The following is a 70,155-nucleotide window of genomic DNA, read 5'->3' as shown; positions in this document are numbered from 1 at the left end:
TTTGGTTTGGTAGAGCATATCTGGGTTTATGGCTCTGATTACAGATACAATTGTTGCTTTACCAATAGAGCATATTTGGGTTTATGGATTAGTCAATCAGTATTCATCAACATTCATCCTACAAAAAAACCCCCAAACAAAACAGACAATATGATTAAAATCTACAGAAATACATTTAGGTAATTATGGATCTATACACACCACAAGGATAAAGGCAACTGGTCCAACAAAACTCCACTGGAAGCCATTTTTGTCTCTTAGCCAACACCTAAAGGTAAATAAGAGTGATCAAATCAAAGGACTTTACACACTACACACGCACAAACACAATTGCAATTTACATTTCAATTCTCCTTCAGGACAAACAACCAAAAGAGGGCCTTACAAATCACAAACTTATATTACACCCCTTGGTTATTTGGCCCCTCCCCCTCTTTGTGTTACTCACTGATCACTCCCATAGCCGTCAGGAATCACTGCAGCAGACACGCCCACCACCGTCAGGGGAACACCGTAGCCAATCAGGTGCAGGTATTTCCACCAGGACTCCTGACTGCTGTAGGCTCTGATGTGTCTCAGTCGACTGACCAATAGGACGAGTGTGCTGCCCTCCAGGTGCATCCACATGAAGCAGCACAGGAAGGCAAAGTGGAGGATGCCTGCAAGGGTCTGACACAGCACCTGAAAGGGTAAACATGCACAGGACTTTGATTTTGTAGGTAAGATAAGGATTGGTAGCAAAGTGAGAGAGCAGTCACCCCACCCGGCCTTGAACCCGGGTCTACAGGGTACCAAATCTGCAGCCATGCTCGATGGTATGTGATAGGTGAAAATTCACCCTAGTTACCTCAGGACTCCGGAGCTGCAAATAAGTATATTTATTAGACAAACAACAATCGGGCTCACTCCCAGCACAAGGCTGAAAGTGAAGCAATATTAAAAGCATCGCACAAGGTTTATATAGACAGAAGTTGAGCGTTCAGCACGGATAACCACGTGGTGGATTTCTGACGTCCGAGGCACGGATGGAAGTTTTGCAAGGTCGGAAGAAGCACAGTTCGATCCTTCTTATCACTTCTGGTCTAAACATGCTCTTGTACATATGCAGACGAAGTGGCACCTAATAATCTAAGTTACACACACGCAGAAACACAGAAAAGCCATGTTCCTGCTTACATAAGTACATGATTCATATAAGGTAATTAATAATACAAGGCACTTGATTATTATATTCTTAAGTCATTAACAGTGTTTGGAAATTATCTCCATCAGTGTGGAAGTCAGAGCACATACTCAATTATCTGTAGTGACAGCACTCCGGCACTGCACTTTTATCAGTATTCATTAAGATTTAATGAGGGTGTTTTCTCTTTCAGATAATCCATTTAAGGTGAGAATTTGTTCCAGTGATGTTAGCTTAAAGGTGAGGTGGCAGGAACCAGACACAGCACCTGACAGGGCAAAAACCTGCAGCACTAACAGTCTCCAACATGAACATAAAGTCTCTGCTTGCACTGTGAATCAGAAACCTTACATTTCTAATATAATATTATCAGGAATATTAAAGAAAATGTGGATGTATTCAGGTATGATTATGTGACTGGGGATGGTCAGTACCTCCTCTGGCTTATTTTTAATCATCCTTAAATTATAGTCATGTACCACGAGAACCTGGCACCTGGAAATTGACAAAGTACTAAGCAAAGTGCTGTCTGAGCCACCAGCTGGAAACACAAAGCTCTACTGATACTAGTGCACTATATCTATATCTATATCTATAGCTCTTGTGTGCTGTAGTACTGTAGTACTATACTATAATTCTATTTGACAGGGCATCAAAACACAAATGGGAGAAGCACTCCATTTTCTTATGGAATTTTTACCAGGAAGTAGGTACATTTGTTTTGTAAGCAAAGAAAATCCAAAATGTCAGAATGTCTGTGGGTGTTTATGCACAGTGTCTGTGCATCTCAGTATCTGGGACACTGTTTAAGTCCCTGTTCTGACTATGGAGCCTGAAACCCTATGACTGACTTTTTGATTTTAGCAGAGATTTGACCCTTTGTTATACAGGGGTAAAGAAGGAAGTCTAGAATACTGTATGTCCAAGTATCTATGTAGGCTACAATATCTGTGTACCTCAGACACCTCAATTTAACAAATGGCTTCCTATTTAACCCCTGTGTAACAAAGGCTAATGTAAAGTCTTCTAAAACTGCTTGCAGTAGCGTTATCTCTGGCTTAGTGCATCACCTTGTGTGGGTGGATGAGATGCAGGAAATGTTGTACGAGCAAAAAGAGGAGGTGAGCCACGAGCAGACACACGCAGAGGTTCAGCCGAGCAACGTTCACCGTCGCCGCCCCTGGCGACAGGGCAAAGGTCAACACACAGAGGCTCAGGAAAACCAGACCAACTGCCACGGCAGCCGTATTCAGCAAGTCCAGGACTGGGTTAGACTGAGGGGACAAAACAAGTTCCGAGGTTTAGATGACTATAATAAATAATAAAACAAATATTTTCAGTATTCTACTGACTACAAATAATGTTTCAAGGCCTCAGGTCTTTAATCTTTTATCTGTTTTCCAACAACTGGCCTATGGAGGAACACTTAGCATTCTTTTATACTGTGCGTTCCTTCAAACTAGTGAGCTGAGGAGACCCATGTCTCATGTTGTATGACACAGTATCTGATTTTCAGTTCAGATAAGACCGGTTTTCAGATTTCAAGAGAAATGCTTTTGATATGAGAGCAATTTGCAGTCATATGCATTAACATTGGCCATAGGTGTGCTTATTCCCATTTCTGCGGCTCTTGAAACTGATTGCATTTCATAATTTTTTTTCTATGATGACTAACTTAATTATACTACACTGTGTAAATCTAAACAGTTATCATAATATACTGTACCATCATGAAGTTAATAAAATAATAAAAGGAAGAATAAAAAATCTAATCTATTATGACCTTCAAAATATTATGTACAGGATGACTAAAACAGTGATTCATCTAACATATTTTTCTAAATCCTGGTCACCACTGAACGTCCATTAAGCACTTCACTTTAGTACTTGTTAAGAAAATGTATGGATGAAGCGTGAATTACAAAGTCTATTTTGAACCGAATGAAAAAAACTGCTGGTCTCTGTACTCACCTGGGGCACTCCATCTGTCTGCATGATGAGGGCGAAGGTGGCCATACGGACACAGGTACACACTGTCTGGGTGCTGTAGACTGCAGGGACCCCACAGCCCTCTATGATCCACTGACTGCCGTTCCATTGGACACAGGAGACCAGCGCATCTGGAGGTGGGCTCTGTGGGAGAATGGGCTACTCAAGACCGACACTTTGAAAACACGAAAATCCCCGATACTGTCTTTTAAAGGAATAGCTGGAAAGATGAGGAATATTTTTTTCGATATCACTGACTATTAACTACCGAATACTAAGAAAATACCCGGAAAATCACCCATGTTGTTTTTTTTTTAAAGGGGTTATTCTGTAGATTTCAGTGTGGATTGGAGATTTTTAAAGAGTTGTTAGTCCACCCCACACACATTAGAAAAAACACATTTTGATAAGTTTCCATGTCTCCGCTAGCTTCTGAGGTACCTTCTTCCATATCCAATAGAAAGCCGATTGGATTTATTTGTTGAGTTTTTTTTTCTACGACAATTAAACTCACCATAGTGTGCTGCAGTGTGAGGGTAAAAGAACCCGGCAGGTGCCTGATATTGGTTTTAGGCAGGGAAATGGACACCACTCTTGATATTGTGGTCTTGATCGTGTCAGTCTCAGTGAGGAGAAGCTTGGGGTCCAGGACCTTCTCCATGCTCATGAGAGTCACGAGGGCAACAGAAGCAGACCCTGAAAAGAAGATGAACTGACAAACGTCATGAGGCAGGTCTAGTGTGACGTCTCAGGGGAAAGATGTTGGTCACATCTGAACACAGTTGAATGATTAAATGGCCAAAGTAAGTTATGACTGTCAAGGAAATGTGGGAATCCAGGCCCAGGTTCTAGTTAGCTAAAGGTGGCATCTTCAAAATGAACTTACAAGAATCTAGATATGTTCTGCTGTGACCTGTAGGTTCACCCCAGTTATAGGCACGAGCCTCAAATTACCCAGAGAGGGCCCTACAAACTATGATGCCTTCTTCACTTTCTTTGTCTCACCGTTGCTTTTGTTGGCGATGTCGAGGAGGTTGATGTCGAGTGACGCGTCTTTGATGTGAATGGTAGGTGTCTCAGACAGAGTGACATTTGGTCCAACTGAATCGATTCTCACCTCTAAGAAGGAGGGAAGAGACAGAAACGTATGCAGTTTTCTTCAGCACGATGATGTGTGACTCCAAATGCTAATTCAAAGTAAAGAATGCCAAAAAACTTGACATTTACCAGCTGTTTGTGGTTGCTACCATTAGGAAGCATATCATTTCATCTAAAAATATCAACATATTCTTTTCTTAGTTTCCCTATAAACCATATAACACCCCTCAGTGTAATAAAGGTAGGGTCCGCGATTTTAATCCAATCGACAACTTTTTGTCAAATTCAGAGAAATGCTGCTCTAGATGTTCTGTAAATCTGCTCTAAAACACTGTGGTTGGGAAAATAACACTATGGGTTGGACCAAGCTACACTATTCTAGCCAATCAACACATCGATTCAAGGGCACAGGAGGGAGGGGTGTAATTTGATTGGCTGGTAGGCTCGAATATTCATAACCTTTTCCCGGAATCGTGCACTGTACTTTTAAGAGGCTTTTGATTTGGAAATAGACTCTCTTCATTTCTCCTTAATCTGTTTTATCCCTTCATTTTTAGTTAAGGTACTTTAACAAACCATTGACCAATCAGTAAAAAATATGTTTTCTGTCTCATTTAGTAACCTGTGTGTCTGGTGGTAAGGTTCCTGGTGTTCTCCGTCATAGTCGGTTCTACGAGTGCCGACACAAGCTTGTTTGTGGCCTGAAGCATGGCATCCCCATATTCCACCCGGTCGTCTTGACTTTCTGTTTGGGTTAGTCCAACTAGACTATTTCCCAGCTCATCCAGAAACGTAGCCACGGTCTATAGAGAAAAAAGACGCTCATTTGTTTTGGAACAATGGATCCACAAAGGCCTTTTTATGTACAAAGTGGTTGTTTAGTTTTAATCTTTGGTTGATATTGGTCAAAACACGGAAATGGTTTTACTGTCTGCTACGTTCTAGTTGTATATTTTAGTACATTTACTTTTTCACTGAATTTCAGTTTATTTTACTACAGTACATTGGAGAATTAAACATGTATTTTACATGTATATGAACGTCTGTATTTGTGTGGGTGTGCATGAGAGTGTGTCGTCTCAGATGGTGCATGTGTGTGTGTGTGAATGTGTGTGTGTATTTAGATGAGAGTGTGTCGTCTCAGCTGGTGCGCGTGTGTGTGTGTATTTCGATGAGAGTGTGTCGTCTCAGCTGGTGTGTCTGTGAGTGTGTGTGTAACAGTACGAACACATGCCAGCGTAGCGATACGCTTCCGTCGCTTTGAGTGGACGTGGCGTAGCGTGTGGAAATAGGATAACAGACTGGACTAGTGAGGTAGTTAGTAGGTTAGCCAGCTAGTAGGCTATTTTTTGGCTTGCTACGCTCAAAACATTGCTCTTCGTCACAATGGATTGCCTCCCAACAGAAATGAATGGGATTTAGAATTACGCTTCACAACGCTACACTGGCATGTGTTCGCACCGTAATTTGACATAACCCACCTCCAGTGGAAGAACTGGGGAGGACGTGTTCTGGATTATACCCAGAAGCCAGTCTATACCACAGGTACCTCCCCGGTCTCCCTATTAGACGCATTTAGACAAAGACACAATGGAAAGTACATTCATGAATTAAATGTCAATCAGGAAACTCTAAAGGGCCAATCACACTCAACCCAACCTTGTTTAATTACACCCTCAGCTCGACCTGAAGTACAACATGTCATTAACGTTAATATATCCTATTGACATATCCTGACAGTTTTTTTTTATCTATCTGCTATTAATTCCATATCTAAACTGCCATAGATATTGCAACACCAGTTCTGTGTCAAAGGTTAACTCTTGTTTTTACCTGGCAGGCGTCTGCAAGGAGAGCTTTCAGATCTGATAGACAAACAAAACAAAAATAAACAATAAAACATTCACCTTTTCTCCTGGCTTGGGCATGCACCTTATCTACATGTCTTGTATTCTTTGGAGACTCATGTCAATTTTGTTTATACAGTTTATTTTATGCTAAACCTTTCATCCATATGGAGTCAGACCTACTTCATATCAATATAGATATTGGGCTACTCAATATCAATGTGGATGAAGACCTACTTATTTTAATGCATATTAAATTAAATGTCAATATGTCAATGAGACCTTTCAACTATTTTATTTATTTACTTATTTTGTTTTTAAAAGTTATTGCTTAGTATGTATTATACATGGTAAGTATGTGGTGGTAGGTTTAAATGTGGGCAGTACCTTGGCATGGAGTTGTAGCATTGGTGTTTGTCACTCCTGGAGGCTTCAGGTATCCGTAGTCACAGACACAGCTGAAGCTCCCATTGGTGTTGCTGCAGTGAGCATTGGGTCCACACAAAGTGCTGCTTCCTGCACACTCATCTATATCTGTGAATGACCCCAAATCTGTCAATGTGGCAGTCGGGCCTATGGTTCAACTAGTACAAAATATATCAGGGTTTCCCAACCCGTGGGTCGCGGAGCACCATCCAGGGGGCCGCGAAAATGTTTCAGGTTTTTTTTTCTTTCACGAATTTTCCACGAAGAACTGATTTTTAGTTGGGAACAATATTATTACAATTTATGATTGAAATTGGATGTTTTAAACACAATGTAAAATGTATAAATAGTAGGGCTGTCAAAGTTAACGCGTTAATCTATGAGATTATTGTGACCGAGATCAATGCGATACAATATTTTAACGCAGTTAACGCAACTTTGTTTACTTCCGGTGTGCGTTGAGCCCTGACACGAAACCGTCGTGCATATAAAAGATCTTTATGTCATCTGGCATATACACCATATAGATATGGGTTATATAAGAACACATTATATTTTTGAGCGTTTTTTTTTCTTCAATTTTTTCAATTCTTTATTTACCATGGAACTGTTGAAATAGCACACTCAAAAACATAACAGTACTTGTGGAAACAAATATTATGTAATGCCTCAAGAGCAGGCTTGGGTTCATAGCAACAAAGAGAAAAGTCTCTTATTTTCTAAACCAAACACCCTTATGAATACCCGACTCAGATGGGCAGCCCTTCATACCTGCACATCCATATGAATCTCCTGTTGGTAGAGTCCCTGTAGGAATCTCATAACCAGGGCTGCACACACAACCACCACTGCTGTCCTCACACTGAGCGTTCACACCACAGGATGTCACATTACATGACCGATGACCTGAAGGTTGGGACAACAGAGATGGAAGTATTGATAAGATGTTAGCATGGAAGAACACAAGCTGTTGTGAGTCATCAATAACACTTAAGGCAATCATAAGGCAGTTTAGGCTTGAACATTCTAGAAAATGTGTAATTAGAGACGAGAGCATTTGTATTTTGTAAGGAGATGAATGTTGACCTAAAGGCCGGGACAATAAAGACGTCAGTGATGCTGAGATATAATCATGGTAGACTATTGGTTATGAAAAGGTCAATAACCAGTTAGTTCAGGCATAGATTCTGGTAACTGACACTAGAGATGAGTTTATTTCTTTGCTTAATTATATTTACTTAATTTACACCAACATGCTTGAAGACTGAGTAATTGATAAAATGAAAGACAAGAAGTCTTCAAGACCACAAGGTCATTTAGGTGCATGGATAATGTGCGTGAAGACAGAGGGTAGGGTTATAAATGCAACATGCAATAAGTATGTACTGGCAATTAGTCTCCATGATTTTTTTAAACACTCACGTGTGACAAAACTTTTGTTTGTAGGGTAGAGATAATACAAGTAGAATCCTCCAGGGCAAGCCAGCACATTCACACGCTCTTCTCCCGGGCAGTTTCCAGGGGAACACAAACTCATGTTTTTGACACCATCAGTCAGGCTGGGATGGCTGTTACCACTACAGAGAGACAGTGGGTCATTGGTTCCACCAGTGGCAGAACTGGGGCAGCCCTCAGCCAGGACATCTCCACCGATACCAGTGAAGCGGTACCAGCCTTCTGCCAGAGCGCTGTCTGTTTTGGGCCAGCCGAGGAAGGTTTTGGAAGCAAACCCAACGTTGCGCCACGGGTCATCAGTTTGATTGTGGACATCACAAACATCTGGTGACAGGGAAACTGCTGGTCACGTACATATCCATTTAATAGATACATTTACATATGAAAGGGAGTTAGAGGTTCTCTGGCTCCAATACTGGGCTAATATAAACGCAGTTGCACAAACATATATATATATATATATACAGTTTAAGCAGACACAGATTCAAATACAAATACAAACACACACACACACACAGACAAACACCAACACAGACAGAGATGCACACACACATTCAGAGCTTTTCTCTGGGAACTAAGAGTATGTATAAGGACAACATCTGTGTGTTGTGTGTGTGTGTGTGTGTGTGTGTGTGTGTGTGTGTGTGTGTGTGTGTGTGTGTGTGTTTTAGCATGGAGTCAGTTGCTCCAGACTATTATCCATCCACAGCTAACTTCACTTTTGATGAACTGGATACAGTTGTGTCCCAGCTGCCAAACAACAGAGCTAGTGGATATGATGGGGTGACATACAAAACCATTAAAGCCACAAAACCCTGGTCCACTCAAACTCTCACTAATATATTTAATATCTATCTAATTAATGGGATGGTACCTAATTCATGGAAGGGGGCCCTCACACATAGAATACCAAAGAAAGACAATATTCCAAATGATCCATCTACATGGAGAGACATTTCTCTTCTCCCCACTGTTTACAAAGTCCTCATGAACTGTCTTCTTGCCCGCATCCTCTTATGGCTTGTAGACACAGGCACTCTCTCAACTAAACAAAAAGCCTACATAGACAGACAAGGCATGAATGAACATGTGTTCTGCCTTAAAGATCGAATTGATGACTTCAAACATGAATCATGTAAATTCTACACTGTATTCCTGGATTTTAGAGATGCCTTTGGGATACTGTCTCACAATATGATGCTCCGCACACTGGAAGAAATCCATCTACCTCAACCCTTTGTGGACATCATCACAGACGTATACAAGGGATCTTTTTTGCAAGTCATCTGTGGAGAACAGCTCAAAGAGCCTGTACCCCTCCAGGTAGGGATTAAAACAGGCTGCCCCTGGAGTGCTGTGAACTTCATCCTTGCTATCAACCAGTGGTTGAAATGGCTCTGTCAGTGTGCACCACCACAAATCAGATCCCCAAACCCTGTTCAGTGGTACGCTGATGATGTGGAGATGTCCTCTAGGGATGAGAGTGTAATTGCTGACATGCTGGGCAGAACAGATGAGTTTCTGCTCCGGTCAAAGCTGGAGGTAAAACATACCAAATGCGCAGCACTCTATGAACGACGCAGTGGTGGTAACCGCTGGTACAAAACAAAGTCAGACAAACCTCCCTCCTTCACCCTCATGGGACCACCAATCAGGGTCTATTCTCGTCACGAGACCTACACCTATCTGGGCCAGAAGTTCAACATTGCAGGCGAGTGGGGTGAGCAAATACAGGAGCTATCCTGTGACTATAAGAACAGAATTGATCTGATTGATTCCTCCCCCCTCCCTGTAGTAATGAAACTGGAGGCCATCAGAGAAGTGGCCCTGGCAAAGATACAACACCTCTTTGCGAATGTCCACATCCCACAGAATGTCCTTCAAGACATGAACAATAAAACAGTGGAAGCTGTCAGGAGATAGCTGGGACTGAACACTCACTCCACTCGGGATATACTCTTCCTCTCACACAAAGAGGGGGGGCTCGGTGTCCCTAATGTGGAGTGGACCTACACCACTACAAAGCTGACACACTTCATCAGGATGCTAAACAATGACGTTTGAGAGCAAGCCAGAGCCTCCCTCCTACTGGACCTCAGGAGGAGAAAGGTCCCTTTGGCAAATGCTGGCCAGGAGAACTTCCTGGGCTTCAGGAGGAAAGGTAATGGCAAGCTGGACACCCAAGCTGCAGGTTATGGTGTTCGGTCAGACTGGCCGGACCTCAATGACCTGTGCAACAGAGCGGCTGTTCGACTGAAATGGGAGAAAGGAAATTCACACACTGCACCAGACGCATCCGATGCAGTTGTCACAGACCCATCTGTTTCTGTTTACTGTCTACCACAATGGGACACAACAAACACTCCCCAACACAACGGCAAGAAAGTCCCTCCTGAACATTAAACAAGCAGAGAAAAAACAACACTGGACTGGACTGAAACTGCAGGGGAAGTTGGCATGCCTTGACTTTTCTGACCACTCTGTCAGGAATGTACAGGAATGCTGCTGTAGGAGAGGACATCCTACAGGTGTTGCCAACTAAATACAATCTGGCATTGTGGTACCCTAACAATCATCATTTACACTGTATAATGCACTCTAATGCACTCTGAATCCATTGCTCATATTGTTAATGACTGTAATAAGTAAAACAGACTTTATACTGCACGCCATGACCGCATTGTCAACCTTATTTCTAGTACTGTTAAGGGAGTATTCCCCCCAAACGTGTCAATGTACAAAAACTTGGACAAGGTTAAAAGGGAGGTAGCCTTGAGGTAGCCTGTGTCTATGACCTCTATATGGACATAGCCTTCCTTGACAAGTTGACCAATTACCAGCCCATTGTTGCTAAGATGAGAGACCTGGGCTATACATGTAAGCTGGTAGTACTGATATTTGGAAGTCTGGGGCATGTCCATAAGCTTTCGGTAAGTGGGCTACGACTGGCAGGACTTAGTAAAAGACAATCTAAACAACTAGCAAAGTTCTGCTCTGTATCAGCTGCTATAGGTAGTCTTGCTGTTTGGCGTAGGAGATGTTTCTTGTACCCATGAGTCACTAAGCTGTATTCAACCTCTGAGAAATGTTTGAATCCTTTCTGTTGAAGGGACTGGCATTTGATATTTTATAGTTAATAAGGATATGCCATAGTCAATAATTAAATGTATCTTATACCTAGTTATAATTGTTACTTGTATTTGGATTCCACTAAGCATTTCCTGGGTGAAAATACTTGGTGTTGACCTGGGGAGTGAGGTGTGACATTGCTCTCACCATTGCTCTGTGAGGGAGGGTGAATCTTCAAGTCTCTGTCTCAACAATGTCGGCCGGCATTGTTTAAGAATAAACCTGAAGCCATGACTGACAAACCTAAGACTGAGTTTTCAATATATGGTATAAAACTAAATACTATCACTGTACACAATATTTTTGGTGGATTCAAATAAATAATTTAAATGTGTGTGTCTTAAGGGTGAGAGAAAGTAATGTTGAACAAGGACAAGATGTAATTGCACCAGGTTATCAGTGCTTTTTTTATGAACAAAAAACTGTCCCACTTCACAAATACTGTAGGCAACAGTGACAGTACACTGAAACCATAACAAGTCCATGTCTAACCAGAAGGAATAACTTGCATAAACCACCATAAACATCAGTGAAAAAACATGAAATGCTACACACGGATTTGTGCTTCCAACACACACAAAAATAAATGTTTACTATATTTAGGACATTGTTAAATACTCGCGTCTCTGAAAAATTACAGAGTTAAAAAAAAAAAAGTGAAAAAAAGTGAAAAAAAGCTCAAACCTTTTGGTGGACACTCTCCCCATAGTTTCGTCGGTTCATATACAGGTTCTATTGAACACCAGTCTGTGTGATGAGAGTCATTGATGCACACATAATAAACACGAGACGTGTAGGTAAAGGGAAACACACAAGCCGCTCCCTTCGCATTTCCATTAACGGTGGCGTTATCTGTGGCAGAAGTGGGTGGACAAAAGGGAGACAATAAACCGTAATGTCTTTCAAAGGTCCCTACTGTGCAGCAGCAAAGGCTTTAGTGCAGGGGTCTCAAACTCAGGCCCGCGGGCCAAATCCGGCCCTACAAACGATTTCATCCGGCCCGCCGGCTTCCCAGTATTTTGCAAAAAGTTCCATAGATTTGAATGGGCCACCCCAACGTTTACCGCTGCCATTGGCAACGGGTTTTGTGCTTCTTATTCACTTCTTTCATATCATTCCGCAAGTAGTCCAGCCATTTAACGTAATGGAAACTGAATTGAAGTCAGCAAGTATTGCGTTGTTACGCAACACCTCGAACTTTAAAGATCTATCTGCGTGAATAACTATTTTTTCTTAGCGGAAGTCACGAAATGGCAACAAAATAATTTAAAGTAGGTATTTTGGAGGAATGTCTTCTATCGTTTTGACAAGTAACCGAATAAGAAACGGATTATGTATAGTCCAGCAGTCATCAGCAAATAAATATAGCTGCGTGTCAAAGGCAAAAGTTTCAGTGCGTATTCTGTGGCTCTGGATGAGAGTACTGACAAAAATGATAATGCTTAGCTTTTCCTGCCGCGTTAACAACCAGTTTGAAGTGACAGAGGAATTACTTTTTGTAAAAACAATGCAAGGCCGTACCACAGCCAAGGATGTATTTGAGCAACTGTGTGACGCAATGGAGCATGCTGGTCTGTCATTGAAGTCGCTCCGAGGAATAATACATTTATTTTCTAAAATAAAAAGATTCAGATTTTTTCTGAAACTTTATTCAGTTTTCTGCTTTGTTTTGTTTGTTTGCAGCCTTGTTATCAACTATGCAAAAGTGGTGCAGTACAGCATTTGCTTTGAAATGTGCATGTATGAAGGGAAAATATAGATGTAGTTGTCGATGAAGACATTATCCCACTCTTACTGCTGTATATGTAAGTCATGGGCTGTCAATGAGACAAGTGATCCAAAAATGCATCTATAACAAACACCTTTATCCAAAGAGCATCTTGCATTGCCCAGGAATTTAAACCCAAGTCAGCTGCTTGTTATTCAACAACACTAACCATTGTACCACTGATCAAACATGGTAAATTTGCCCCACTCAAAAGTGGTATCTAAAGTATTGTGATAGGCAAAAAATCTGGCCCCCCACTGACCAGACTGGATGCATTTCGGCCCCCGGGTAATTTGAGTTTGAGACCCCTGCTTTAGTGGTTTGTTGAGAGAAGCAGTAGACTACAGGGGAGGAAGTGGATGCCAATGGGGTCCGGTCCACAACCTCAGGCAAGAAAGCACAGCCAGATACTGAATTGTTGCTGTTGTCTTTTTAAGATAAAGAATGATAGATAGATAGATAGATAGATAGATAGATAGATAGATAGATATGCACTGCATAAACATGGTATCAGAATACTATTACTTGTATATCATTACTGGCAGGACTACATCATACTCACGGCGATGCCAGTCAGCCAGAGCACACTTCTGCAGGGAGAGGAAGACCAGTGCAGTCCCTTGGAAGAAGAGCACAGATATACGGCTGAGCACTACATACTGCCATTGTCAAATATCAGGAAGAAGGTTAAAAACATGATGCTTAAACATGATAAAACACAGGCTCACAAAGCAAGCAGGTGAGCATCACTCTGCAGCCAATAAAAAATGTGGTGGTGCTGCCACAACAAAAACAACAACAACAAAACAAGGACGTGGTTCTACCATTCAGGGGCCCGTTAGTCGTAGAGTTGAAGCTAAGTTAATCAATTGGCCTTTCAGCCCGTTAAGATTAGCGAACTGATTGAGAAAAGCAAATATCGGTTCGTTAACGACTGATCCGCATCCAAATCATGTGGTTAATTTCAACCAGCCTAAACTTACCAGGGCATTTGCGCGTGCACGTCCTACTTCAAAAGGCAGGAAAGGTCGATCACCAAAACAATGATTTTCTAACGGTATAATGGTTCTAAACTCAAAGAAAATTGCTCTTTTTTTCTCCGCTGGCGAGCAGGAGATGAACATGAACGCTTATGAAGAATACAAGACCATAATCATGGCAAAATTCAACACCACCACCACTGTGAGAGCAAGGCGTGTTGGGATGTTTATAGGGTGATATCTGTGTATGAATGACTGACGGCAAGTGTCAACTGGTACAGAGGATCCCTCTACCGGTTTAAAACTACAAGGTTGCTAGTTTGAATCCCCTCACCTCCTTCCTCGATATAGTTCTACATTTTCTTGTAAGTCGCTTTGAATAAAAGCGTCTGTTAAATGACTAAATGTATTAATAACAAATGCAATAGATTCCACCTTAATCATTTTCTACAATAATGATATGCTATGGTGTACTAATAACGCTGATATAATTATGAGTGCTTTGTTCTCCGCATCACCGACACTACAAAAATGTACCACTCGCAAAAAAGCGCAAGACAGTCAATGTTCGACTGTGGTGTTTGCAATAAATGACTCGAGAAGGTCTTGTAAATTAATGATTCCTTGTCGGCTGAATCGGTAGCGCTCATACAAGAATAATTGATCTTGGCGATTGCAAAGAACTCTCTCCCTCCGCCTAATCTTATTAACTATCTAATATCAGTCCTTGGTCAATGGGATCCCTCCTTTTTCCGGGGGTGTGGCAAGCTTATCCAGCTACACTTAAGTTAGCCTGCCCTGGAGCAGGTTAGTGCTAATCGATATGTTACTATGGTGATTTATCAAAAGTTGCTTCCACGAACAAAAAAGAGGGGCGTTTTTTATCTTAGGCTGAAAATTAGCTTGCTAAACCGCTTAGCGAGCTACGACGAATACCCCCCAGCTCTCCTAAGTCCTTATATCAGATTGTTGTTAACTTTTCTGCCTTTCAAGTAGGTCAAAGGTCAAAAGTTACTCAGTGGGTTGCTTGTACTCCCATATCTTTTAAAGCTTGTATATATGTGGACACAAGTCCACATTTTAACAGCTTGTAATACAGAGGACTCAAAATGAGGAGCCTGCAAGTTCCAGACGGTAATCCAACTTTTAAAGATCCTCAACACATTGTACTCAAAACAAAAAGCACTCTAAGTGCAACCTCACTCGTATGGTGATGACCTGCTCGTTCTACTCAGCACTCTGTACCACAACTTCCTCATTTTGCAATGAGTACAGCACAGGCAAATCAGACCTACAGCCAACAGCACACCACGATTGTAATGGGATACTGATACAAATAAATAAGATATACAGTATATGACATGTATAGTGTTTTACCCTTGTTTTACATTAGACTTCAGTAAATGTGTAAATGTGTAAACGCTTTTTTTTAAACCACATCAGTAACGTCATCTAATTAATCTAAACTGTCAATTCTTTATTTATGCTTATGACCTGATACAGATTACCGATTTTCTCAGTTCCTGTTTCAGTTTTCCTAAATGTGAATTCAATTCAACCATTTTGGTTATTGATTCTCCCATAAGCAGAGAACTTGCTCAATGTCAGATTTATTATGAAATAATATGAAATTAAATAGAATGATTAGCGTTTTTTTTCTAACCTTACTCTCTTCTGCAGACCACTGTTAGATTTAGGTGATTTTTATATATCAGACTACAATGTAACATAAGAAATTACATCTCAAACAACCCCCCTTTCTAGTTTGCATATCGCCATGCCAGAGCCATCAAGGTGGCTCCTGGTCTATTGTCCATGTTGAGGAGTTATCAGACATGGTTCCTGGCTTTTGTGTGTCTTGGAGCCTGAGACATTAGGTGGCTTTTGGCTGAAGCCAAATATATTAGCATCTATATGGTCATACCTGGTATGGCCCTTGGTCAAGCTAGACATCCCCTTTGACCTCCAGACACACCCATCCCCTCCCCTACACACATATGTTAATTATACAATATACATGTTTGTACTTTCTGTAATTTATTGGAAGAAGACCTTCTCGTTACCAGAAGACCGTTTTTCTGGCAGCAGACGTGCCTCATGCATGCTCGTGCTGTGTCGAGGTGACCGTGGCTAGTGGCTGAATAAACACATTATTTCGCTAAGCCGTCTTCCACAAGTCTCTTATTCTGAACAAGCTAATTTGAACCAAGCCTGGGCTTCTGACGAATTCGCCGGAGAAAAGCAGACTCTTTCACCACTAAATGAATGTGAATATAATAATGGTACTTACATGTAAAATAGAAGAATGCCATCCTGGACGGGAGACTGACTTGTGGAGCCAGTGCAACTAGAGACACGACATGTGGAAATAAAATATATGATGTTGTCACACAATCATATTCTTTTGTGTATGCAAAACACTACCAGGAGAAAGGAGAAGGCTCCGGGAAAGGCCAGTCCCACCCAGTTCGGTTCATTATGAGTGTGGTTTTGGTCCCAGCCTGTACCTGCTCTTAACATGGGTTTTTAAATAGATTTTACACGCACGTGTTTAAATTGAAAAGTTTTTATGAGAAATCAGCTGTAAAAAAAAAAAGTCACACTTGTCATAAGTGGATCCTCAGAACAATGTGGTCATTAACAGATGAATTAAAATAACCATGTTCACCTTACTGTATCAACCGGTTATTAATCGTTAGATTGTGGTATATAAAAATAAACATGTACTTACGTGTAAAATAGAAGAATGTCATTCTGGACGGGAGACTGACTTGTGGAGCCAGTGCTAGGAGACTACAGACACGACATGTGGAAATAAAATATATGACGCTGTCACACAATCATGTCTATTTGTGTATGCAAAACAATACCACGACAAAGGAGAAGGCGGAACAGGCCATAATTGCCAGGAAAACAGTTTCAAAAAATGTAACAGCCTGTCAGACGGTATGAAGTCAGTTTTACGGAATTATATAAAACAAACCTGTATTTTGACCACACGTGTATTATTAACCGCAGTTTATTTAACATAATTTTTACAAAATCAATGTATAAACCACGGTGAATAATCATGACAATACAGTATATCAAAATTAACATGTACTTACACAGGAACCAACACTACCTAGGTAGAAAAAACAGAAGAGGAGAAACAAAGAAACTGTACTGAATAAGGCAAACAGCTCATCCAATTGCTGACTCTATCATTCTAAAAAGATCCGCCTCCTTATCCTGGACTAAGGATGGGGCCTATTCCAAAGACTTTGTTTTGTTCATTACTGAGCTTGCCTCATTTATTGAATACATTTTGTATTATTGTTGGTATTATTTATTTTTAATGTTTTTATTATTATTATTATTATTATTATTATTATTATTATAACAACATCCAGTAATATCTACATTGATGAACTGAACTAGGTCGGAAAAATAACACGGTTGTTCGTTTCCATTACTTCATATGAAGGATATTGATAGGGAATTGATGTTTTTTTAATTAATTAAAATCAATTTAGTGATAAATGGAGAACATGTATTCCCCATTGACACAGTCATGGTGTCCATTTATATGACACTGACACCTCTTTGTGTTGTGTTGTTGTCTAGGAGGGGAAGAAATAAACAAAGTGAGTGGTTACAGTTTGGCCGCCAATATGCAAAAATGTACTTGATATATGTGGTGATGAGGAACAATGTGTCAACAGCCAACGCATTTGTCAGCATGAATCACACTGTAAGAGAAAGACCATGTGTTTAGTAGACATACATTTGACAAACAGATAAATTAAGGTAAAAAAAAATACAGTAGGTAATATGGCCACTTTATCAGTATCAGTTTTAGCATAATATGACATAGAAGGAGACTGCTGTATGGCAAGATATATGGGATTATTTAATGTTTAGTTTTGATGAGTTTTGTTTAGTTTTGGTTGGCTGACATGGTGCATGGAAATTTTAGTCACACAAGAATAGCAAGGATGCACAACAATGCACAAATGGTCGGTGACAGCCGCAATAAGCGCCACGTGTATCCAGGATCTGTAAAGACCCTCCTACACAGTACAACCTGTGCTGTATGTAACCCATATGTAGACTGTATATGTAGACTGCATATTTATGTATGTATGTGTGTATGTATGTATGTATTTATTTATTTATTTGCAGTTAATTTATTTATGTATTTAATCTATCCCAAGATAGCATGGCCATGCCATTGTTAATGGAAATACCAGAGGAGCTCCTTGTGTTTTCCCTTTCTACGTCCAGACTATGGAGCCCAGTAGAGAGAGTTGTTCCATTCTTTATGTGGGAGGAAAACAAATCTATATGGGACTTGTGCTGTTGCTAATATGAGTCCATTCTCTCACTTCTTCATTGAATTTCACAGCAACATTAACTCAACCTTTGGTTCTTCTTGGTCTGGGGCACCTTTCATCCACACAGATGTTTGTGATATCCGCACTATAACTGATGACCCATGGTGCAACATCGAGCTCACCTCCACCTCCCCTAGTTGGCCCAGAACAGACAGCGCTCTGGCAGAGGGCTGGTACTGCTTCACTGTATCGGTGGAGATGTCCTAGATGGGGGCTGGTACCACTTCACTGGTATCGGTGGAGATGTCCTGGATGAGGGCTGCCCCAGTTCTGGCACTGGTGGGACCAATGACTAAATGTCACTCTTTAGTGGACGCCCCACTATTCCACTCTGCTGGCTCACGGACAGCTTTTTTATCTATTTATTTTAATTGTAGGAATCAGATATTGATAGTAAAAGCAGGTTTCTGCATAGTCCAGGTAATGTATCAGCATTACAGGTACAATGTCTGTCATAGAGGAGTTGAAGAGTACCATCATATCCTCTTCCCATCCAATCTCAATTAATGCCACTTTCACACACATAACCTTTGATGGGTGCTGGATGGATGTGATGATTAAACATGTATTATAGTCATAGTCATAGTATTACCACAACTCGTTTATGGTTATTACATATTATCATGTCTATGGCAATATAATTGTCACACACTCCTGGACAGGAGACTGACTTGTGGAGCCAGTGCAACTAGAGACACGACATGTGGAAATAGAATATATGATGCTGTCACACAATCATATTCTTTTGTGTATGCAAAACAATACCAGGAGAAAAGAGAAGGCTTCGGGCAATGCCAGTCCCACACAGTTCGGTTCATTATGAGTGTGGTTTTGGTCCCAGCCTCTACCTGCTCTTAACATGGGGTTTTTAATAGATTTTACACGCAGGTGTTTAAATTGAACAATTTTTATGAGAATTCAGCTGAACAAAAAGACATATTTGTCATAAGTGGAACCTCAAAACACGATATGTGGAAATAAAATATATGACACAATCATGTCTTTTTGTGTATGCAAAACAATTTCAGGAGAAAAGAGAAGGCTCCGGGCAATGGCAGGAAAACTGTTTAAAAGAAATTCAAGCAACATTTGACTAGCAAACAACTCTTTCTGGAGTTCATCTGATCAGCAGACCTGATTACCCTTGCATGTCCCTAAGAGAAGAAAAATACACAGGCTCTATCAAACACACACACACACACACACACACACACACACACACACACACACACACACACACACACACACACACACACACACACACACACACACAGAGACACACTCCAATCTCAAACAGCTCATTCAGTCAAGACAAAAAATACAACTCAAATTCACCAAAATTATTTTAATGTCTAAACGATTTCAAAGGAAAGGAACAACAGGGAAAGGAACATTTTTACTTCAAACTGAATTGTGCAGTTCATTATTGCAAGTGCGTTGAACATGTGCACAGCGTTTTCAACTGCTAACTTGGTTAAACAGACGCTGAGGGTCCCCAGGCTCAGGAGACGTACTGCACTTGTTTTTGTAAATATATTTTTGTAAATTGAATTATTGATCATGTCGTGCGATGCTCCACACGGACATCTGGAGGTGGGGCCAGGCCTGATGTAGCCATACATATGGTATACCTTCTGGTGTTGCCCCATCAAGCACACAATAGGCAGCTGCCTTTCAAACCCAAACCGCTAAACATCCCCTGTTGTTTTTAGCTGTATGATCATGTCATGCACTGCTCCACATGGACTGATATTCTGTAGTTGTCCCACCAAGTCAGGACACAATAGGCAACAGGCTGAAAGCTGACCATTACCAGCTTTCACTCAGGGAAAATCGAGGAAGAGTCAATATCGAGCTGATTTCTTTCAAACCCAAACCGCTAACACATCACCTGTTGTTTTTAGCTGTATGTGATTTTTTTTTCCTCCATAGAAAAAAAAGACTGTTAAAATGTTGAAAATATACTGATGTTTTACCTTTTATTTCAGTAAATATTCATCCATTTAAGATGGAACATGTATGTATGTATAAGCCATAGGTTTTCTGGAATTATTTCATAGTTATTTAAACAGTCATCACCAAGTTCTATTGACAACAGAGGTTCGGACCTCTTTTTAAAATCTGAACTGCCAGTTCAGTGTCCCCCAGCTAGTTTAGGGGTGGTGGTGGGGTTCAGATGATTTGCAGTCTATCCAAACTTAGTTCAGTGGAGGAAACAAATTAAATTAAACCGGCAAAAAAAAAGTTAATGTATTACTGTTATGTAATTGTACTGTTATAAAATTAGTAAATCATGTTTTTACTGAAGTAACTGCCTGGCAGCTCTGTATCTCCAGATGCAAACTATGGCCAGCTCAAGCATCGCGGTTGATTTAGATTATTTTAAAATCAACAAGTGGCACCACCTAGTGGGAGATGGTAGGCATCTCTTCAGGACACACGTGTGGCGCCACCTAGAGGGAGGCAACAGGCATCTCTTCAGGACACACGTGTGGCGCCACCTAGTGGGAGGTGATAGGCATCTATTCAGGACACACGTGTGGCGCCACCTAGTGGGAGACAACAGGCATCTCTTCAGGACACACGTGTGGCGCCACCTTGTGGGAGGTGATAGGCATCTCTTCAGGACACACGTGTGGCGCCACCTAGAGGGAAACAACAGGCCTCAACAGGCAGAGCGCCGAACCTAATTGTGTGCCAGGATGCCAAGACAGGTGGCTTTTAACCAATAAGCCACAGGTAGTGACATCACTGACATCACTGAAGCCCCGCCTGTAAGTCGGTGCGATACCTAACCATGTGACCTTACCCATCCTTACAAGGAAAAGGAAAATAAATCTTAATTATTGATTATTCTTTCCATATTTCTGTCCATTCTGATGGTCCATTCAGTCACCCCACCCTATGGCCTTGAACCCAGGGCTCTAGGATAATAACCCTGAACTGTGACCGTGACACCATAAAGCCAGGCGTTTTAATAGCAAAGAGGACTTCAAGAGGCCCCTAGTGATAAGACACAGCCTGGCAAGGTAAGGCTAGACAAGTTTATTGATGTAGCAAAATTCACACAATTCAAAGCGCTTTACAAATGAGCAGATAAAAGGACATAGAAAAATGAGATTTAAAATTGTTAATTGTAAATACAGTTTACTATTAATACAGAATTAGCACACTTCATACCATTACTAGCATTAATATTGTATGATCACACATTTGAAGAAGGGCATATCACATTTGAGAGAAACAATATCATAGATTTCTGACATTGTCATTGCACAAATGCATTGTTAATCTCTCAATAGCTAGAAGCAACAATATCATAGGTTTCTAGCATTGCCAGAGCACAAAAGCATTGTTAATCTCTCAATAGCTAAACCACACATGTGAGTGGGGCAGAGATGTTGTTGAAGGTGCATTGAAGGGGTTAGTACGGTTGGATACCTGCTTCAGATTCAGCCACCACTTCCTGTATTGCTGCCGAACCTAAAAGAAAAAAAAGAGAATTGTTTTCATTTTGCAGTCCCTTTCATCCACAGTGTACTGTGTGTAACCCGTGCTGTCAGAAGCACGCTCCCGTTTTAAAGGGTACCCCAAGTGTTGCCCACTGTTACCCCACTCTTGCTCACCACAGACGTTTCCTAACACAGCTACTTCTAATTGTGAATACTTCTTATAAGAAGTTGCAAATGGCACTGGTGTTGTGAGCCCTTGGTCTTTTGGTTGCGGAAAAAGAAAGGAAGATGTGGAGATGAAACAGAAAGAGAAACTGCACTAAATGAGTGCAATCATGGCCAAGCCTACTACAGCTTGGCTGAACCTGTGTCAAAAGCTGGAGCTGGAAGCTTTTTTTTTCCGCTGAACAGCAAATCAGAGTGATCTCTCTCTCTCTCTTACTTCTCATTGTACTGTTGTTCTAGTAATAATGAGTTGAGTAGTCAGACAGCCATACTCACAGTGAAGAACACACATAGTCAAGGTTTTACGGGACAGGTTACACACACACACACACACACACACACACACACACACACACACACACACACACACCTGGCACGTTTGATCCACATAAGCACTGGGAAACTGGGGCAAGATGGGTCAAAAGGCATTCCCAACCCTGACTCACCCCCTCATTGAGAACACAGTGGACCAGAAACAGGAAGGTTCCTTGCTGGGAGTTGAGGAAAAGGAAGAGAATGTTCAGTATGTCGCTGCTTTTCACGAAGAAACCGAGTATCCAGGGGCAACCCAGGATGAAGAACTGGACCGCAGTTTTCATGATAAGAATCCTACAATAAAGACGTGAACAACACTGGTAAGTTCAGAATGGTCTTGTGTTTAGTATGGTGCAGTATGGAGTGTGTGTGTGTGTGTGTGTGTGTGTATGTGTGTGTGTGTGTGTGTGTCTGTGTGTGTGTGTGTGCATGTTACTATGTTTTGTTGTATGGTCTAGATAATAGGGATGCAATGGTACATTGTATTATGTCAAACCGTTCGGTACACCCCCTATGGTTCAATACGCACATGTGAAGTGCGATACTACAATATGTCTGTTATTTTACTTCAATTAACAACACTTGCTTACTCTGCTGCAGACTTGCTAGAAACTTAAAACAGTGAACTTGAAATCTCAACTTGGCCTTCACAGTGACGAATGCTAAATAGAGAGAAAGAGGGACATTTTAAGAGGCTCTGCCGTCTTTCAGATCCCCTGTGTGGGAACATTTTGGATTACTGTATTCGATGAAGGGGTAAGAAGACCCTACACAAAAAAAGGACAGTCTGCAAGCATTGCTCTGCCACTGTTGGGTCCTCGAGTGGAGCAAGGAGAGTTGGCGGTTTCTTAACCTGTTAATTCAGAAGGGTATTTTTGACAATTTCCGCCTATATTGCACTGTCCCATTTAAAACTTGAATATCTATGGTTCTAAACATTGCATAATAACCATTCATGGCTTAAATTAAAGAAGACACTTGGCCCATCAAATGCAATCAGTTAAAGTGTTTTATTATGTCATTTTAGTTTACATTTCAGAGCAGCAAAACCAACATTTTTGTCAGAAAAAAACATAAAACGCCTAGTGTTTTTTTAATGTTTCAGTGTAGAACTGGGTTTTGAATGTCATAGGAAACTAACATTTACATTTCCTGATGCAACAACATCTTGACAGTGTGTGTACAAAATTTGAAGCAGATAGACAAAAGTTTACAAGTGTTACACATCAGTTTCCATATGGTACCTTTAGACGTCTCCAAGTGTCTCATAACCTCTCCAACCTCACCAAATACAACATCCAGTACCTGTCACTGTACATCAAGAATTCATACTTTTTTCTTGCTTTCTGTACTACAGCAAACCATTCTGAATTAATTTCAGTGTAATATATTGTAATTTATTGTGACAACACATATGATGGTCTATAGCCTCTCCAAAATATACCCAAAAACCTATCCAGATCCATATAAAAGTACATCATGTATGTTTCGTGGTTTTGTACCCAAAAGTACACCATGTATGTTTTGTGGAGGTGTGTGGTGGGGTGTGGAGGTGGTGTAGGGGTGTGTGGAGGTGGTGTAGTGGGGTGTGGAGGTGGTGTAGTGGTGTGTGGAGGTGGTGTAGTGGTGTGTGGAGGTGTGTGGTGGGGTGTGGAGGTGGTGTAGTGGTGTGTGGAGGTGTGTAGTGGTGTGTGGAGGTGGTGTAGTGGTGTGTGGAGGCGTGTGGAGGTGGTGTAGTGGGGTGTGGAGGTGTTGTAGTGGGGTGTGGAGGTGTGTGGAGGTGGTGTAGTGGTGTGTGGAGGCGTGTGGAGGTGGTGTAGTGGTGTGTGGAGGTGGTGTAGTGGTGTGTGGAGGTGTGTAGTGGGGTGTGGAGGTGGTGTAGTGGTGTGTGGAGGTGGTGTAGTGGGGTGTGGAGGTGGTGTAGTGGGGTGTGGAGGTGGTGTAGTGGGGTGTGGAGGTGGTGTAGGGGTGTGTGGAGGTGTGTAGTGGTGTGTGGAGGTGTGTAGTGGTGTAGTGGAGGTGGTGTAGTGGTGTGTGGAGGTGTGTAGTGGTGTGTGTGGAGGGGTGTGGAGGTGGTGTAGTGGTGTGTGGAGGTGGTGTAGTGGTGTGTGGAGGTGTGTGGTGGGGTGTGGAGGTGGTGTAGTGGTGTGTGGAGGTGTGTAGTGGTGTGTGGAGGTGTTGTAGTGGGGTGTGGAGGTGGTGTAGTGGTGTGTGGAGGTGTGTAGTGGGGTGTGGAGGTGGTGTAGTGGTGTGTAGTGGTGTGTGGAGGTGGTGTAGTGGTGTGTGGAGGCGTGTGGAGGTGGTGTAGTGGGGTGTGGAGGTGGTGTAGTGGTGTGTGGAGGTGTGTGGTGGGGTGTGGAGGTGGTGTAGTGGTGTGTGGTGGTGTGTAGTGGGGTGTGGAGGTGGTGTAGTGGTGTGTGGAGGTGGTGTAGTGGTGTGTGGAGGCGTGTGGAGGTGTTGTAGTGGGGTGTGTGGAGGTGGTGTAGTGGTGTGTGGAGGTGTGTAGTGGTGTGTGGAGGTGTGTAGTGGTGTGTGGAGGTGGTGTAGTGGGGTGTGGAGGTGTTGTAGTGGTGTGTGGAGGTGGTGTAGTGGGGTGTGGAGGCGTGTGGAGGTGTTGTAGTGGTGTGTGGAGGCGTGTGGAGGTGGTGTAGTGGTGTGTGGAGGTGTGTAGTGGTGTGTGGAGGTGGTGTAGTGGGGTGTGGAGGTGTGTGGTGGGGTGTGGTGGTGTAGTGGGGTGTGGGTGTGGAGGGATAAGATGAGATGAGTTCTGTTCTGATGAGATGAGATCTGTTCAGATGAGATGAAATGAGTGGGGAGCGGACAGATGCATCTCCTGCAGGGACATCTCTCTGGAAAAAATAAATCAATTGGCAAATGTTACAAACAACTCAGCAATCCAGCAAAAAAAATAAAGACATTGTAAAATAACCAAACACAATATGCAACTAAAAACAAGAAAGATGCAGACATAGAGAGTACACAACAGGAGAAATATAACATGCCATACATACCAAAATGTATGCTAATAGTATTATGCGTGTGTGAACGAATACATGCAGACATGTATAGTTTTCATCAGGACACAACACAGCAAAAATAGCATGTAGCTAACGTTAGCGAACTTGCTAGCAGGCTTGCTAATTTGCCAGACAAATACATAGGCAAGCCAATAATTTGGAAACGTACAAAAATGCATACCAATAGTATTATGCGTGTGTGAAACCATCCATACAGATATGTATTTACATAGTTTACATTACGAGCACACAACACAGCAAAAATACCATGTAGCTAACTTTAGCGAGCATGCTAGCAGGCTGGCTAATTTGCCAGAAAAATACATAGGCAAGCCAATATTGTGAGAACATACCAAAGTGCATACTAATAGTATTATGCGTGTCTGAAAACATAAATGCAGATATAGATACTTACATGTCATGTCTAGGACACAATCCAGCTGTTCCAATTGTGTCCATGGGCAAACTCCACGTTTTGTGTTGAATGCGCAAAGCCTGTGCTCGGTAGTGATGTGTCGTTCGTGAACGATTCGTTCATTTTGAACGAATCCTTACAAGGACTCGAGAGTAACGAGTCCTTTCAAAAAAAGATTCGTTCATTTTCTCGTGGCCACGCATTGGGACTTGCATAGGCTCAGCCAAGGAAACAGAAATGATTCGTTGAATGCAGGTCACGTGGGAAATGATCCTTCTGCCAACCAAGTGGTACCAGTGCTGAGCCTATGCAGGTCACGTGAAAAATGAACGATGAACGATGAACGATGAACGAATCATTGATCTACTCGCTACCAGTGCTGAGCCTATGCAGGTCACGTGAAAAATGAACGATGAACGATGAACGAAAGATTTACCCGAAGACTCGGTTGGCAGATGAACGAAACATTGACCCGAAGACACGGTCGGGAGGTGAACGATTCGTTCATCTGCCGGATACAGATCTTTAGATCATTTTTTCACGTGACCTGCATAGGCTCAGCACTGGTAGCTAGAGAAAACAGAAATGATTCGTTCATTTTGACTGGGTCTTCGGATACGGATCTTTGGATCATCTTTGTGTTATTATTTATTATATGCAAAGAGTCAATTATTAATACATGTAACATGGTGCAATATTGGGATTTTGGGTTATAATAAAAACATTTTACATCACATTTTATTTGGCATTTCATTCAAAGCGACACACTAACTTCTAGATGGCTTGCAGGTCACCTAGTGCAAAACTGTGGGGGAGGGTGGAGAAGGGCCACGGTCCCCTTGGAGACAGCCATGACTGACAGCTTTTGTGTGGCAGATCATATTTTTTAAAGAAAACCTCTATTAAATACAGTACAACATGACAGTTTGTATGGTTTTAAATTGTCATTTATTATCACACTGGCATTTAATTATCACGGCAAACAATTACACTGCACTAAACTGTAAGTGTAAATGTAAAGTGAAAATAACAAAACCAGTCATTATGACTTGTGAACGAATATAATTCACGTTTCTATACTAAAAACAGCGGTCACGCGAAAGAGAATAAGGTAACTGTTTCCTCTACTAAACCAATGCAGGTCACGTGAAAAATGATCTAAAGATCTGTATCCGGCAGATGAACGAATCGTTCACCTCCCGACCGTGTCTTCGGGTCAATGTTTCGTTCATCTGCCAACCGAGTCTTCGGGTAAATCTTTCGTTCATCGTTCATCGTTCATTTTTCACGTCACCTGCATAGGCTCAGCACTGGTAGCGAGTAGATCAATGATTCGTTCATCGTTCATCGTTCATCGTTCATTTTTCACGTGACCTGCATAGGCTCAGCACTGGTAGAGAAAACAGAAATGATTCGTTCATTTTGACTGGGTCTTCGGATACGGATCTTAGGATCATTTTTCACGTGACCTGCGCTCAGAAGAGGAAACAGAAAGGATTTGTTTACCTCGTTCACTTTCGCGTGGCTAGGTTTAGTAAGACGTGAATGATATTCCTTCACAGGTAATAATTACAGGTTTCGTTATTTTAACTTTTTAGTACTTTACTTAGAGTTCAGCGTAATAGTTATGCCGTGATAATTGAATGCTAGTGTGAAAATAAAGGATCACTTCAAATCATCCAGACTGTCATGATACATTATTTTAATGCAGGAATTTATCTTACCACCCCCCCCCCCCCCCCGAAAATGAACGAATGACTCGAAAAAAGATTCGTTCATTTTACTGAACGAGATTCAAAGAACCGAGTCGGTAAAATGATCCGAACTTCCCATCACTAGTGCTCGGAATGACTTCTCTGGCGCATGGAAAGCGCACCAGAGAACCTTCGGTTACGCGTGGACCAATCACACCGTAATATTATTCAAAGACAGGCAATGGGCATACCATTGTAAACATGAGAATGAGTACTATTGGATAGAATATGTGTCAATCAGTTTGTAGTAACTGGATTGGAGAAACAGGCATTTTGAATGCGGTCATCTGTTACAGGAAGTGGTTGGTTTGTGGGCACTAGACATGAAAATTACGGTAGAACAAGGAATAAAATGTACTGTGGCCAATAAAAACTACACAGTTTCGTAGAAGAGATATATGGCTTTGATTATTCAGGTATGTTTTAAAAATATATATATTTGTCATGGCCACGAGGAGCTCGAGAAGATTGAGATCATATGATATGGGAAATGGAGGCATGTTTTGTGCTGTGATGTGAGTACATAAATAAACCACAATAATATCCTCAGGTAAACTATTCAGTGTCATCATTTAGTTGTTTGGATAGATAACGATTTTTTCATGGCAGATAACAAGACATTTTGGCAAAGATAGCATGTTTAAATGGACGATTAGTTTGAGGAGGCGTCAGGGGGTGGGGCACAGCAGGGGGCACACCACGTTTTTCTTTTGGTCGTTTCTAATGAACTGTTGAACACAGGCATTTGATATTACGTGTGCCTGTGGCAGTTTTAGTGCTTTTTCAGAAAAAAAGTCTGTTTATGGTAAAATGTTTTTTATTTTTGTGGCTACATGCACGTAATTAAGATGTTATCAGCCCGGTCGCGCCGATGCTCCCGCTAGGGGGCGTGTCTGAACTAACAAGTTAATAGAAACTTTTATTTGACTATAGGCAAAATAAATAGTTCAATGTCTAAAGGGTGAGTTCATTTTTTTATATAAATTTATAAACCTACTATTGCTGTGGCCCAAAAACTGTGATACACACCGAACCGTGGGCCCAATACCATTGCATCCCTACCAGATAGCAGTTCATATCCATGTTATTGAAAAGTTATTTTATAGATTGCTTTGTACCACCAAACATGTCTATTACATAAACAGAAATTATCTTTATATTTGTTTACCATATACCACTCATGCTTACTTCATTTGTTTAATCTTTGAGATGTCAGTGTTTGCCTTTGATATGATGCTGCTGAAGCCGATGAAGATGACAGTGAAGAAGATGACATTGCACTGAAAAGGAAATATAGGAAACTGAGATCTGAGATCATTATTTAAAGCATTTAACATTTTGTTCTGGTTTGGTAGAGCATATCTGGGTTTATGGCTCTGATTACAGATACAATTGTTGCTTTATCAATAGAGCATATTTGGGTTTATGGATTAGTCAACCAGTATTTATCGACATTCATCCTACAAAAAAAAATAAAAAATAAACAGACAATATGATTAAATCTACAGAAATACATTTAGGTAATTATGGATCTGTACACACCACAAGGATAAAGACAACGGGACCAACAAAACTCCACTGGAAGCCATTTTTTTCTCTTAGCCAACACCTAAAGGAAAAGAAGACTGATCAAATCAAAAGAATGTACACGCTACACACGCACAAACACAATTGCAATTTACATTTTAATTCTCCTTCAGGACAAACAACCAAAAGAGGGGCTTACAAATCACAAACCTATATTACATGTCTTATTATTCAATGCAACTTTGGTCACACCCCCTTGGTTATGTGGCCCCTCCCCCTCTTTATGTTACTCACTGATCACTCCCATAGCCGTCAGGCATCACTGCAGCAGACACGCCCACCACCGTCAGGGGAACACCATAGCCAATCAGGTGCAGGTATTTCCACCAGGCCTCCTGACTGCTGTAGGCTCTGATGTGTCTCAGTCGACTGACCAATAGGACGAGTGTGCTGCCCTCCAGGTGCATCCACATGAAGCAGCACAGGAAGGCAAAGTGGAGGATGCCTGCAAGAGTCTGACACAGCACCTGAAAGGGTAAACATGCACAGGACTTTGATTTTGTAGGTAAGATAAGGATTGGTAGCAAAGTGAGAGAGCAGTCACCCCAACCTATGAACAGGTTGGGGTATTAGCGCATCACCTTGTGTGGGTGGATGAGATGCAGGAAATGTTGTACGAGCAAAAAGAGGAGGTGAGCCACGAGCAGACACACGCAGAGGTTCAGCCGAGCAACGTTCACCGTCGCCGCCCCTGGCGACAGGGCAAAGGTCAACACACAGAGGCTCAGGAAAACCAGACCAACTGCCACGGCAGCCGTATTCAGCAAGTCCAGGACTGGGTTAGACTGAGGGGACAAAACAAGTTCCGAGGTTCAGATGACTATAAATAATATATAAAATATATTCATTATTTACTGACTACAAATGACATTACAAGGCCTCAGGTCTTTAATCTTTTATCTGTTTTCCAACAACTGGCCTATGGAGGAACACTTAGCATTCTTTTATACTGTGTGTTCCTTCAAACTAGTGAGCTGAGGAGACCCATGTTAATTGTTCAACACAGTATCTGATTTTCAGTTCAGATAAGACCGGTTTTCAGATTTCAAGAGAAATGCTTTTGATATGAGAGCGATTTGAAGTCATATGCATTAACATTGGCCATAGGTCTGCTTATTCCCAATTCTGTGGCTCTGTAAACTGATTGTATTTCATAATTTAGTTTCTATGACGACTAACTCAATTGTACTATACTGTGTATATCTAGACAGTTATCATTTGTGTCCATGTAGAAAATACAGTATTAATATACTGTACCAACATGAAGTAAATAAAAGAAAAAAAGGAACAATAAAAACTCTAATCTATTAGGAGCAAATATTTAAATCTGGTAGCTTCAAAATATTATCTACAGAATGACTAAAACAGTGATTCATCTAACATATTTTTTCGAAATCTTGGTCACCACTGAACATCCATTAAGCACTTCACTTTAGTACCTGTTAATAAAATGTATGGATGAAGAGTGAATTACAAAGTCTAATGAATAATCTATTTTGAACCGAACCAAAAAAACTGCTGCTCTCTCTCACCTGGGATATTCCATTTGTCTGCATGATGAGGGCGAAGGTGGCCATACGGACACAGGTACACACTGTCTGGGTGCTGTAGACTGCAGGGACCCCACAGCCCTCTATGATCCACTGACTGCCGTTCCATTGGACACAGGAGACCAGCGCACCTGGAGGTGGGCTCTGGGGGAAAATGGGCTACTCAAGACCGACACTTTGAAAACACGAAAATCCCTGATACTGTCTTTTAAAGGAATAGCTGGAAAGATGAGGAAAACTTGTGTTCAGAATCACTGACTATTAACTACCGAACACTAAGGAAATCCCTGGAAAATCACCCATGTTGTTTTTTTTTTTAAAGGGGTTATTCTGTAGATTTCAGTGTGGATTGGAATGAGTTGTTAGTCCACCCCAAAAACATTAGGAAAACACATTTTGATGAGTTTCCATGTCCCCGCTAGCTTCTGAAGTACCTTCTTCCATATCCAATAGAAAGCCGATTCGATTTATTAGAGGTTTTTTTCTACGACAATTAAACTCACCATAGTGTGCTGCAGTGTGAGGGTAAAAGAACCCGGCAGGAGACTGATATTGGTTTTAGGCAGGGAAATGGACACCACTCTTGATATTGTGGTCTTGATCGTGTCAGTCTCAGTGTGGAGAAGGTTGGGGTCCAGGACCGTCTCCATGTAAATGAGAGCCACGAGGGCAACAGAAGCAGACCCTGAAATGAAGATGAACTAAGAAACGTCAAATGGCAGGTCTAGTGTGACGTCTCAGGGGAAAGACTGAACCCAAGAGAATCTGAACCCAGTTCAATGATTAAATGGCCAAAGTAAGTTATGACTGTAAAGGAAATGTGGGAATCCAGGCCTAGGTTCTAGTTAGCTAAAGGTGGCATCTTCAAAATGAACTCACAAGAATCTAGATATATTCTGCTGTGACCTGTAGGTTCACCCCAGTTATAGGCACGAGCCTCAAATTACCCAGAGAGGGCCCTACAAACTATGATGCCTTCTTGAAATTCTTGGTCTCACCGTTGCTTTTGTTGGCGATGTAGAGGAGGTTGATGTCGAGTGACGCCTCTTTGATGTGAATGGTAGGTGTCTCAGACAGAGTGACATTTGGTCCAACTGAATCGATTCTCACCTCTAAGAAGGAGGGAAGAGACAGAAACATATGCAGTTTTCTTCAGCACGATGATGTGTGACTCCAAATGCTAATTCAAAGTAAAGAATGCCAAAAAAACTGACATTTACCAGCTGTTTGTGATTCTACCATTAGGAAGCATAATATCAACATATTCTTTTATTAGTTTCCCCAGATACCATATAACACCCCTCAGTGTAATAAAGGTAGGGTCCACGATTCTAATCCAATCGACAACTTTTTGTCAAATTCAGAGAAATGCTGCTCTAGATGTTCTGTAAATGTGCTCTAAAACACTGTGGTTGGGAAAAATAACACTATGGGTTGGACCAAGCTACACTATTCTAGCCAATCAACACATCGATTCAGGGGCACATGAGGGAGGGGTGTAATTTGATTGGCTGGTAAGCTCGAATATTCATAACCTTTTGCCAGAATTGTGTACTGTACTTTTAAGAGGCTTTTTATTTGGAAATAGACTCTATTCATTTCTCCTTAATCTGTCTAATCCCTTCATTTTTAGTTAAGGTACTTTAACAAGTCATTGACCAATCACTAAAAAATATGTTTTCTGTCTCGTTTAATAACCTGTATGTGTGTGGTTTTAAGGTTCCAGGTGTTCTCTTATAGTAACCTGTGTGGTTGGTGGTAAGGTTCCTGGTGTTTTCGGTCATAGTCGGTTCTACCAATGTCGAAACAAGCTTGTTTGTGGCCTGGAGCACGGCATCCCCATATTCCACCCAGTCGTCTTGACTTTCTGTTTGGGTTAGTCCAGCTAGACTATCTCCCAGCTCATCCAGAAGCGTAGCCACGGTCTATAGAGAAAAAAGACGCTCATTTCTTTTTGGAACAATGGATCCACAAAGACCTTTTTATGTACAAAGTGGTTGTTTTGTTTTAATCATTTGTTGATATTGGTAAAAACATGCATATTCTACGTTCTTTACGAATCAGTTGCATATTTTTGTACGTTTACTTTTTCACTGAATTTCAGTTTATTTTACTACAGTACATTGAAGAATGAAGCATGTATTTGCATGTATTTGTAGGCATGGGAATCGAGAAGCGGTTCTTGTTGAGAACCGGCTCCCAGTGGATCGATTCCTTGGAATCGTTAGCCAACGTTCCGCTATCGATTCCATTGCCGTTGCACATGCTCAATGACGTCACACGCACGCAGCCTTGTTTTGTTTAGACCACAGCCAACATGGCGTCTAGGCAGAGGTGTTTAAAAGTGTGGTTCTATTTCATGCAAAAAAGGTGCCAACAGGGCCACTTGCAATGCTTGCAAAACGTCTATTTCGTCAAAGGGGGGAAATACTACCAATATGCAAAGACATTTGTCCACACAGCATGCAATATCTTTGCAGAAATGCCACGTTTTCAATGCGCTTCGGAGTGACGATAACGTTAATGAATCTCAACCTAGCAACAGCAGTGCGACTAACGTTAGCGCTTCATCTTTTAATATCGAAGGTATACTCCTCCAGACCCTGTCTATTGTGTTAGTGCCATTTGTTTTATTGTGTAAACCAGCTTTCACTATATGAATAATCTCTATTTCCACTTTGAGAGTTTGTTGACCTATTCTTCGGATTGTTTTTGGTTATTTAAAATATGTAAATGTTTACATGCATACTGTATTTGCTTTGCATCATCTATTCAGAGAATATTATATTAAAGAAAATTAATGTTAATAAACCCGTTTGTTTTTTTTTCTTGCCCAATGAGAAGGAATCGGATCGATTAGCAGAATCGAAATGGAATCGGAATCGCTTAAATCTTATCAATTCCCATCCCTATGTATATGTACGTGTTTGTGTGTGTGTGTGTGTGTATGTGTGTATGTGTATGTGTGTGTGTGTATACATGTGTGTCTGTGTGTGTGTGTTTGTGTGTAGGTGTGTGTTATTACAGATATGATGGCAGCAAAAATTGTGTGTGTGTGTGTGTGTGTGTGTACTTTGACTGTAACCCACCTCCAGTGGAAGAACTGGGGAGGACATGTTCTGGATTATACCCAGAAGCCATTCTATACCACAGGTACCTCCCCGGTCTCCCTACAAGACGCATTTAGACAAAGACACAATGGAAAGTAAATTAATTAATTAAATGTCAATCAGGAAACTCTAAAGGGCCAATCACACTCAACCCAACCTTGTTTAATTACTCCCTCAGCTTGACCTGAAGTACAACATGTCATTAACGTTAATATATCCTATTGACATATCCTGACAGTTTTTTTTATCTATCTGCTGTATACTTAATTCCATACCCACAGTGTCATAGACAATGCAACACGAGTTCTGTGTCAAAGGTGAACTCTTGTTTTTACCTGGCAGGCGTCTGCAAGGAGAGCTTTCAGATCTGAAAGACAAACAAAACAAAACAAAAATAAACAATGAAACATTCACCTTTTCTCCTGGCTTGGGCATGCACCTTATCTACATGTCTTGTATTCTTTGGAGACTCATGTCAATTTTGCTTATACAGTTTATTTCATGCTAGACCTTACATCCATAAGGGTTCAGACTTACTTCACACAAATACAGATATTGGACTACTTAATATCAATGTGGATAAAGACCTACTTATTTTGATGCATATGAAATGAAAGGTCTCATTGACATCTGTCGCATACTTGTGACACGATGTCAATGAGACCTTTCAACTGTTTTATTCATTTATTTATTTACTATTTATTTAGGTATTGCTTGGTATTCATTATGTATGGTAGGTTTATATGCTGGTAGGTTTAAATGTGGGCAGTACCTTGGCATGGGGTTGTAGCATTGGTGATTGTCACTCCTGGAGGCTTCAGGTATCCATAGTCACAGACACAGCTGAAGCTCCCATTGGTGTTGCTGCAGTGAGCATTGGGTCCACACAAAGTGCTGTTTCCTGCACACTCATCTATATCTGTGAATGACCCCAAATCTGTCAATGTGACAGTCGGGGCCTATGGTTAAACTAGTACAAACTTAGTTAGCTTTCAGTTTCATAGTTAGTAGAGGCTTCACTATCCCTATCAAACAGCTGAAACAGTATTTGTATGCACAGAAACCAGAACATAAAACAAATCTTTACAATACTAAGCAAGGCTATGAAAAGCCCTTCTTGGCCAAGGGCACAAAGACATGAAACATTTTGGAGACGATAGACCCCAAGCCTTGGCCATACAGTACCGGCGCCCCCCTGTATCATGGCAACAGCCCCCGGCTTGAGACCCACAATAGTGAATAAGTCTGGGTTAGGCAACTCATGAAGTCTGTCTTCAGAGACTCAGCGATGGCCTGACTAGGTGGAAGTATAGCTTGACAATGACTTTGCCACAGGTAAAGTTGCCATTGACCAATTTATTTTGGTCCGACTTGATCTCTTGATTGTTTTGTTGTCTATATGACTCTGAACAACCGGTATGTAGTGCAATCTATCATTGCTTGATATATTATGTATGGTATGTATATGTGGTGGTAGGTTTAAATGTGGGCAGTACCTTGGCATGGAGTTGTAGCATTGGTGTTTGTCACTCCTGGAGGCTTCAGGTATCCGTAGTCACAGACACAGCTGAAGCTCCCATTGGTGTTGCTGCAGTGAGCATTGGGTCCACACAAAGTGCTGTTTCCTGCACACTCACCTATATCTGTGAATGACCCCAAATCTGTCAATGTGACAGTCGGGGCCTATGATTCAACTGCTATAAACTTAGTTAGCTTTCAGTTTCATAGTTAGTAGTGGTTTCACTATCACTATCAAACAGCTGAAACTGTATTTGTATGCAAAGAAACCAGAACATAAAACAAATATTTACAATGCTAAGCGGGGCTATGGAAAACCCTTCTTGGCCAAGGGCACAAAGACATGAAACATTTTGAAGACGATAGACCCCAAGCCTTGGCCATACAGTACCGGCGCCCCCCTGTATCCTGGCAACAGCCCCCCGGCTTGAGCCTCATAATAGTGAATAAGTCTGGGTTAGGCAACTCATGAAGTCTGTCTTCAGAGACTCAGCGATGGCCTGACTGGGTGGAAGTGTAGCTTGACAATGACTTTGCCCCAGGTAAAGTTGCCATTGACAAATTTATTTTGGTCCGACTTGATCTCTTGATTGTTTTGTTGTCTATATGACTCTGAACAACCGGTACGTAGTGCAATCTATCATTGCTTGATATATTATGTATGGTATGTATATTCGGTGGTAGGTTTAAATGTGGGAAGTACCTTGGCATGGAGTTGTAGCATTGGTGATTGTCACTCCAGGAGGCTTCAGGTATCCGTCGTCACAGACACAGCTGAAGCTCCCATTGGTGTTGCTGCAGTGAGCATTGGGTCCACACAAAGTGCTGTTTCCTGCACACTCATCTATATCTGTGAATGACCCCAAATCTGTCAATGTGGCAGTCGGGCCTATGGTTCAACTGCTATAAACTTAGTTAGCTTTCAGTTTCATAGTTAGTAGTGGTTTCACTTAGCCTGACGATGTCATACTCATAATTCTAGTCAGAATATGAGTCTGATACCGCTCCGTTGGGCTGTGATTATCGGGCGTGTTTCAACCGAACCAGGAAAAAAAATGCCTCTTCGCTCAATTGGATATATCTAGAACCAATCAGAGCATCGTAGTATGACCATAACGTAGACCATGGGGCCAGCTGATACATTAAACTTTTACCGGATCCCGTAGGAAGGACGGCAAAAACATATTTTCGATCGACAAATGCCTTGATCGTGTTTCTCTTTTCCTCTTTCAAAATGAATGTGCTGTCAATGTCTTCTAAAACAGACTCGAATTTCAGCTCTCCAACGGCAGCCATGTTTGTTGAAAACGAATTCACCCCAAAAGCTCTTTGGTGACGTGGTTGATTACGTTAGGGTTGATCATCTGTCCATCATCGTATAAAGCCCGCCCTGACAATTTGATTGGTCTATCTATCTCCTCACAGATTTTTGTGAGGAGATAGTTTCTCCCCAACGGAGCGACACCAGACCGAACTTCCCGACCTAAATTTGTGTGGGCGTGGCTAAGTTCGTCTGGCATCCAGGCTAGGTTTCACTATCACTATCAAACAGCTGAAACTGTATTTGTATGCAAAGAAACCAGAACATAAAAAAAATCTTTACAATGCAAAGTGGGACTATAAAAAGCCATTCTTGGCCAAGGGCACAAAGACATGAAACAGCAGTTACGGAATGGCAGACGATACAAAAATTGTAGGGAGATAGAGTTTAATGAACCAGCCAGTGCAGGGTTAACAGGGGAAAACACAGGGCAAAACACAAAAGCAACTCGGGATGACAACGCACAGAAGATAATTCCAAAACGGAAAAGCACAAAAGATAGACAGGGGAAAACTAAGAGAAACTACAGAACCTTAAACTACACTACGCTGTTGCACAGTACAATACTCTGACTACACAACGTGGAAGTCGTGGCAAAACTAAACTAAACAGCGCCGTTGCGCGGGAACTAGCTAGGACTCTTACGACCTGGAAATCGTAGCAAACTATGACGGAACGACCTGGAAGTCGCGGAGAACACTGGCCTTGAAGTGATGTGAGAACCGACAGGGAGTGAAGGGAGTGAGGAGGTTATATGAGTGAATGACAGGTGTGCGGGATCAGTTATCAGGTGATGGGGAAGGCGAGTGACAGGTGTGTGGGATCTGTACTGATTGCGATTGTAGATGAAGTGCGACTGGAAATGTGAATGTGACTGTGTGATTTACGGCCCATTCACACATTTGCTTTGGAATGCGTTTATCCAACGGATGACAGAGGAGGAGTCTGGCGCATGGGGTTGTGTTGATAATGGAGACGTTATAGTGAGATTGACAGGTCAACAAACCAATCACGCCACTAGCAAGCTGTTTACCTTGTGAGTTGTAGCATGCTAACATTAGATAGGTGGCTCAGAGACTTCGCAAATCCTATCAGACGTATTTTTCAGTTACAATAACGGGGTTTTTACATTGTACAGTGTCTATATCTCGTTAACTTCAAACAAGTCAAACAAACAACTTTTAGGTACAAATACGACCATCGACGGAGTTTGGTCCGCCATCTTTAGACGTGAGCATAAACGCGATCTGATTGGCTAGCACCTGTGCTGTCAGTTATGCATGAAAGGCAATTTGATTGGCTGACGCATGCGTTGCCTCTCGAAAAGTTGAACATTTTTCAACTCTTGCCGCAAGCAACGCATGAAACGCAACGCAACGGAACTCAACGCAACGAAACTCAATGGAGCCACAATTCAGTTCGGCAAAGGATGACGTCAACCTTGACGGATCAACGCATTCCAACGCAAACGTGTGAATGGGCCGTAAGCTGTAACGGAGGTGTATGAGTCCAAAAGTGAAGAAAGGGGGCGTGGCCGGAGCTCGGTTCAGCACAGACGTGACACCAGCATTAATCAACATTGATGTATACATTCATTATCATGAAATTATAAAAGCGCAAAATGATCTTTCCTTAATATTCAGGCTAAAATAATACCTATACAAGCAATATAATATATCAAATGATGCCAGATCTGGCAATTCTCTCATATTGACCAAGATGGAAGTTTTGAGGTAAGGGTAGTGTAATAATTATGCTCAAAATAGCCTATGCTTCTAAGAGTAAAATGCCCTCATTTTGGAAGTGATACGTGTATGATTCAAATTGTCACAATTAGGTGACAGAGATTTTGGTTGGTCAACAAGGAAGTTGCTATTAACAGCTTGGCGTTGGGTTCATGAGGTCTACATACTGATTAGTATATGTGATGCAGTCAGTAAGAGTCTTTAAAATAATTAAGGGGTTAAACTGTCAATGGATATTTTCTGTGAGATAAATATAAAATATCTTTATGTCACCTGGCATAGACTTAAAGTCATTTACACCATATAGATATGCGCTATATAAGCACACATTGTATCTTTTAGCGTCTTTTCCCCATGCAATTCTTTATTTACAACTGCTGAAATAACACACTCAAAAACACAACAGTACTTTTGGCAAAACAATAATAATGTAATGCCTCAAGAGCAGGCCTGGGTTCATAGCAACAAAGAGAAAAGTCTCTTATTTTCTAAACCAAACACCCTTATGAATACCCGACTCAGAGGGGCAGCCCTTCATACCTGCACACCCGTATGAATCTCCTGTTGGTAGAGTCCCTGTAGGAATCTCATAACCAGGGCTGCACACACAACCACCACTGCTGTCCTCACACTGAGCGTTCACACCACAGGATGTCACATTACATGACCGATGACCTGAAGGTTTGGACAACAGAGATGGAAGTAATGCTAAGATGTTAGCATGGAAGAACATGAGCTGTTGTGAGTCATCAAGAACACTTAAAGTAACACTATGGAGTTTCTGGAGCCGCCAGGTAGGGGGCTACTTTTTGCCAGACTATTCAGTACCTTCAGTATTTTGTTGTCTTGCTTTGTTTTGTGTTGCACTAGCTTAATGGTTGACTGTGTTAGGAAAGTTGTTGACTCGCTAGTTTGTCATAAACAAAGTAAGCAAATTTCAACAGGTCTCGCTAAGTTTAGCCGCTAGCAAGACATCTCATTTGCGATGTTAGCAAGCTTGTTATAACACGCTTGGACATTGATGCTAGTAATAAGTGCTCTCACGTTGGCTTATTTGCAATGTTATTGTGATAGCTATGTTGGCTAGCTTGCCAACAACTTTCCTAACAGTCAAACATTAAGCAAGTGCAACACAAGACAAAGCAAGACAGCAAATACGTTACTGAATAGTCCAGCAGAAAGTACACAGTGTTACTTTAAGGCAATCATAAGGCAGTTTAGGCTTGATCATTTTAGAAAATGTGTAATTAGAGAGGAGAGCAGTTGTATATTGTAAGGAGATGAATGTTGACCTAGAGGCCGGGACAATAAAGACGTCAGTGATGCTGAGATATTATAATGGTAGACTATGGTTATGAAAAGGTCATTAACACGGTAGTTCAGGCATAGATTCTGGTAACAGAAACTAAAGATGAGTTAATAGTATTTACTTAATTTAATTTACTTCACCTACACCCACATACTTGAAGACTTGATGTAGTAATGAAGAGTAATTGATGACATGAAAGACAAGAAGGGTTCAAGACCACAAGGTAATTTAGGTGCATGGATATTGTGCGTGAAGACAGAGGATAGGGTTATAAGTGCAATATGCAATAAGTATGTACTGGTAATTAGTGTCCATGATTTTTTAAACTCTCACGTGTGACAAAACCTTTGTATGTAGGGTAGAGATAATACAAGAAGAATCCTCCAGGGCAAGCCAGCACATTTACACGCTCTCCTCCCAGGCAGTTTCCAGGGGAACACAAACTCATGGCTTTGACACCATCAGTCAGGCTGGGATGGCTGTTACCACTACAGAGAGACAGTGGGTTATTGGTTCCACCAGTGGCAGAACTGGGGCAGCCCTCAGCCAGGACATCTCCACCGATACCAGTGAAGCGGTACCAGCCTTCTGCCAGAGCGCTGTCTGTTTTGGGCCAGCCGAGGAAGGTTTTGGAAGCAAACCCAACGTTGCGCCACGGGTCATCAGTTTGAGAGTGGACATCACAAACGTCTGGTGACAGGGAAACTGCTGGTCACGTATATAGTATGAATATAATGTAGTGGTTGACAGTTGGCATCTTGAGTTATTCGGCATCGACCGATGCCTGCGCTCACAAGGCCAATTATGTCTGCAGACTCAGCCTTTTATTGTTGGTGAGCATGTGTTCTGCCACTGTTAAGCATGTAAATGTAATATTTTCTTCATTGATGGCGTATATATTTATATTTCTATATGACATTTACATATAAAAGGGAGTTAGAGGTTCTTTGACTCTGTTACTGGGCTAACATAAATGCAGTTGCACAAACACATATATATGCATACACATATTCAAATACAAACACACACACACACCAACACAGATGAGATGGAGACACACAACACACAAAGCTTTTCTCTGGGAACAAATAGTATGTATAAGGACAACATCTGTGTGTGTGTGTGTGTGTGTGTGTGTGTGTGTGTGTGTTTGTTTGAAGGGTGAGAGAAAGTAATGTTGAACAAGGACAAGATGTAATTGCACCAGGTTATCAGTGCAAAAACTGTCCCACTTCACAAATACTGTAAGCAACAGTGACAGTAAACTGAAACCATAACAAGTCCATGTCTAACCAGAAGGGATAACTTGCATAAACCACCATAAACATCAGTGAAAAAACATGAAATGCTACACACGGATTTGTGCTTCCAACACACACAAAAATAAATGTTTACTATACTCAGGACATTATTAAATACTCGCCGTATCACAAAAATTACAGAGTTTAAAAAAAAAAAAAGTGTAAAAAAGCTCAAACCTTTTGGTGGACACTCTCCCCATAGTTTCGTCGGTTCATATACAGGTTCTATTGAACACCAGTCTGTGTGATGAAAGTCATTGATGCACACATAATAAACACGAGACGTGTAGGTAAAGGGAAACACACAAGCCGCTCCCTTCGCATATCCATTAACGGTGGCGTTATCTGTGGCAGAAGTGGGTGGACAAAAGGGAGACAATAAACCGTAAAGTCTTTCAAAGATCCCTACAGTGCAGCAGCAAAGGCTTTAGTGCAGGGGTCTCAAACTCAGGCCCACGGGCCAAATCCGGCCCTACAAACGAAACTGAATTGAAGTCAGCAAGTATTGCGTTGCTATGCAACACCTGGAACTTTAAAGATCTATCTGCGTGAATAACTATTTTTTCTTAGCGGAAGTCACGAAATGGCAACAGCATCATTTAAAATAGGTATTTTTGAGGAATGTCTTCTATCGTTTGGACAAGTAACCGAATAAGAAACGGATTATGTATAGTCCAGCGGTCATCAGAAAATAAATCTAGCTGCGTGTCAAAGGCAAAAGTTTCAGTGCGTATTCTGTGGCTCTGGACGAGAGTACTGACAAAAATGATAATGCTTAGCTCGTGATTTGTTCCTGCCGTGTTAACAACCAGTTTGAAGTGAAAGAGGAATTACTTTTTGTAAAAACAATGCAAGGCCGTACCACAGCCAAGGATGTATTTGAGCAACTGTGTGACGCAATGGAGCATGCTGGTCTGTCATTGAAGTCGCTCCGAGGAATAATACATTTATTTTATAAAATACAAAGATTCAGATTTTTTCTGAAACTTTATTCAGTTTTCTGCTTTGTTTTGTTTCTTTGCAGCCTTGTTACCAACTATACAAAAGTGGTGCAGTACAGCATTTGCTTTGAAATGTGCATGTATGAAGGAAAAATATAGATGTAGTTGTCGATGAAGACATTATCCCACTCTTACTGCTGTATATGTAAGTCATGGGCTGTCAATGAGACAAAGTGATCCAAAAATACATCTATAACAAACACCTTTATCCAAAGAGCATCTTGCATTGCCCAGGAATTGAAACCCAAGTCAGCTGCTTGTTATTCAACAACACTAACCATTGTACCACTGATCAAACATGGTAAATTTGCCCCACTCAAAAGTGGTATCTAAAGTATTGTGATAGGCAAAAAATCTGGCCCCCCACTGACCAGACTGGATGCATTTCGGCCCCCGGGTAATTTGAGTTTGAGACCCCTGCTTTAGTGGTTTGTTGAGAGAAGCAGTAGACTACAGGGGAGGAAGTGGATGCCAATGGGGTCCGGTCCACAACCTCAGGCAAGAAAGCACAGCCAGATACTGAATTGTTGCTGTTGTCTTTTTAAGATAAAGAATGATAGATAGATAGATAGATAGATAGATAGATAGATAGATAGATAGATAGATAGATAGATATGCACGGCATGAACATGGTATCAGAATACTATTACTTGTATATCATTACTGGCAGGACTACATCATACTCACGGCGATGCCAGTCAGCCAGAGCACACTTCTGCAGGGAGAGGAAGACCAGTGCAGTCCCTTGGAAGAAGAGCACAGACATACGGCTGAGCACTACATACTGCCATTGTCAAATATCAGAAAGAAGGTTATAAGCATGATGCTTAAACATGATAAAAACACAGGCTCATAAAGCAAGCAGGTGGGCATCACTCTGCAGCCAATACAAAATGCATTGGTGCAGCCACAACAACAACAACAACAACAACAACAACAAAAACAAGGACGTGGTTCTACCATCCAGCTCTCCTAAATCCTTTGATCAGATTGTTGTTCCTTTTTTTGCCTTTCAAGTAGGTCAAAGGTCAAACGTTAGTGGGTTGCTTGTACTCCCATATCTTTTAAAGCTCGTATAAATGTGGACAGAAGTCCACATTTCAACAGCTTGCAATACAGAGGACTCAGAATGAGAGGACTGCAAGATTACAGATAGTAATCCAACCTTTAAACATCCTCGACACATTGTACACAAAACAAAAAACACTCTAAGTGCAACCTCACTCGTATGGTGATGACCTGCTCGTTCTACTCAGCACTTTGTACCACAACGTCCTCATTTTGCAGCGAGTACAGCACATGCAAATCAGACCTACAGCCAACAGCACACTGATAGCCAACAGCACACCACAATTGTAATGGGATACTGATGAAAATAAATAATTAACTAAAATCAGGAAAACCACAACCATATTTGAACCTCAAATGAAATTGCAACCTTGTGGTGGTGCTGAGGACTAGGCTGGTAGTTAGTTACATTAGACTACATTAGGCTTCTGACCAAAAACAAAGGCAAAAAATAGCTTGTTCTTGGGTAGTAATATGGTTTTTTTTTTTTACCACATCAGGAACGTAATCGAATTAATCTAAACTGTCAATTCTTTATTTATGCTTATTACTGGATACAGATTAAAGATTTTCTCAGTTCCTGTTTCAGTCTTCCTAAATGTGAATTCAATTCAACCATTTTAGTTATTGATTCTCCCACAAGCAGAGAACTTGCTCAATGCCAGATTTAATATGAAATAATATGAAGTGAAATAGAATGATTAGCGTGATCAACTTTTTACTCTCGTCGGCAGAACACTAAATGAATGTGAATATAATAATGGTACTTACATGTAAAATAGAAGAATGTCATCCTGGACGGGAGACTGACTTGTGGAGCCAGTGCTAGGAGACTAGAGACACGACATGTGGAAATAAAATATATGACGTTGTCACAAACTCATGTCTATTTGAGTATGCAAAACAATCCCATGCGAAAGGAGAAGGTGGAACGGGCTAGGAACGCCAATCCTACACGGGTTGGTTCATTATGAGTGTATTTTTGGTCCCAGCCTGTATATGGTCTTAACATGGCTTTTAAAACAGATTTTGTATGCATGGCTTTAAATTAAACAATTTTTTCATGAGAATTCAGCTGAAAAAAGAAAAAGACGTATTTGTCATAAGTGGATCCTCAAAACAATGTGGTCATTGCCAGATTAATTAAAATAACCGTGTTCACCGTACTGTATCAACCAAGGTTAATAATCGCGAGATTGCGGTATATAAAAATGAACATGTACTTAGGTGTAAAATAGAAGAATGTCATTCTGGACGGGAGACTGTCTTGTGGAGCCAGTGCTAAGAGACTAGAGACACGACATGTCACACACTCCTGTCTATTTGTTTATGCAAAACAATACCATGACCGGGGTCAATAATCATGAAATTGCGGTATATAAAAATGAACATGTACTTACACAGGAACCAACACCATCCAGGTAGACATTATGAAAATAAAACAGAAGAAGAGGCACAAAGAAACTGTACTGAATAAGGCAAACAGCGCATGCAATTGCTGACTCTATTATACTAAAAAGATTTGGGTCATTATCGCGGACTAAGGATGGGGCCTATTCCAAAAATGATAAGGTTGTTCGTTTCCATGACGTCATATGAAGGGTATTGATAGGAAGTTGATTATGAGTGTTTTAATATAAATATATATATATATATAATACATTAATTTAGTAATAAATGGAGAGCATTTATTCCCCATTGACACATTCATGGAGTGCATTTATTTCACACTGACACATCTTTGAAAAACAAAGCGAGTGGGTAGAGATTGGATGCCATTATGCAAAAATGTGCTTGATAAATATGGTGATGAGGAACAATGTGTCCACAGCCAACTCATTTGCAAGCATGAATCACACTGTAAGAGAGAGAAAATTTGGTTAGTAAACATACATTTGACAAACAGAGTGATACATTAAGGTAAACACTGAACAGTAAGTTAGTGGCCCTTTTATCAGTATCAGTATTAGCATAATATGACATAGAAGGAGACATAGAGGCTTCTGTCAAAAACAATGGTACTGAACAACCCAGGTGTATGGGATTTTTCTATGTTTATTTGACATGGTGCACAAACATTTTAGTTACACAAGGATAGCAAGGATGCACAACAATGCCCAAGTGGCTGGGGAGAGCCGCAACACGCACCACATGCTGCATCCGGGATCCGTAAAAACCCTTCTTCACAGTACAACACAGTACAAGCTGTCTGTAGCCCACTCCTGCTAAACACAATAACATGGCTAACAAGAAGTATGAAGAATGTTGCAACAGGTATTGGTTTTGATGCATTATCCGTGGCTATGGGATGCACTAAAGAGGAATGTCTTCAGTCTAGATGGAAAGGATGGAAAGGGTCTCCTTCTTCTCCCACTCTTTCTCTCTCTCTCTCTATTTGTTACTGTCTCTCACTTTCCCTCCATCTCTCTCTCTCTCCCTCCCTCTCCCTCTCTCTCCCTCTCTCTCCCTCCCTCTCTCTCCCTCTCTCTCCCTCCCTCTCCCTCTCCGTCTCTCTCTCTCCCTCTCTCTCCCTCTCTCTCCCTCCCTCTCCGTCTCTCTCTCTCCCTCTCTCTCCCTCTCTCTCTCTCTCCCTCTCCGTCTCTCCCTCTCCCCCTTTCTCTCCCTCCCTCTCTCTCTCCCTCTCTCTCTCCCTCTTTCTCCTTCTCTCTCCCTCTATCTCCCTCCCTCTCTCTCCCTCTCTCCCTCTCTCTCTCTCCCTCCCTCTCCCTCTCTCTCCCTCTCTCTCCCTCCCTCTCTCTCCCTCTCTCTCCCTCTCCCTCCCTCTATCTCTCTCTCTCCCTCCCTCTCCCTCTCTCCCCCTCTCTCTCCCTCTCCCTCCCTCTATCTCTCTCTCTCCCTCCCTCTCCCTCTCCTTCCTCCCACCCCCCTCTGTCCCTCCCCTCAGCAGGACGATTATTCCACAGGAGGGGGGCTCGAGAGCAGAAGGCTCTGCCTCCTATCGTGCTCTACAGGAAGGGGACTATTTATCTGTCCAGCACGTGACCGTATACCACCGTATACCAGCGGAAATTACTTTGAATCTCCTCATCTTATCAGGGTGCTGATCTACAATACCTACAAAGCTTCCACGACACACCGGTTAAACATTTACAGACTGGTCTTAACATTGAGAGAGTTACTGCTTATATTTACAGACTGGTCTTAACATTGAGAGAGTCACTGTTTAAAAGACATTGAGAGAGTTACTGGGCAAATCAAAATTATGCATAATGCATACAAACACACCATGGTATCTACATGATACCTACACAATGGTGGCAATTATTTACATTGCAGGTAAATGCAAGCACACAGTATGGGGTAGAGTAAGTGCATAAAAGTTTGGTGGGGGTGGGTAGGTGTAGGTCGAAGGTTTCTGTAAGTAGATCAAGTGGAGAGACTCCAGCCCAATCACACAGAGGAGGTAGTCTAGACTAGGAGGGGAAGAAAGAGACAAAGTGAGCTGGTAAAGTTCGGCAGCCAATATGCAAATATGTACTTGGTGGATATGGTGATGAGGAACAAGTTTCCATAGCCATCAGCATTTGTAAGCAAAGGTCACTTTATAAGAGAGAGAACATTTGGTTAGTGAACATCAATTTGATAAACAGATAAAGAGATACGTTGAGGTAAACAATTAACAGTAGGAAATATGGCCACTTTATTTATATCAGAATTAGCACAATATGACATAGAAGGTAGAAGGAGACTGCCCAGCAAGGTAGATGGGAATTTTGTTTATGTTTTGTTTTGATGAGTTATGTTTAGTTATGGTTGGCGGACATAGTGCATGCGGTTTTTAGTTACACAAGGATAGCAATGGTGGTAGGGTTCACTACAGTGCACAACTGGCTGGCGACCGACGCAACACGCGCCAAATGCTGTACCCTGGATCCGTAAACAACATGCACTGTCTCTAGCCCATATGTAGACTGTATATGTCTGTCTGTATGTATGTATGTATGTATGTATGTATGTCTGTATGTATGTATGTATGTATGTATGTATGTATGTATGTATTTATTTTTGCCAGTTAATTTATTCATGTATGTCTATCCAAGACCATGCCATTGTTAATGGAAATGCCAGAGGAACTCCTTGTGTTTTCCCTTTCCACTTCTGGGGTTGGCCTCACCATGTCCACACTATGGAGCCCATTAGTCGGGGTCATGGCTTAAACTTTGATCCTGTAGAGCTAGTCGTCTCTATTTGGGCTGTTTATGCTTGTAACTGAGTCTGTAATAGTAGTATTTTTTTAAACAGCATATTGAATGTGAACCTATGACAATTACGCAAAATGAAAACACAAACTGATATCAGCACTACCATTTTTAAGAGACTATGGTACGCAACTGCAACTATCTCAATGCTATAGTCTAGAGCAGACTGTTGTGAGTTAAACATAGCGCTCAAATGTCCAATCTACTATTACATTACTATGTATTACATCACTTGCATATATTTATATTTGAGAGCTGCATCAATGGGCAATTATTGGTCATTCACAGATATAGAAACAGCGCTTTGTGTGGACCCAATGCTCACTGCAGCAAAGGGAGCTTCAGCTGTGTCTGTGACTATGGATACCTGAAGCCTCCTGGAGTGACAATCACCAATGCTACAACCCCATGCCAAGGCACTGCCCACACAGAGAGATGACATGCTGTGGTCTTGGAGCCAGTCCTATGAGTAAACATTTATTTTTCAAACATTTGCATAATATGCTTCTAGACCTTTTGCCGACGTTTCCAGCGTACCCATGTGCTGGACTCACCACTTGTGTTGCATTACAGTGTTTCTCGATTGTTTAAGCACGATTTTGATGGTTTTGTTTTGTTTTTCAAAACACTGCACACAATTAGCACAACCACACACCCAATTTGCAAAATGAAACACTCTTGTAAAAACTTTACACTAATTTATCAAAACCACATTTTGTTACCATATGAAACACACGTTGCATATGACTTAATTCTGTTTGTACCAATTGCACACTGCTGTTGCAAACTTAAAACACTTTTAGCAATTCTACTTCTCTGTGATTATATTAGTGTAAGTGAAGTACACAGAGAAAGTGCAAATTTACAATAAATTCAACAAACACTACACAAGACCAATGCTGCAGACTGATGAATTATATATGATATATTGAATTATCTCCATATACCCAAATCAGTCAACATGTCAACATGGAGAATCACAACAAAACATGTCCCAGTTATCATGCTACTACAGTATTGTGCATAACACTGTAAGCTCAGCAAATATCAGACAAATGTAAAATTGTGTATACAGTACAGGTTACAATTCCAGTAAAAAAAATATTAAAAAAAAGATCTGAAAATACAGTACAGATAAAGTTGTTTAATTTTAACCTGATGTCTTTTTAGGATGTGTGCCAGTGTTGACTGAGAGACCTGATGGACATTATTGAAAATGGCATGATCACCGATAATGTTGGCTTTAATTTCTCTGAGCCTGATAGCATTATTGGCCAAAACCATGTTTATGATCTCTCTCTCTTGTTCTTCCGTGAATATGGGCCCCCGTCCTCCTTTCAAGTTTATTTGATAAATTTGGTCAGTGTTTATCCAATCGTAAAAAACTGTAAAGCTCTCGAAAACCACCTTTTACGGCAAACGGAGATGTATAAAGTGCCTCCCGTTTTCATACATTTAAGTTCTCGTTGTTGGACATGTAGGTGAAGAAGCAGTAGTAGAAAAAACGGCAGGCGCGAAACTGAGCTTGCTCTGACGTCACACAAACAAACTATAATGTGATTGGCTCTCAGCATTGTCGCCTCTGCCACTGAACCATACTGAAGGGTGGGTATATGTATATATATATATATAACTCTCCTCATACAAGCACACCACATTCGATTGTCCTGACATACTCGTTGTTATCTAACGAAAATGAGTGGAAGAGGCAAGACCGGTGGTAAGGCCAGAGCTAAGGCTAATGCCCGAATTATAGATCTGCGTCGGTGTCCGTCCGGACACATAGCCACGCCTTGGCAACACCCTTCCCCGTGGTGGAACGCCCATCCGAGCCCTTCGGAGAGCTGGACGGACACCGACGTGCACCTCTCGATTTTTGTAACTTTTTCGGATACGAACGGATAGCGACGGATACCCCCTTGGCTGTGATTGGTCCGCTAACGAAATCATTTCCTAACGACATCATTTCCGGAATCTCACATTTCCTGTTTCATTCCCTATCTGTTCCTATTCTGTTATAGAGTGTGGATCAGCCGAATATTTCTGTCCGAGCCCGGCCTGCGTCCGACAGAGTAGTGCCCGAGCCAGACAGCCATTCAAATATATTGTCGGAATCCAACCAGACATAGTCAATGTCTCAACTGTTCATACTAATGACACATTTACGTATGTTTTTTATGAATAGCCTGTAGACCGTCTCACAAGCTTCTTCTAGTTGATTATGAACAAACATAACAGAAGAGGTCTGAAGATATTTCTGAAACACTTATAAGGACGCTCAAATGACCGCGAATTCATAGGAGAGAATACTATCCCATTCTCACAGGAGACATCACAGCAATCGGAGCATATTTGTCAAACGCGATAAAAGATAGCCCTGCTCTGAAATATTCCCATTCCATACTGAATATTCTGTTTAGATCAAAGGTTTGTTTTTCGACACCGTGATATTTCAGATGATGGAACAGTTGAAATGAATGCTCATATACAAAAGCTAACCTTAACGTGAAGTGGAGTTAACTTGCAGCCAACACCATTGCATTACAAACCCTAACACACACACATAATGAGAAAGTAGGCTTATTACACCTGGCGATTATCTCGCCTTTTATCTACCATCTTTGAATAATGTAACTTATAAACACGTCGTTTTAAAGCGCTGTGGCCGTCCTGAAAAGATGTGTCAATAAATGAATTTAATCCATAGAATCCACGTTGACTTCACTACTTATTAAGATATTGTAACAAATCACGGAAGTGTGGAATATTGTTATGGCTTTTAATTAAACACTAAACACAATACAATGTCAAAATGGCACGGGCTTTATGCCCTGCTACAAGTTATCACGAACAGACTGTGCTACCGTCACACACCTGTATAAACTCCGTCCCAACACAGAACAACGACATGCAATTAGAACAGTAAGGAACATTGTTAAATAACATCGTTGGGCGCTGCATCATAGACATGTATATATGTCTATGCGCTGCATCACATCGAGAAAAGTATGTGCCCGCCGCACGGCATTATGGGGCGACTATGCCAAGTTAAATATGGAATGTTCAATGCCTTATCGCGCTGACTTGTCCCAGCCCTACCCCAGCCCGACAGCAAGTAAAATATTTAGTCCGAACCCCAATGAGTCAATGTCACACATTTACATACGTTTCTTAAGAATAGCCTGCCTTTATTAAACTCGAGCATCAACAGATGAATGATAAATGCACTGGCTCACACAAACAAGCCCCGTTAAACGCACAAGCGCGCACAAAAGGGATATAACCATATTGAAATGAATTATTCACATTGCAAGAACGGAATGAAATGGCCTACACATTACACACGCTATGCATCTGATATGCCTAAATAAAACTCACGTTATATGCTACACCAGAAGAGGCGCGAATAAAACAAGTCTTACCATTGAAGATTATCTTTTTGAAAAATGTAAGTACACGGACACATTCCTTATAAAAGTATCTACATAGTCCAACCATCGATGTTTAATCCATGTTGTGGAGAAAGAGGATGGCATCAATCATATTTCATTAAAGCTTCACACTTCTTACATTGGACATATCAAACAGCCTCATTAGAATCCGCATAGAATATGATGCCATCCGACAGAAATATCTCCACAGGCCTACAGTAAATTTCCCCTCGAGTGTCGTTTTAAACTCTCCAACTCTTTAAGTGCACAAAGTTCGTTATAAAACGATCTACATAGTCCAACAATCGAGGTTTAATCCATTTACATTTAGTCATTTAGCCGACGCTTTTGTACAGGGGAGAAGCATGTGAAGCAAACACGTTTACTTGACTACTTATTAAGATATTTAAATATGGAATGTTCAATGCCTTGACTACTAAGCAGGAATATCTCCATACAGTAGATTCCCCCTCGTTTTGTATTGTTTTAAACTCTCCAGATGACAGTTTCTTTTTTAACTTATTCCCTGATACCAGTTTGCCTCCTGTAATCGCGTTGTCACAGCTAGGACATAAAAAAAAATCCCCGCACACAAGAAGGCTATTATCCTAAATGTGATTTATTTTAGTCTCAAAAACGAACTTCTCCATCACCTGAGGCAGACACGTTGACTTGACTACTTATTAAGATATTTAAATATGGAATGTTCAATGCCTTATCACGCTTATGTTTGAAAGCCATTGTTTTCAGCTTGCAGGTGCTTTTGCCTCTGGCCCAGTTTGTCGGTTTTGACGTTCATCTCTCTCCCCCAACCATCCAGGTTTAATAAATCCGCGTTGACTACTAAGCAGAAATATCTCCATACAGTAGATTCCCCCTCGTTTTGTATTCTTTTAAACTCTCCAGATGACAGTTTATTTTTTACTTCTTCCCTGATACCAGTTTGCCTCCTGTAATCACGTTGTCACAGATATTTATTTGCCCAGTCAGCTTGTTGGTCTTGACGTTCAGATGTTGCGCCTAAACTATCATATCGTCTCGTCACATGATCAAATAGAGACTTGACATTGGACAACAGCATACATATTACCCAGCAATCATCATTACAAATCTGAATATGACAAAAAATACCAAAGAAAATGAGATAGTATTCATTTCATTGAATCGTTTTTAATAGTTTCTATAGTGTATGTAAGATAAGCATATCATTTTGTTATAGATTGCTACTATTTTTCACACAAATAATACCTACCATGATGGAGATAAGTTTGCCTTTTCAAGTGAATATATAGTGTTAGACAGACTATTCATTGTAATGTAGTGTGTCTCAAAGACCCATGTGACTACACCTGTTGGTCTTGATGACGTGACGGCTGGGAGGAGGGAGATAAACAATCGACGAATTCTATCACTCAAAGAGGTCACGTAGTAGCTCGTCTGTGACCAAAAAACCGCTGCTCCACCCACTGTTCTGGCGGTGAATTGTTTTCAACACCTACAGCCGTCGAAGAAGTATAAATCAAAAACAGTACGTCCGAATCCGTCCGAATCTGTTTCCCCGCCCATCCGTAAAACGGACGGACACCGACGCAGATCTATAATTCGGGCTTAAGACTCGCTCATCCAGGGCTGGACTCCAGTTCCCAGTGGGTCGTGTTCACAGGCTGCTCCGCAAGGGCAACTATGCACATCGTGTTGGGGCTGGTGCTCCGGTCTACATGGCTGCCGTGCTCGAGTATCTGACTGCTGAGATCCTGGAGTTGGCTGGCAACGCTGCCCGTGACAATAAGAAGAGTCGTATCATTCCCCGCCATCTGCAACTGGCTGTGCGCAACGACGAGGAGTTGAATAAGCTTCTTGGCGGAGTCACCATCGCACAGGGTGGTGTATTGCCAAACATCCAAGCCGTGCTTCTACCCAAGAAGACCGAGAAGTCAAAGTAAATGTACTCTGGTGAATCCAATTTAAAAAAGGCTCTTTTAAGAGCCACCCAAACATTTCTGGACAATATCATGTATTCCAAGTTTCTGTGGTGAGACTTAAACAAACACAACGTAGTGCTGTGCTACAAGTTGACAAAGCATGTCACAAGTCTGCTTACGGAAAGGTCAGTTACTTACAATGTATGAATCTGATTCCAGTCTAAATAAGCGTGCCATGATACAAACGGTCCATAATGCACAATCTTTCCTACAATGAAACCTAGTCCTTTCGCGGAGGCCAACAAAGATACTCCTTTATTATTAGGTCTAATATGTTTACCAATACGGAGAAGATATCTAGAGTCGCCATTTTAATTGACGTTTACCAGCACAAATTTCCACATCCCAAAAGCCGTGCCTATAGCAGCCCTTCATATATGTTCAAAGCTTTGAAATATAATAAGGCATGTAATAGTTGTAAAGAATCTTTACTGCTTATCAAAACAGATATTTTTGTATTGTTTTACTATATTAACTGTTTAGTTGTACCTCAAGCTGCACATATAGGTATGGATTAACTTTGATGATTTTGTCATTTTAATTTGTACCTCTCATATATACTACATTTGAAAGTTTTCTTGTGTTATTGTTAAACGAATAATGGCAAATGCGCTCTTATATTAGGGGATGGGCTTTGTACTTTGAATTTCTGGCACCATTCTGAAGTAGCGCGATGAGGTCCAATCAGCGGAAACCAACCACCTGACGTAATCAGGGGGGGCAGGGCTAGGGCTAGGCTTTATATAAACTTCGTACGTGGTACATTTCACACCGAGGAAAAGTTAACCATGGCAAGAACAAAGCAAACTGCCCGCAAATCGACAGGAGGTAAAGCTCCCAGAAAGCAGCTAGCCACCAAGGCTGCGCGAAAAAGCGCACCAGCTACCGGTGGCGTGAAGAAGCCTCACCGTTACAGGCCTGGTACCGTGGCTCTGAGAGAGATCCGACGTTACCAGAAGTCCACTGAGCTGTTGATCCGCAAGCTGCCCTTCCAGCGTCTGGTTAGAGAGATCGCTCAGGACTTCAAGACCGATCTGCGCTTCCAGAGCTCTGCCGTCATGGCTCTTCAGGAAGCCAGCGAGGCTTACCTGGTCGGTCTGTTCGAGGACACCAACCTGTGCGCCATCCACGCCAAGAGGGTTACCATCATGCCCAAGGACATCCAGCTGGCCCGTCGTATCCGTGGGGAGCGTGCTTAAGTTCATTCTTCACTCCAGAAATCAAAAGGCTCTTTTAAGAGCCACCAAACTGTCGATGCAAGCTCTATTCCGTTTATATGTAAAGATAAATACACCATGTTCATTTATTTCTGCACTATATTTTAGATTCCATGACCTTTCAAAATTGGTTGTTTTATGATTATTGAGCAACATTGCATGTTACTAGGGAAAACTAGTACTTAACGGGTTTAATATATAAAACACTACATCCATGGGGAACGTGCTTAAATGTATCATTCCACCCATCAACCATTTCAAGTATCGCCACTTCCACAAATCCTAATGCCACATTAACTATGGTATGATAATCGACGCTTTTCCATCCCTTTTCCAAGCCTGTATTTAGAGTGATTCCTCCTTTCTAAATATTGGAATCATGAAACACCCCCGTGGTTGGTACAATGTATGTATATGGTTAAAAGTGGTATGGTAACCGACGACAAATAACATTTGGTTTAATTCAAGAGGCCGTTTATTACACTGAAAGCCTTGTGAAGTGAGGGTAGAACACAGGACGCAGCTGCCGAAACATGTAACGCGTTTCAGGAATTTTGATGTCATAAGGAACCAGTTTAGTTGGCAAAAATATTGAAATAGCTTTTTAAAGGATGAAGTGGGTGGCTCTTAAAAGAGCCTTTTTTTATGAAGTAGGATCAATTTATTACTTGGAGCTGGTGTACTTGGTAACGGCTTTGGTTCCCTCGGACACGGCGTGCTTAGCCAGCTCACCGGGCAGAAGCAGACGCACTGCGGTCTGGATCTCCCTGGAGGTGATGGTGGAGCGCTTGTTGTAGTGAGCTAGGCGGGAAGACTCCCCAGCGATACGCTCGAAGATGTCATTCACGAAAGAATTCATGATGCCCATCGCCTTGGAGGAGATACCGGTATCAGGGTGGACCTGCTTCAGCACCTTGTACACGTAGATGGCATAGCTCTCCTTCCTGGTCTTTCTGCGCTTCTTGCCTCCTTTCCCTGCAGCCTTTGTCACTGCCTTCTTAGATCCCTTCTTGGGCGCTGGCTTCGCTGGCTCAGGCATGTTGTATCTCTGTCTATCTCAAAAAGAGTACAACTGTCGTGGTGAGGTTGCCACCTATATATCCAAAGTTCTATGCAAATGACGAACTGCGTCACTACAGACTCCCACGATCCGAATGTGCCATCACTTCCCCCCAACACCAAACACACAGACACGGTTGGTTACTTTGTAGCAAAGGGGACGGTCAGTAAGACAAGTCCAGCCCCATCCACAGATCAGTAGTTTATTCATATACCCCCCCCCCCCCCCCACTTCTTTTGTCTCATTCCCCGCACTTTTTGGGGAAATGGAGAAAATCCTTCGAAATAGATGAATGCAAAACAATATATATAAACTAGCCTTTTGTGTAAAGTTTGCGTGATTCATTTATTGTTTATTTTTTTAAGCCCAGTGTTATACTAACCAAATGTGTGATGTATTCAGACATAATATTGTTCTCAAAAAAGAAAATACTTTGTTATTGATGGTGTTTGGCAGATACTTCTGTCCAAAGTGAACCCTAATATTGCGCAAAAATGCTGTCATTCTTTAGCGCCTGCATGGCGTCGCACCGTACGCATACTCGCGAGGTGAGGGCTACTGTTTGTATAGGGGAGGGGGGATCTTGCTTTTATATTACACCATTAAACGAAGACTAGCTTATCATCAAACATCACCCGTGTCTGTTAAAAGTTTGATATAAGCTGGTATACAGGTGAAACAAACATACTGCTGAAAGTGTATATCATATTCTGATCATGAAAGTGCTGTGTGTAAATGGGAACTTTTTCTGAAATTTTGGGTAATCAAAGAGTCAAAGAGTGGTTATGGGAAACGCTTTTTTGAGTGGTCTCGTGGCATGGACATAATGTTTGGATACAGGCTTTATAAAGCAATTGGGTGGCTCTTAAAAGAGCCTTTGGGTTCAGTTTAAATGTGTGATCAAATCTTTAACCGCCGAAGCCGTACAGAGTGCGGCCCTGACGCTTAAGAGCGTACACCACATCCATGGCGGTCACGGTCTTTCTCTTGGCGTGCTCTGTGTAGGTGACAGCATCACGGATCACGTTCTCCAGGAAAACCTTCAGTACACCACGGGTCTCCTCGTAGATGAGGCCAGAGATACGCTTAACACCACCACGACGAGCCAGGCGGCGGATTGCAGGCTTGGTGATGCCCTGGATGTTATCACGGAGAACCTTGCGATGACGCTTAGCGCCTCCCTTTCCAAGTCCCTTACCTCCTTTGCCTCTGCCAGACATTATTTCAGGTTGTCTTCTGCTTTGTGAAAGTCAAAAGGTACCAAACCCTACCACGGTGAGCGTACTCATTCTCAATGAGAGGACGTTGGTGAAGACTACTAAACACTCCCATTTCCTTGTCCTTCATTTTCTGAATGGAGAGAGCACATGTAGGGTAAAGTACGTCAGAAATACACGCCCTCTCGTGAGTCCTGTAGTGCCTCCCAGAGGGGAGGAGGGCAAACAGTCTGTGGCTGGGGTGAGAGCTGTCCCTGACGATGCTGCGCGCCCTCCATAGACATCGCTTGCGGTGGACAGCCTCAATGGTGGGGAGTTTTCTTAACCATACCTCTTTAATCTCGCCTATCCTTCGCTGTAATATGTATCTGTCTGTATTGGGTCTGCTCTACATTTGTGTGCTTTGTGATATGTTTTCACTTACATGATATGTTTTTTTCATCCCTCTGGAAAATCTATGTCAAATACAAGTGTTCATACCCCAACATTATCGGACATCAGCATCAGGGTAAAATGAAACTTTATTTGTACTGTATTTTCAGTTTTTTTCTGATCTTTTTTTAATGGAATTGTAACCTCTACTGGAAACATCATTTTACGTTTGTCTGATATTTGCTGAGCGTAGTGTTATGCACACTACTGAAGTAGCATGAAAACTGGGACATGATTTGTTGTGATCCTCCATGTTGACATGTTGACTGATTTGGGTATATGGAGAGAATTAAATAATATTTTCATCAGTCTGCAGCATTGGTCTTGTGTAGTGTTTGGTGAATTTATTGCATTTTTGCACTTTCTCTGTGTACTTCACTTACACTACTCTAATCACTGAGAAGTAGAATTGCTAAAAGTGTTTTAGGTTTACAACAGCAGTGTGTAACTGGTACAAACAGAATTCAGTCATATGCAACGTGTGTGTTTCATATGGTAACAAAATATGGTTTTGATAAATTAGTATATAGTTTTTACAAGAGTGTTTCATTTTGTAAAGGATCTGAGGTGTTTTGCTAATTGGGTGTGTGGTTGTGCTTATTGTGTGTAGTGTTTTGAAAAACAAAAACAAAACCATCAAAATTGTGCTTAAACAATCGAGAAAAAATGTCAGTCATATGAAACGAGTGTGTATCAAAATATGTTTTTTTTTATAAATTAGTGTATAGTGTTTACAAGAGTGTTTCATTTTGCAAAGGATCTGAGCTGTTCTGGGGGGTATTCGTCGTAGCTCGCTAAGCAGTTTAGCGAGCTAATTTTCAGGCTAAGATAAAAAACGCCCCTTTTTTTGGTTCGTGGAAGCAACTTTTGATAAATCACCATAGTAACATATCAATTAGCACTAACCTGCTCCAGCGCAGGCTAACTTACGTGTAGCTGGATAAGCTTGCCACACCCCCGGAAAAAGGAGGGATCCCATTGACCAAGGACTGATATTAGATATCTAGTTAGATTAGCGTAGGGAGAGAGTTCTTTGCGATCGCCAAGATCCATTATTCCATAATTAGTTCTTGTATGAGCGCTCCCGATTCAGCCGACAAGGAATAATTAATTACCTTCTCGAGTCATTTATTGCAAACACCACAGTCGAACATTGACTGTCTTGCGCTTTTTTGCAAGTGGTACATTTTTGTAGTGTCGGTGATGCGGAGAACAAAGCACTCATAATTATATGAGTGTTATTAATACACCATAGCATATCATTATTGTAGAAAATGATTAAGTTGGACTCATGATAAGAATAGAGAGAAATACAGATAATTTATTTTCACTGCTTCAATTTATTGCATTTGTTATTAATACATTTAGTCATTTAACAGACGCTTTTATTCAAAGCGACTTACAAGGAAATGTAAAACTACATCGAGGAAGGATGAGAGGAGATTCGAACTAGACACCTTGCAGTTCTGAACCGGTAGAGGAATCCTCTGTACCAGTTGACACTTGCCGTCAGGTTTTCATACATAGATATGACCCTATAAACATCCCAACACATCTTGCTCTCACAGCGTGGCGGTGTTGAATTTTGCCATGATGATGGTCTTGTATTCTTCATAAGCGTTCATGTTCATCTCCTGCTCGCCAGCGGAGAAAAAAAGAGCCCTTTTCTTTGAGTTCAGAACCATTATACCGTTAGAAAATCATTGTTTTGGTGATCGACCTTTCCAGCCTTTTGAAGTAGGACGTGCACGCGCAAATGCCCTGATAAATTTAGCCTGGTTGAAATTAACCACATGATTTGGATGCGGATCAGCCGTTAACGAACCGATATTTGCTGTTCTCAATCAGCTCGCTAATCTTAACGGGCTAAAAGGCCAATTGATTAACTTAGCTTCAACCCTACGACGAACGGGCCCCTGGTAATTGGGTGTGTGGTTGTGCTTATTGTGTGTAGTTCATTATGTCCTGGCCAGGGGTACGTTCGTCGTAGGATTGAAGCTAAGTTAATCAATTGGCCTTTTAGCCCGTTAAGATTAGCGAGCTGATTGAGAACAGCAAATATCGGTTCGTTAACGGCTGATCCGCATCCAAATCATGTGGTTAATTTCAACCAGGCTAAACTTACCGGGGCATTTGCGCGTGCACGTCCTACTTCAAAAGGCAGGAAAGGTCGATCACCAAAACAATGATTTTCTAGCGGTATAATGGTTCTAAACTCAAAGAAAAGGGCTCTTTTTTTCTCCGCTGGCCAGCAGGAGATGAACATGAACGCTTATGAAGAATACAACACCATAATCATGGCAAAATTCAACACCGCCACCGCTGTGAGAGCAAGGTGTGTTGGGATGTTTATAGGGTGATATCTATGTATGAATAACTGACGGCAAGTGTCAACTAGTACAGAGGTTCTCTCTACCGGTTCGAAACTACATGGTTGCTAGTTCAAATCCCCTAACCTCCTTCCTCGATATAATTCTACATTTTCTTGTAAGTCGCTTTGAATAAAAGCGTCTGTTAAATGACTAAATGTATTAATAACAAATGCAATAAATTGAAGCAGTGAAAATAAATTGTCTGTATTTCTCTTTATTCTTATCATGAGTCCACCTTAATCATGTTCTACAATAATGATATGCTATGGTGTACTAATAACGCTCATATAATTATGAGTGCTTTGTTCTCCGCATCACCGATACTACAAAAATGTACCACTCGCAAAAAAGCGCAAGACAGTCAATGTTCGACTGTGGTGTTTGCAATAAATGACTCGAGAAGGTCTTGTAAATGAATGATTCCTTGTCGGCTGAATCGGTAGCGCTCATACAAGAATAATTGATCTTGGCGATTGCAAAGAACGCTCTCCCTCCGCTAATCTTATTAACTATCTAATATCAGTCCTTGGTCAATGGGATCCCTCCTTTTTCCGGGGGTGTGGCAAGCTTATCCAGCTACACTTAAGTTAGCCTGCCCTGGAGCAGGTTAGTGCTAATCGATATGTAACTATGGTGATTTATCAAAAGTTGCTTCCACGAACCAAAAAGAGGGGCGTTTTTTATCTTAGCCTGAAAATGAGCTCGCTAAACCGCTTAGCGAGCTACGACAAATACCCCCCAGGAGTGCTTGTGAGTGACACAGAGGCCAAATAGACCCATCATTCTATCAACTCACAGTAAGCCCACACACACAGACAGACTCACACACACACACAGACAGACAGACTCACACTCACACTCACACACACACAAATTCACTCTCACACACGCACACACACACACTCACATATGTAGATTAGAATTAGTTAGACCAAAGTATTATTGCAAGTGGTCCAAAATCTCACTCTGAGTTTGTCTGTAGTCTATTTGTGGACATTTGCTGAACTTATGCTCCAGAGGGGTATCATTAGGCCTGAGCTGGTCTTTCAAGAGGAGATGGTTGTAAAGTCGTTCTGTCACATTTCATCAAAGGCTTTATGTGAAGGCATTCCAACTAATATATATGCTGCTCGCATTAAGTTCAAGTCACTTATGCTTGCCTACAGAGTGCTTGCTGGTTCTGCTCCCACCTACCTAAATGCTCTTGTAAGGGCAAATGTTACACCCAGGACGCTACGCTCGTCTAGTGAGCGTCGTTTGGCACTGCCGTCTGTGCAAGCACGGCAATCCAGACTATTCTCATTTGTAGTTCCACGTTGGTGGAACGAACTGCCTAGTACTACCAGAGTAGGGGCGTCCCTCTCTACCTTCAAGAAGCTTTTGAAGACCCAACTCTTCAGAGAGCACCTCCCCTCCTAAATGGCACCTTGACTAATGCTTAACTTGCACTTCAGCAGTTACATTCCTACACTTCTTTTTCCTTTCTAGGTCGTTTTTCTATTTCTTATGTAAAGTAGTATTTATTGTTACACTAGGTTTTGTATTGCTCTTAGCTTGACTGTTCTCTCCGTTGTACGTCGCTTTGGACAAAAGCGTCTGCTAAATGACTAAATGTAAATGTAAATGATATGATGTAACAGCTAACAGCTATCTATGTGTGGATTCAAGATACTTGCTCTCAAGTTTGGTGTTTTGTTTATGTGGTTTTGTATTCGTTTGTGTGTTTGTTTGTCAAAATTTGCAAAGCAAAACAAGTCTACAAATTGTGTCTTTTCATGTAAATCCTACACCTGGATTTGTATTTTAAAACCCATTCCACATAATACACATGTAACGGGCAGCAGATGGGCTCCAAACATGAATACTCTTGACTAGTTTTGTCTTGAAGTCCATATCTGTTCCCCAGTCATTTAAAGTATTTTTTATTGCCAAATGCCTTCCATTTCACAGAACTTGCTTCTCTAATATGTATGCGTATGGTGTGTCTGTGCCGCGTAGTCGGATCGACTGAACCGTCTGTCAACTGTGTTTCGCTGTGTCCAAATAGCTCCCGTTGGTAAAGTACATATTCGCATAAGCAACCCCGTCACTACTTACACGCGTTACAGGGGCTCACATCTTGGTCTATGGCACATTGTTGTAGATACAAGGCACGATTTTACTGTCTTTATGGGCATGTTTTCCTCACGAAACTTAGACGGACTGCCACATCTCCCTCTTGATTTACGCAGTTCCCAGTTCGTTGCAACAGGGATTAAGGCAAATTATGTAACCACATTTGTTTTCCTTAAAGTATAGGCTTTGCTGTTTTCAACAGTTATCTTTATATTCGTAAATGTTGTTTCTCCGGACATATTTTTTACCGAACCCGCTTGGAGAAAGCACACGCGAACCCTTCGCAGAGGCGGAACAAGGAGAGCTCTTTAGGGTGAGTCTAAAAGGTTCTCATGTTGACTTTAATAAAGACCGTTCACTCTAGCTCTCCACTACTTCTCACACTTCTGTTGTAGCCCGTGCGCTAGACAGACGATATAATGGCAGAAGCTGCTCCAGCCCCCGCTGCGTCCCCTGCAAAGGCCGCCAAGAAGAAGGCACCACGACCCAAGAAAACCGGACCGAGTGTTGGAGAACTAATCGTCAAAGCTATTACCGCATCCAAAGAGAAGAAAGGAGTTTCTTTGGCTGCGCTTAAGAAGGCATTGGCGGCTGGTGGATACGACGTGGAAAAGAACAACGCTCGTGTGAAGGTGGCCATCAAGAGTCTTGTTACTAAGGAAACGCTGGTTCAGACTAAAGGAACTGGCGCCTCCGGCTCCTTCAAGCTGAACAAGAAACAGGCAGAGGAGAAGAAGAAGCCCGTTAAGAAGGTAGCACCTAAAGCCAAGAAGCCAGCAGCGAAGAAACTTGCTGCAGCAAAGAAGCCCGCTGCAGCAAAGAAGGCTGTGGCTAAGAAGCCGGTGGCCGCTAAGAAGTCTCCGAAGAAGGCGAAGAAACCCGCCACACCTAAAAAGGCAACAAAAAGTCCTAAGAAGGCCCAAAAGCCCTTAACACCTAAGAAAGCAGCAAAGAGCCCCAAGAAAGTCAAGGCAGCCAAACCTAAGGCAGTCAAGCCGAAAGCTGCTAAACCCAAGGCGGCAGCGGCTAAACCTAAAAGGGCTGCTCCTAAGAAGAGGTAAATGCTGCGCGCCCTGCCCTGTCAATGTTGTCACGTTAAACAAAACGGCTCTTTTAAGAGCCACCCCAAAAGAATCATTTGAATGCATCTGTTCCGACAATAGCAGTGGTATTGAGTCATTTATGCTTGAAACTCATGCAATTTGCAATATTTTCAGTTAAAGATATTAGTCTATCAAGGTTTTATATCACCGCCAAGCAATTTAGTTATATTGCATGTTCGAAATGAACACAAGGTATGACAGTAGTGATTTCACCTGCTTGAGGACCTTAAAGTAAAGGGCATCTTAAGTTTAGCCAGAGTGACTTATAATAAATAGACTGTGAGGTGTTAAAGCAGCACTACAGAGTTATATTCCAAAACCTAAAAGGCATGCAAAAACCCTGCAAACAACACCAACAGCCCAGCTGACACTGATAGAAGCTTGCCAACACACTAACTGGTGTCTTTTGCCAGTTTAGCTTTTTCTTCCTGTTTTGCAGGGTGTACCAGCCTGTCACACATAACTACATAGGGCATATCCCTGATGGCTAGTGGGGAAGACACAGGTGTTTATCCGTCCTTCACATGACCATATGCTATCAAAATGAATTTGAGGATGGTACCAAAACTAGTTGCCTATAAAACCATATCTCAAAAAGTGTCAAATTATTGCATAGTGTTACTCTTATAAACCACACTAAAATAAGCTATTCAATACTATTTGGTAACAACATACAGCTAATGTATCCCAAAATAAAAGAAATGAGCTAACAGCATTCTGCTCATATTTTCTTTTTTAAACAAAAACGATACAAAGTATCAAACAGACTGGCTTGTAGCACCCAACCACTTCAGTTTGTTCCATTTTAATAGTGTTCGCTTTACATGGAGATTCTGGGACTTCATGTTTGATCATCTGGAAACCAAGCTGCAACGTTAACGGAAATGGTTCGTTTTAAACATTTCATGCGTTAAAATATTCAGTGATTTTGAATATCACGCGCTAAATGGAAGAAGGAAATCCAGCAGGCGCCAAATTCAACTGACTTTGGCATGCCGCACAGACCTACACGTTGATTGGCTCTCAGCATTCTCGCCTCAACCACTGAGGCAATGAGCAACACTGAGCTGGACGAGAATAAAACCACACCCCTCTGTCACTCAGTTCACTTCAGTATTTGTGAGCAACTACTGAAAATTTAAAATGAGCGGCAGAGGCAAAACAGGAGGAAAGGCTAGGGCGAAGGCCAAGACTCGCTCATCTAGGGCCGGACTCCAATTCCCCGTGGGTCGTGTTCACAGGCTGCTCCGCAAGGGCAACTATGCCCATCGCGTTGGGGCTGGTGCTCCTGTCTATATGGCTGCTGTGCTCGAATATCTGACCGCTGAGATCCTCGAGTTGGCTGGCAACGCTGCCCGTGACAACAAGAAGAGTCGTATCATTCCCCGCCATCTGCAACTGGCTGTGCGCAACGACGAGGAGTTGAACAAGCTTCTCGGCGGAGTGACCATCGCTCAGGGTGGTGTGTTGCCAAACATCCAAGCCGTGCTTCTTCCCAAGAAGACCGAGAAGTCTAAGTAAATTTACTCCGATAAACCCCATTTAAAAAGGCTCTTTTAAGAGCCACCCAAACATTTCTGGACAAAAACATGTATTCCAAGTTTACATGGGTGTGACTTAAATAAACGCAACGTAGTGCTGTGCTACAAGTTGACGAAGCATATCACAAGGCTGCTATCAGTTACATTGTATGAATCTGATTTCAGTCAAAATGAGCCTGCCATCACACATTCATGATACAAACAGTCCATAATTCACGATATTTCCTTCAATGAAACCTAGTCCTTACGTGGAGGCAAACAAACACTCCTTTATTAGGTCTAATATATGTTTAGATATAATCTCCGTATGGGTAAGACGCCATTTTAATAGGCGTTAACCAACACACGTTGCCATATCCCAAAAGCCGTGCATATAGCAGCTTTTAATTTATGTTCACAGCCTTCAAATATAATAAGGCATGTTATATGTTGTGTATTGTTATTCAATTGTGTTTGTTCCCTCGGGGCATCCGTAATGCCCCACTGTTAACCCGCATAGAATGCTGGGTATAGTTGTCCGATGAAATATACAGTAAAAGAATGCCCGTTATTTCAATCACAGTCTCATGTCCTATCATTGCTAGTTATATAAGTATAGAGTGTGCTATATAACATTATAGTTGCTTATCAAAACAGAGACATTCATGTTTTTCTCTTGTATTTTTTTTACTATATTAACAGTTTAGTTTAACCTCAAGCTGCACATATATGTATGAATACACTTTGATGATATGATTTTGTTATTTCAATTAAAAAACACCTCATATCTACCACATTTGAAAGTTTTGTTTTGTTATTGTTAAAAGAATAATCACAAATGCGCTCGTAGATTAGGGGATGGGCTTTGTACTTTGAATTTAAGGCGCCATTCTGAAGTAGCGCTATGAGGTCCAATCAGCAGAAACAACCACCTGACGTAATCAGGGGGGCAAGGCTAGGGCTAGGCTTTAAATAACCTTCGTACGTGGGGTATTTCACACCGAGGAAAAACATTTACCATGGCAAGAACTAAGCAAACCGCTCGCAAATCCACCGGAGGTAAGGCTCCGAGGAAGCAGCTCGCCACCAAGGCTGCACGCAAAAGCGCCCCAGCCACCGGTGGCGTGAAGAAGCCCCATCGTTACAGGCCCGGCACAGTGGCTCTGAGAGAGATCCGTCGTTACCAGAAGTCCACTGAGCTGCTGATCCGTAAGCTGCCCTTCCAGCGTCTGGTTAGAGAGATCGCTCAGGACTTCAAGACCGATCTGCGTTTCCAGAGCTCTGCCGTCATGGCTCTTCAGGAGGCCAGCGAGGCTTACCTGGTCGGTCTGTTCGAGGACACCAACCTGTGCGCCATCCACGCCAAGAGGGTGACCATCATGCCCAAGGACATCCAGCTGGCCCGTCGCATCCGTGGGGAGCGTGCTTAAGTTAATTCATCCCTCCAGAAACCAAAAGGCTCTTTTAAGAGCCACCAAACTGTCGATGAATGCTCTTATTCCGTTTTACTGTTTAATTTAGGATAGGGTGAAATTCACGATGCTCATATTTCTTCACTAGATTCCATTACTTCTCAAAACGGGCTGTTTCATGAATATTGAGCAACATTTCCTGTATCTACACATTTTCCCTTTTACATCTAATCCCACTTCATGCTTAAATTAATCTCAAATATGGCCACCTGAGTAGGCTACATACAAGCATGTGTATCGTTTCTAAAGCACGCTTTAAATCCCTGTACATTCCTCCACAACTCCTGATGTCACATGTATCTATTAGCGACACTAACAATCATTTGAAGCTTGACTTTCAATCGTTACCACCAGCTCAGACTATGCACCATGTAGTTCAGTGGTCTGAGAAAGAAAACGTGGGTATGTTTAAAGGTGTGAGTTTTTGTTCTAGTCATAAAAAGAACACCCCCAGATACCTTTAATCTTCTACATATATGGCACTTGTGCATGAATATTTCCTCTAACTAAAAACATACAAAAATTAAGGCATGTCAGAGTACCTAAAAAAGGCCAACAAGCCTCAGTCCTTGAGTTAAATTGGAATGCGTTAATGTATAGTCCCGTTTCGAAAGCATTTTCAAGGTAAACCTTTTGAATATAATGCTAAACCTGTATTTAGAGTGATTCTTCCTTTCTAAATATTGGATCAAGTAACCCCGCGTCATTGGTACAATGTATGTATATGGTCAGAAGTGGCATAGTAACCGACGATCAATCACATTTGGACTTTTTCCATAGGACGTTTATTACACCCAAAGTGTTAAGTGTGTGTAGAACATAGGACGCGCCTGCAGAACTGTGAAACACGTTACATGAACTTTTGATGTCAATACTAACCAATTTAGTTCGCAAACACATTGAAATAGCTTCAAAAGGATGAAGTGTGTGGCTCTTAAAAGAGCCTTTATGTTTAAATTTGGGTCAATGAATTACTTGGAGCTGGTGTACTTGGTAACGGCTTTGGTTCCCTCGGACACGGCGTGCTTAGCCAGCTCACCGGGCAGAAGCAGACGCACTGCGGTCTGGATCTCCCTAGAGGTGATGGTGGAACGCTTGTTGTAGTGAGCCAGGCGGGAAGACTCCCCAGCGATACGTTCGAAGATGTCATTCACGAAAGAATTCATGATGCCCATCGCCTTGGAGGAGATACCGGTATCAGGGTGGACCTGCTTCAGCACCTTGTACACGTAGATGGCATAGCTCTCCTTCCTGGTCTTTCTGCGCTTCTTGCCTCCTTTCCCTGCAGCCTTTGTCACTGCCTTCTTAGATCCCTTCTTGGGCGCTGGCTTCGCTGGCTCAGGCATGTTGTATCTTTGTATATCTCAAAAAGAGTAGAATTATTACAATGAGGTTGCCAACTATATATACAAAGTTGTATGCAAATGACAAACTGCGTCACTACAGACTCCCACAATCCGAATGTGCCATCTCTTCCCCCCCAACACCAAACACACAGACACGGTTGGTTACTTTTTAGCAAAGGGGACGGTCAGTAAGACAAGTCCAGCCCCATCCACAGATCAGCAGTTTACTCATCTACCCCCTCTTTTCCCGCACTTTTCGGCGAAAGGAAGAAAGAAATAGATATATGCCAATATTACCACTGGCTTTGGACTAAAAATGTTTTGTGTAATCGATTACTTCATTTTCCGTTTTTGTTGGAGAGATTCTGGATTGTTTACGCCAATATGAATGCGAGTTGAATCATAAGCTCAATATAATATTAACCACGTTTACGCATATGATACATTCACAAAAATCCTTCTGTCCACAACGAACCCTGATTTTACGCTAGCAGTTCTTAAGCAACCTAATGACATTGCACCGTACGCATCCTGGCGAAGTGAGGTCTACTGTGGGTGGTTTCTTGCTTTTATATTACACCATTACATGAAGGATAGCTTGTGCACAGAAATGGAGGACCTGATCTAATCAACATGTAGGTCTAATAAAACTTTAAATGGCATTGTTGGTTTTATAAAACCTGGAATGCTGTTGAATCACAACCTGCTGAAATATTGTGTAAACAAGACCAAACTCTTCAGAGAGCACCTCCCTTCCTGACTGGCGCTTCGATTACTTAAATAATCTGATCATGAATTTAGCGTTTCAGTGTATGCGTGGTAGTAACTGATACAATTGACTGACTGAATACTGGGTTACTAAAAAATCTTAATTATGGATCACACTTTTAAAGTCGGGGTTGATGTCTTGAAAATATATGTGTTGAGATACAGGCTTTGTAAAGCAATTGGGCGGCTCTTAAAAGAGCCTTTGGGTTCAGTTTGAAGGTGTGATCAAATCTTTAACCGCCGAAGCCGTACAGAGTGCGGCCCTGACGCTTCAGAGCGTAAACCACATCCATGGCGGTCACGGTCTTTCTCTTGGCGTGCTCGGTGTAGGTGACAGCATCACGGATTACGTTCTCCAGGAAAACCTTCAGTACACCACGGGTCTCCTCGTAGATAAGGCCAGAGATACGCTTGACACCACCACGGCGAGCCAGGCGACGGATAGCGGGCTTTGTGATACCCTGGATGTTATCACGAAGAACCTTCCGATGACGCTTAGCGCCTCCCTTACCGAGCCCCTTGCCTCCTTTTCCTCTGCCAGACATTTCAACAAGTTGAGTTCAGCTTCGGTACAGTGAAAAGTGTGAGAAAATGTTCTGCGGTGAGCGGTCTCATTCTCAATGAGAGGACGTTGGTGAAGACTACTAAACACTCCCATTTGCTTGTCATACACGCCCTCTCGTGAGTCCTGTAGTGCCTCCTAGAGGGGAGGAGGGCAAACAGTCTGTGGCTGGGGTGAGGGCTGTCCCTGACGATGCTGCGCGCCCTCCATAAACATCGCTTGCGCTGTAAGGCCTCAATGGTGGGGAGTTTGGAACAGGTGATGCGATGGGTAACTTTCTTAAAGTTTTTCTCCATTGCTTTGGCAAATTTCACGAAACAGAAATTACATTCTCAAAACAACACTTGCAAACCTCCAAACCACTGGGCACTTGTTCACAACATATTGGAATTTCTCATTCCTTTACAGTTTTTCTCGATTGCTTAAAGACAATTTTGACTGCTTTGTTTTGTTTTTCCATTTCACTCACACAATTAGAACAACCACACACCCAATGAGCAAAACACCTCAGATCCATTGCAAAATGAAACACTCTTGTAAAAACTATACACTAATTTAACAAAACCATATTTTGTTACCATATGAAACACACACGTTGCATATGACGGAATTCTGTTTGTACCACTTACACACTGCTGTTATAAACCTAAAACACTTTTAGCAATTCTACTTCTCAGTGATTAGAGTAGTGTAAGTGAAGTACACAGAGAAAGTGCAAATATTCAATAAATTCACCAAACACTACACAAAACCAATGCTGCAGACTGATGAAAATATTATTTAATTCTCTCCATATACACAAATCAGTCAAACATGGAGAATCACAACAAAAACAACTAAACTTGTCTCAGTTTTCATAACTGCATAACACTTGATGGCTGTGTTCAACTAATTGCCACAAAGTGTAGTAATTTGACTTGCAGTGCTTTGGAATTGCAAGGAAGTGACATCTTGATATACGTCTGTGTCTAAAGCATAAAAGTGTGTTTAGTGTTTTGCAAATCACTTGTGTGTATTGTTTCGCAAAAAGTGTGATGTTGACATGTGCTTATAGTGGTGCAAATCCGAGCCGTTGTTTTGCTCCTTGAGTGAAGGTTTTGATAATTGTGTAATACTTTTGATTTTAGTGTTTATCCAGTCGTAAAAAACTGTAAACAAATTGCAATTGTATAAGCACATTCTTGCAAATGACAAGTACAATTGCCTACAGTTTGCACAAATTTCAAATGATTTAGCACATCTTTGCAAATGGTTAGGTACAATTGCATTCAGTTAGCCCAATTACCAATTGAATATATCTTGATGGTCTAAATTGACTGTTGCTTCTCGGTCAAGTGGTTGTTCTCTGCAAAACATGTTGGCATAATTTCCTTGAGCACTTCATCACTTGCACAGTAGTTCACTCCACTGTCAAAAACATCATGGTATACTGTAATATGGATCTCTTTGTTAATCGGCTTAATTTTCAGGTGCAACTAGAACTTTACTCATCAAGGGAGAGTTTCACACATCCGGTCACCAATCACAGAGTAAGTTTAGTTAGCTGACAGGTGCTATCCAGGAGTATACATGCTTCCATCCAATATCTAGAGCTTGACCAAGTTCAGTACAATTTATGAACATGGAAGCACCTGCCCAGGGAAACAACCAAGGGCAACTGCCTGCTTGAGGAAGAGGAGGAAGAAGAAGAGGAAGAGGAGCAAGGGTGCGTGGTGGTGGAGTAGGGGGAAGAGGCCGAGGAGGACGAAGACAACAAGCTATGCCAGATGAAATTCGGGCTACACTTAACCATGGCCTCACAATGGCAGAGATAGTGCTCATTGTGTTACCTCCTGGTATGCGCAGATTTACACCACTATAAGCACCTCACACTTTTTGCAAAACTATACACACAGTGATTTGCAAAACACTAAACACACTTGTATGCATTAGACACAGAAGTATGTCATTATGTCACTTCCTTGCAATTCCAAAGCACTGACTGTCAAATTACCACACCTATGTGCCAATTGGTTAAACACAGCCATCAAGTGCGCAAACTTAATTGTAGACACATCAAACAGGTTTAAGCACTATAGAAATGCAGCAGGTGAGTTCACCTGTCTTCAACCAAATTGGAAGGAGTCAGAAGAAGAATAGTGAGGGTGAGAGGAGGAATCCACAGAGGAGGAGAAGGAGGAAGAGGCAGAGGTAGAGGCTTGGGTGGAGGAAGAGGAAGACCTGAAGCAGGAGGAGAACGTGCTCAAAGAAGAAGAGGACCACATTTATCAAATACATTTGAAAGGAGGAAGGGGGGCCATATTCACGCAAGAACAAGAGAGATCATAAACATGGTTTTGGCCAATAATGCTGTCAGGCTCAGAGAAATTCAAGCCAACATTATCGGTGACCATGCCATT

General features: G+C 41.7%; 10 protein-coding genes and 1 long non-coding RNA gene across 12 annotated transcripts in view; 3 read left to right on the top strand and 8 right to left on the bottom strand.

Moving 5' to 3' along the window:
- LOC122128798 (adhesion G protein-coupled receptor E3-like) overlaps positions 1–123 on the bottom strand; it is a 2,755-nt gene extending 2,632 nt beyond the window's left edge. The window contains exon 1 of the mRNA XM_042703616.1: positions 1–123. This exon is cut by the window's left edge and continues 154 nt beyond it. The gene's annotated coding sequence lies outside the window, so the exon portion shown is untranslated.
- Positions 124–20,800: 20,677 nt separating this feature from the next.
- LOC116219053 (adhesion G protein-coupled receptor E5-like) lies at positions 20,801–30,593 on the bottom strand. Its single transcript, XM_031561967.2, has 8 exons — positions 30,549–30,593; positions 29,598–29,801; positions 29,251–29,483; positions 28,972–29,038; positions 28,618–28,709; positions 22,375–22,537; positions 21,693–21,734; positions 20,801–20,896 (listed from the first exon to the last, which is right to left on the bottom strand). Exons 1-8 carry the CDS (start codon positions 30,591–30,593, stop codon positions 20,801–20,803), a joined length of 942 nt encoding a protein of 313 aa, XP_031417827.2.
- Positions 30,594–30,755: 162 nt separating this feature from the next.
- On the bottom strand, positions 30,756–34,192 carry LOC122128795. Of its 2 annotated transcripts, XM_042703609.1 has the most exons (5): positions 34,012–34,192; positions 33,656–33,736; positions 32,311–32,491; positions 31,565–31,678; positions 30,756–31,251 (listed from the first exon to the last, which is right to left on the bottom strand). In XM_042703609.1, exons 1-5 carry the CDS (start codon positions 34,084–34,086, stop codon positions 31,037–31,039), a joined length of 666 nt encoding a protein of 221 aa, XP_042559543.1. In that variant the 5' UTR covers positions 34,087–34,192; the 3' UTR covers positions 30,756–31,036. The 2 variants fall into 2 exon arrangements, with proteins under 2 accessions (XP_042559543.1, XP_042559544.1); XM_042703610.1 differs by having other exon boundaries at positions 33,656–34,192.
- Positions 34,193–40,689: 6,497 nt separating this feature from the next.
- Positions 40,690–43,776, bottom strand: LOC116219306. The gene is made up of 3 exons (XR_004163149.2): positions 43,711–43,776; positions 42,559–42,615; positions 40,690–41,215 (listed from the first exon to the last, which is right to left on the bottom strand). It is a non-coding gene; the product is annotated as an uncharacterized LOC116219306 (long non-coding RNA).
- Positions 43,777–48,810: 5,034 nt separating this feature from the next.
- Positions 48,811–52,587, top strand: LOC105888653 (histone H2A-like). Its single transcript, XM_031562463.2, has 2 exons — positions 48,811–48,902; positions 52,204–52,587. Exons 1-2 carry the CDS (start codon positions 48,855–48,857, stop codon positions 52,531–52,533), a joined length of 378 nt encoding a protein of 125 aa, XP_031418323.1. The 5' UTR covers positions 48,811–48,854; the 3' UTR covers positions 52,534–52,587.
- A 1,659-nt stretch (positions 52,588–54,246) lies between these two features.
- Positions 54,247–54,952, bottom strand: LOC105896836 (histone H2B 1/2-like). Its single transcript, XM_012823635.3, has one exon. It carries the CDS (start codon positions 54,826–54,828, stop codon positions 54,454–54,456), a length of 375 nt encoding a protein of 124 aa, XP_012679089.1. The 5' UTR covers positions 54,829–54,952; the 3' UTR covers positions 54,247–54,453.
- Positions 54,953–55,699: 747 nt separating this feature from the next.
- On the bottom strand, positions 55,700–56,123 carry LOC105888663 (histone H4). The gene has a single exon (XM_031562482.2). The coding sequence runs from the start codon at positions 56,067–56,069 to the stop codon at positions 55,758–55,760; it is 312 nt and encodes a 103-aa protein (XP_031418342.1). The 5' UTR covers positions 56,070–56,123; the 3' UTR covers positions 55,700–55,757.
- Positions 56,124–61,361: 5,238 nt separating this feature from the next.
- LOC105888656 (histone H1-like) lies at positions 61,362–62,097 on the top strand. The gene has a single exon (XM_012814396.2). The coding sequence runs from the start codon at positions 61,405–61,407 to the stop codon at positions 62,044–62,046; it is 642 nt and encodes a 213-aa protein (XP_012669850.1). The 5' UTR covers positions 61,362–61,404; the 3' UTR covers positions 62,047–62,097.
- Positions 62,098–63,094: 997 nt separating this feature from the next.
- LOC105896834 (histone H2A-like) lies at positions 63,095–63,662 on the top strand. Its single transcript, XM_012823632.3, has one exon. The coding sequence runs from the start codon at positions 63,232–63,234 to the stop codon at positions 63,607–63,609; it is 378 nt and encodes a 125-aa protein (XP_012679086.1). The 5' UTR covers positions 63,095–63,231; the 3' UTR covers positions 63,610–63,662.
- Positions 63,663–65,846: 2,184 nt separating this feature from the next.
- On the bottom strand, positions 65,847–66,487 carry LOC105888662 (histone H2B 1/2-like). The gene has a single exon (XM_012814403.3). The coding sequence runs from the start codon at positions 66,424–66,426 to the stop codon at positions 66,052–66,054; it is 375 nt and encodes a 124-aa protein (XP_012669857.2). The 5' UTR covers positions 66,427–66,487; the 3' UTR covers positions 65,847–66,051.
- Positions 66,488–67,172: 685 nt separating this feature from the next.
- LOC105888665 (histone H4) lies at positions 67,173–67,802 on the bottom strand. The gene has a single exon (XM_012814407.3). It carries the CDS (start codon positions 67,737–67,739, stop codon positions 67,428–67,430), a length of 312 nt encoding a protein of 103 aa, XP_012669861.2. The 5' UTR covers positions 67,740–67,802; the 3' UTR covers positions 67,173–67,427.
- Between the last annotated feature and the right edge of the window lie 2,353 nt (positions 67,803–70,155).

Source organism: Clupea harengus, chromosome 24 (assembly GCF_900700415.2).
Source record: "Clupea harengus chromosome 24, Ch_v2.0.2, whole genome shotgun sequence".
Lineage (NCBI taxonomy): Eukaryota > Metazoa > Chordata > Actinopteri > Clupeiformes > Clupeidae > Clupea > Clupea harengus.
The sequence above is the reverse complement of the archived record's forward strand: the minus strand, read 5'-3'. Positions and strand labels throughout refer to the sequence as shown.

What these genes read in the sequence shown, in the direction of transcription:
- LOC105896834 (XM_012823632.3), top strand. Translation starts at nt 63,232, where the DNA reads ATGAGCGGCAGAGGCAAAACAGGAGGAAAGGCTAGGGCGAAGGCCAAG.
- LOC105888665 (XM_012814407.3), bottom strand. Translation starts at nt 67,739, where the DNA reads ATGTCTGGCAGAGGAAAAGGAGGCAAGGGGCTCGGTAAGGGAGGCGCT.
- LOC105888662 (XM_012814403.3), bottom strand. Translation starts at nt 66,426, where the DNA reads ATGCCTGAGCCAGCGAAGCCAGCGCCCAAGAAGGGATCTAAGAAGGCA.
- LOC122128795 (XM_042703609.1), bottom strand. Translation starts at nt 34,086, where the DNA reads ATGTTTCATTGTTTATTTTTGTTTTGTTTTGTTTGTCTTTCAGATCTG. An exon ending in CCCCAGTTCTTCCACTGGAG is followed by an intron (nt 32,492 to 33,655) that starts GTGGGTTACAGT and finishes TTTTCTCTATAG; the next exon opens with ACCGTGGCTACGCTTCTGGA. An exon ending in CATCGCCAACAAAAGCAACG is followed by an intron (nt 31,252 to 31,564) that starts GTGAGACCAAGA and finishes TCTTCATTTCAG; the next exon opens with GGTCTGCTTCTGTTGCCCTC.
- LOC105888663 (XM_031562482.2), bottom strand. Translation starts at nt 56,069, where the DNA reads ATGTCTGGCAGAGGCAAAGGAGGTAAGGGACTTGGAAAGGGAGGCGCT.
- LOC105888656 (XM_012814396.2), top strand. Translation starts at nt 61,405, where the DNA reads ATGGCAGAAGCTGCTCCAGCCCCCGCTGCGTCCCCTGCAAAGGCCGCC.
- LOC116219053 (XM_031561967.2), bottom strand. Translation starts at nt 30,593, where the DNA reads ATGGCCACCTTCGCCCTCATCATGCAGACAAATGGAATATCCCAG. An exon ending in ATCTCATCCACCCACACAAG is followed by an intron (nt 29,484 to 29,597) that starts GTGATGCGCTAA and finishes TTACCCTTTCAG; the next exon opens with GTGCTGTGTCAGACTCTTGC. An exon ending in CCGTTGTCTTTATCCTTGTG is followed by an intron (nt 28,710 to 28,971) that starts GTGTGTACAGAT and finishes TTTCCTTTTCAG; the next exon opens with TGCAATGTCATCTTCTTCAC.
- LOC105896836 (XM_012823635.3), bottom strand. Translation starts at nt 54,828, where the DNA reads ATGCCTGAGCCAGCGAAGCCAGCGCCCAAGAAGGGATCTAAGAAGGCA.
- LOC105888653 (XM_031562463.2), top strand. Translation starts at nt 48,855, where the DNA reads ATGAGTGGAAGAGGCAAGACCGGTGGTAAGGCCAGAGCTAAGGCTAAT. An exon ending in AGGCCAGAGCTAAGGCTAAT is followed by an intron (nt 48,903 to 52,203) that starts GCCCGAATTATA and finishes TTCGGGCTTAAG; the next exon opens with ACTCGCTCATCCAGGGCTGG.